The sequence below is a fragment of the Cimex lectularius genome, unplaced genomic scaffold, assembly GCF_000648675.2.
Source record: "Cimex lectularius strain Harlan isolate CLEC.00 unplaced genomic scaffold, Clec_2.1 scaffold22, whole genome shotgun sequence".
Lineage (NCBI taxonomy): Eukaryota > Metazoa > Arthropoda > Insecta > Hemiptera > Cimicidae > Cimex > Cimex lectularius.
In genome coordinates, this window is record NW_019392657.1 from 877256 (window position 1) to 949344 (window position 72089).

At 36.0% G+C, this 72089-nt stretch overlaps 2 protein-coding genes, 1 long non-coding RNA gene and 1 other non-coding gene across 4 annotated transcripts; all 4 read left to right on the forward strand.

The window, feature by feature from the left end:
* Nucleotides 1–2500: 2500 nt before the first annotated feature.
* LOC106670732 lies at nucleotides 2501–2874 on the forward strand. Its single transcript, XR_001341119.2, has 2 exons — nucleotides 2501–2558; nucleotides 2656–2874. It is a non-coding gene; the product is annotated as an uncharacterized LOC106670732 (long non-coding RNA).
* Nucleotides 2875–13481: 10607 nt separating this feature from the next.
* On the forward strand, nucleotides 13482–14916 carry LOC112126191. The gene is made up of 2 exons (XM_024224800.1): nucleotides 13482–13890; nucleotides 14641–14916. Exons 1-2 carry the CDS (start codon nucleotides 13730–13732, stop codon nucleotides 14837–14839), a joined length of 360 nt encoding a protein of 119 aa, XP_024080568.1. The 5' UTR covers nucleotides 13482–13729; the 3' UTR covers nucleotides 14840–14916.
* A 3264-nt stretch (nucleotides 14917–18180) lies between these two features.
* Nucleotides 18181–18253, forward strand: Trnak-uuu. Its single transcript has one exon. It is a non-coding gene; the product is annotated as a tRNA-Lys (tRNA).
* A 3938-nt stretch (nucleotides 18254–22191) lies between these two features.
* LOC106670728 lies at nucleotides 22192–31013 on the forward strand. The gene is made up of 3 exons (XM_014401298.2): nucleotides 22192–22451; nucleotides 26890–26925; nucleotides 27095–31013. The coding sequence occupies exons 1-3, from the start codon at nucleotides 22422–22424 to the stop codon at nucleotides 30947–30949; spliced, it is 3921 nt and encodes a 1306-aa protein (XP_014256784.1). The 5' UTR covers nucleotides 22192–22421; the 3' UTR covers nucleotides 30950–31013.
* The last annotated feature ends 41076 nt before the right edge of the window (nucleotides 31014–72089 follow it).

Here is a 72089-nt window from a genome sequence, read left to right on the forward strand (position 1 = left end):
AAATACAAATTCATGGCAATTTGATCGAAAAAGAAAATGACTTTTAATTAATTGGTAAATTCCGTTTGAAATAATCACAATTAAACGCGTCGTGCTGCTGTGAAATTACCGAGTACAATCCATACGTTTTACTTTTTGCGTAAATAATTACCGATTATTATTATTATTGTAAATAATTTACAAACAATTATTTTCAATAATTATTAATTACGAGGTGATTTCAACTACGAGGTTAAGAGCCCTCGGCCCGGTGGTATTTGTGAAAATATTCTGTTTGTAAGTATGTCAGGTTGGAATTCAGATTCGTTACATTCCAAACCCAGTCCTTACAATGATGTGCATAACGTGTCAACGCCTTAAACATTGCTGCCAACGACGCACAATGGGGCAAAGGCGGTAAAAAATCGATTTCCAAAAAACTGAAACTTTCATAATCCTACTCACTTTTCTTACAGTATTTTAGCCAGAGAATAAGGCTACTAATGTTTATACGGTTAAAAATTGATCCAAATCAATGATAACTGCTGAAACCTGAAAATTATAAATTTTGCATAATATACAGTGTTACTATTTGTTAATATTATTCAAGAATAAATAAGTTGGCTCTGGTCATTAAGATGGCTTTGCATCTCAGTTGGTGAGATCATTGTGTGATAAATATTATATTTTTTTGTTGTATCAAAGTTTTGCAAATTTGTTTGTGGAGTCCTATTCACTAATAACATTTGTTTGTTTGTGCTAATTACACATGATTGTGTTTTTATTTATTTTATTACGGATATATTATAAACCCCATACAATAAGTTTCAATTTTTGATTTTTAGTCAGATTAAATATATCCGTAATAACAGCTATTTTCTAAGCATTACCGGTTCGTTCTAAAAATTCGTTCACCCTAATTCCCTTTTGTGCACACTCCCAAGTATGAGATAAAGACACAAAATCAAGTTGTGATGGAATCGGTTGGGTTAGTTGAGGGAAAACCAGGAATTTTCAAAGAATATTCGATTTTTTTAGATTTCAAAAACAACTTTTATTCTTTGCTTTGGCACCTTTTTTTTGTCTTTATCTTTTTCTTTTTTTTTCTATGCACATCGAAGTACTATCTCTGTTGTTTTCACCTGCCTATCTCATTACAGCATTGTTTTAAATAGACAATGTCACGAGCGGGATTCGAACCTACGACCTTCGGCTAGATAAAGTTCTCCGTGGCCATTTCAATTGTCGCCGAGAATCAAATAGATTGCACGACGTTTGAAAAATGGCCAAAAGGAGAGAAAATTCAAAAGGTGGGGTTGAGATGGGAAGTTGGAGTCTGTGTGGTCGAGGTCACGATAGCTCAAGTGGTAGAGCAGCGGCGTATCTAGCCGAAGGTCGTGGGTTCGAATCCCGCACGTAACACTGACTTTTTTATCTCAACTAAAAACCTTAATTAATTGAAAGATATCAATTGGTCAAGCGGACCACGAAAACTAGCGAATAGTTTTAAATAGAGCTATTTGGCCTAAAATCTCGCCTAAAATAGTAGGTAATAATTATAGTTATTAGTTGTTATTTTATAGTTATTTGTCAATTCACTCATCATAATTATTGGTGATATTTGTTCCATTTTTGGATTTTGTACCTCTATTTTAGTCAATTTGCTGCGGTCCAATCGAATCGAAAAATCTTTCATTGGATTCAGCATACCAAAAGACCGAAACATACTAAATTTGGGGAACTTGCCTCAAAAATCTTGGGAGTTACTGAATTTGTTTCCGCTTTTTTGGTTTAGGCTCCACTGTGCGACGCCCCATAAAATCATAAATATTCTATAAAACCAAGACATTGATTAAATAGGCTCCAGCCATAGAAAAACCCGCTGTACGCTAATGAACTTTATAATTACTTTCTCATTTAGAAAAAAAGTGTAATTAATTAATACGTCATAAAAACAGTGTGTTTAAGTTATTAACGAGACAAAACAATATTTATACAACAAAAAATTGTTTCTAAGCTAACTGAAGTTCCTGTGGATAGAAGGTGACAAAATTCTTAGATTTGTTCCATATTTTATTTATACAATCAGACGTTTTTTAGGTGCATCTCTTAACTTTTTAGTATTTTGGAAATATAAATTGCTTATCAAAGGAAATAATTGATACTCAGTGTTATATATTCAATATATTCATATATTAATTGGATTTATATATTTATATATATTTGAATTAATGTTTTGTCCAAACTGACGTGGTACTTGGTCCACCAAACTTGCTTTTTACATTAAAATTAGGACGATATTATTGAAGCAAACTGTTTTGCTTAAGTGGAATAAAGGTGTTTCTCTTTATAAAATGAAATTTAGTATTTTACTGGGGATGGCTTTCTGTCTTTTCTTTAACATAAACAACCTCCAGAAAAACGTCATCCTACTATGCATCGAATCAGACCAACCAAAACCCCCCACTTCTCATAAACCCAGTATATAAGACGCAGGTCGTCAATTGTGAAGTCAGTTTATACTGATTTGTATATGTAGATAGATTTGGAGTAAAAGGTCTTCTTCCTGGTTTAATAGTGTAGGGCTTTATTCGATTATTATGTCAATATTGATTCAAATTTGTCCATTTATTTTAAAACAATTATTTTATACGGGCATAATTTTTCATGTTTCAGATGGACTTCAAAGTGTTACTAGTTCTATGTTCAGTTGTTTTAAGCCTAGCATTAGGAAAGCCCATAAAATCCGACGAAGTAACAGAAGAGCCATCTACATTTGCTGTGTTGTTGAGCACATTGTTTATTAAATAACAGACAAAACAATACAAAGCGGATTAATTATATTTTCGACCCGTTTTAATGTTAACTCTGAAATAAATAAACACTGAATTTGCAGTACTTTTTTTTTACTCTATCAGGACCTATTTATTCGCCGTTTTTTATACATCTGTGTATGTCCAGATGTATACCGGTTATGACAAGTATATGTCTATTTTGAAATATCATTAAAAAAAAGCACCAAGTTGTTAATACTGACAGCTTGATCGTAATTATACATCCGACGTCTAGGGGCTTTAAAAATATGAAACAATAGAAATCCCAATTAATTTTTGATAATTATCGTCTATGTTTACTTCCTCAAAATTTATGCCAAGTCCTGTGTCTTTTACACGTTGGCTTAAACCTGTATTGTCACATTTGTTTTGAAGTTATTTTTACGTTGGTTTCTTCTTTTATATAAAAATTGTAGTTTTAGCTATACATGGTTTTTGACATGAACATTATAGTTTATACGGGATTTTACTATTTTTAAGTTTATAAGTAGAGGGGAGTGCAAAATATCATATATTTTTTCACTAATGTGCGAATGGAAAATAAATTTGTTTAAATGTTTGTTGTTGTTTACATATTTTTAATATTTTTTCTGTTGATCCTTCGACACATACTAGTCCTACAAAGTAAGGAACTTACTTTTTTTTTTTTTCTTTTTTTTACATTTATCATTATAAAATGTATTCCGGTGTTGTTGTGTAGTTTTTTCAGTGATACTTTTTGAATTTTAATTAGTATTTCCCTTATTGACAAATTACATTTGTGAAAGGTATATCGCTTAATTCATATATTTTTGTGTTCATGGATGCATCGAACAATTGATTAAACATTTGTACGTTCTGAACATGTTGGTTTTTTTATAAGTAATTAGTGTTTTTGGTTTGCATTTCTTAATAGTTCTAAATCTAACAAATGTAGCTTTATTTATATTATTTTCTCAATCTGAGTTGAATTTTATATTTTCACACAATTTATTGAAAGCCTTTAATAGGACATCTGTCATTTGTATTGACAATTATTATATTGTCATCTACATATTTTTTAGGGAATTTTACCCACGTTTTTATGTTGTTTAAAATTTGTTCTGTTTATATAAATTCCTGCTACTACTGAGAATAAGCTAAATCCCGCCGGAAAGCAAATTTTATTTTTTTATTATAGTATTTTTTTATATTGTACCATTGAAAATAAAATATGAATTGGTTATGCAATTTTCAAGGATTTCAAAAAAAATTTATTACTTTGTTGGATTTTGTAATGTTTTAAAAAGTTCAATTTATCTTTTACTGTTTTATGGCATCATTAAGTGGAATTGAACATAGATAATATGTCTAAACTAATTATAATCTTTTTTAATTTGTATCTGTTTTAAAAAATCCTTCAATTCTTGTGAGTTTTTTTACATCATACCCCTGAACATTTGATATTGAATTTATTTGTTTTAAAAATAATAATTATTATTATTATTATTATTAAATATAATAACAATTGTTTTTATTTCCAATCCAAATTGCATAAATATAATTGTTATACATGGACATAACCATCATTATGTTTATATACCCAGAAAGGTTTTTTTATTTATAAATAATTTACTTATTAAATTCACTAGTTTTCGTGGTACGCTTGACCAACTAATATCTTTCAATTAATTAAGGTTTTTAGTTGAGATAAAAAAGTCAGTGTCACGAGCGAGATTCGAACCCACGACCTTCGGCTAGATACGCCGCTGCTTACTTACTGCACTTGAGCTATAGTGACTTCGATCCTCTCGGACTTTCAATCTCAACTCCACCTTTGGATCCACCAGTGGATCAAGTCACGATAGTTCAAGTGGTAGAGCAGCGGCCTATCTAGCCGAAGGTCCTGGGTTCGAATCCCGCTCGTGACACTGACTTTTTTATCTAAACTTAAAACTTTAATTAATTGAAAGATGTTACTTATTAAAGTTATTTTTAAGCCAATAATTGTTATTTGTAAAATATTTAATTAAGGGTTTAAACGTACATTGCATATTGTTGAACTAAATATAACCTCTTTTTTATTGGTTTAATTGTTTGTTTCTTAATCCTGAAGTTGAATGAAGAAAATATAATTTAGAAGAAATTCATCCATCAAAGGTCAAATTCATCATATGTCAACTCTCAGTAAAAAAAACCTCCCTAGAATTGATTCTAGGTTGCTTGTTATTAATACAAATATATTAATTAATTATAAAAATTGTTTTGCAAGTTTATTTTTTTAGGGTTAGATCAGAAGAGAGCCGTCACACCTTCGTTTGCACAGGTAAAATTGATCTTTCCAGTTTACCAGGAAAGCTACAACAGCATAACAGTCAGTCCCGTGTTGGCGCAGCAGTCCTCCCGTCCTAGAAATTGGCACCGGGCCGACGTGAAAACGAAGGGGAATATCGGTTCAAGTTTGGAATTTACCGACTGGTTGGGGGCAATATGAAGGGTTGTAAGTAGCTCGGCAAGTTCACCAACATGGCCGCTAACTACCGTAAATTACCGGAGTGCGGGGTAAAGTGTTAAAACCTTGCTAAATATAGTAGTGGGCGTGATGAGTTATGCCGGGGCAATAAGTGGACCTAGGACTTAGCGTTAAGCCACCAACTGACACTTTTTCAACGGCATCTATATTATTAGAACCTTATAAGAGCCAGTCGCTAAGCCTCTCTTCCTCTTCATTATCTCTGTTTATACACTTCTTTTCCACTAATTCTGTCTTTTCGGAGAAAATTAAAAATATCTTTAATCTCTGTTTCGACAATCAAATTTCAAAAGGTATCATTATACAAAGTTGAAACACACAGAATGTATTCATCTAATCTAGAGGTAAAAATTATAAAGACATAAGCGTACAAGAAAATAAAATTAATAAAACCGAATATACAGGTAAAATCTGCAAAAACGGGAGCGATTACATCTTGACCAAAAGGAATTTTTATATCTGTGTGGGTTGTGTCAATGGACAGATAAAAAAGGGCATCAAGGATTTTTCTGAGGATAAGTATTAAGCAGTTTAAACTGAATGGGTATTGGAAAGTTTGGCTGAACACCACACTTTCAGTCCTTAAGTCCATATCGACTTAACTATAGTGTTTTTATTTTTGAAAGGTAAGTCAGAGAGTTTGTCGATAAGTCATGAAATTGCTCTGTATCGTGTCATAACCACATTTCAGTAGTGTTTGAGAATTCCATATCACAAAAATGATCGATGTGCAGTCCGAGATACCGAACCACGATCGCAGATGGGAGTGGAAATGACTGGATCATCTGCAAGGGGTTTGGGTGGTGGTTTGGAGGTGAGATGGAAAGTCGGCTGTGTAAAACCAGTAAGGATTATGTATTTTGGGAAATGCGCTGACCCTACAATAACTCGGAAGTACTGGTCGGTGAAGGAGGTGGAGGAGCTACGGAAGATTAGGTAGTAAGTAGAAGGAAGGACGTCCTTGAGCAAAATAGCCCGAGTGTCAAACGGGAATTGATAACATAAATTCGGTATTTTTGGAAGGAACGGTCTATCGATGAACCGTGAAGACGCATTATACTTAAAAAATCCACTTAAATGCTTATCTTACTCACTTGGATCACGCATTAACTAACAGATTGGCCATTCATTTATCAACTTTTTTAATCACCTGCAAATTCTGTTGAAAAATATTCGAATCGAATTGCTTTCATTATACATATTTATTCAATTAATCTTCAAAAAAAAATTATTTTACATGACTATTTGGCCGACCATTCCAATAAAACATGGGGCCAAATTGTTACAAAAAGGTTGTGCAGACGCGTATTATGTTTAGGCACGTGCCTTATATTTTTTTACTACCTAATTTAATTTTGATTTGGTCATTACCGACCGGTCTGCCTACTCTCGCCGTTTTAGTTTTTTCGGTTTTTCACGTAATCTGCTTGTGATTTAGTCATTCGTGCACCTTGTCGACAGCGAAATGGGGCACTCCTTTCTGACCAAATTGGTTAGAAACGACAAATTACGGCTTCTCAATTACTTCATTGAGAAAAAAGGAAGGAAAATTGGAAAATATAAAACTTAATATAATTTTTGTATTGTATAATAACGACGGACTTCCGTGATTATTTATTTTGCGGGGGGCGTCAAATATTTATACACCAAAAAATTGGTTCTAAGGAAGCTAAAGTTCCTGTAAACAGAGGGCGACAAAATTACTAGATTTGTTCCATATTTTATTTATACAATCATACGTTTTTTAGGTGTATCTCTTATCTTTTTAGTACATATTTTGGAAAAATATTGCTTATCAAAGAAAATAATTGATACTCAGTGTTATTTATTCAATATATTTATGAATTTATTGGATTTATATATATTTAAATTAATGATTAGCCCAAACTGACGTGGTACTTGGTCCACCAAACTTGCTTTTTACATTAAAATTAGAACGGTATTATTGAAACAAATTGTTTTGCTTAAGTAGAATAAAGGTGTTTCTCTTTATAAAATGAAATTTAGTATTTTACTGGGGATGGCTTTCTTTCTGTTCGTTAACATAAACATTAACCTCCAGAAAAACGTCATCCTACTATGCACTGACTTTTTTATCTCAACTAAAAACCTTAATTAATTGAAAGATATTAATTGGTCAAGCGGACCACGAAAGCTAGTGAATAGTTTTAAATAGAGCTATTTGGCCTAAAATCTCGCCTAAAATAGTAGGTAATAATTATAATTATTATAGTTATTAGTTGTTATTTTATAGTTATTGGCAACTCATCATAATTATTGATGATTTTTGTTCCATTTTTTGATTTTGGACCACAATTTTGGTCAATGTGCTGCGGTCCAATCGAATCGAAAAATCTTTCATTGGATTCAGCGTACCAAAAGACCGAAAATACTAAATTTGGGAACTTGCCTCAAAAATCTTGGGAGTTACTGAATTTGTTTCCGCTTTTTTGGTTTGGGCGACGCCCCATAAAATCATAAATTTTCTATAAAACCAAGACATTGATTAAATAGGCTCAAGCCATAGAAAAACCCGCTAATGACATTTATAATTACTTTCTCATTTAGAAAAAAAAGGGTAATTAATTAATACGTCATAAAAACAGTGTGTTTAAGTTAGAAACGAGACAAAACAATATTTATACAACAAAAAATTGGTTCTAAGCTAGCTGAAGTTCCTGTGAATAGAAGGCGACAAAATTACTAGATTTGTTCCATATTTTATTTATACAATCATACGTTTTTTACGTGTATCTCTTATCTTTTTAGTATTTTGGAAATATAAATTGCTTATCAAAGGAAATAGTTGATACTCAGTGTTATTTATTCAATATATTCATATATTAATTGGATTTATATATTTATATATATTTGAATTAATGTTTTGTCCAAATGGACGTGGTACTTGGTCCACCAAACTTGCGTTTTACATTAAAATTTGGACGATATTATTGAAACAAACTGTTTTGATTAAGTAGATTAAATGTGTTCTCTTTATAAAATGAAATTTTGTATTTTACTAGGGATGGCTTTCTGTCTGTTCGTTAACATAAACATTAACCTCCAGAAAACCGTCACACTACAGTTTCGACAATCAAATTTCAAAAGGTATCGTTATACAAAGTTGAAACACACAGAATGTATTCATCGACAGAGAACATAGTGAAATGAGGGCTCCTTTCTGACCAAAATGGTTGGAAACGACAAACAACGGCTTCTTAATTAGTTCAATGAGAAAAAAGGAGGGAAAATGGGAAAACATAAACCGTTATATAATTTTTCTATTGTATAAGAACGACAGACTTCAGTGATTTTTTATTTATTTATTTTGCGGGGTGCGTCAAATAAGCATTCCTCACATTTTCTCCAGTACTACCTCCATAGGCCTTTTTTTGTTAAGACTAAGCACTTTGTGGTACATAATTAATCTTTTGAAATTTCAATCTAACAAAGCTCCGTAATACTTGGAATTAGTAAGACTTATTAAAGATATTTCGAATATTTCGTGTTCATTAATATATTAAAGAAAGTGGAGAAATATACAGTAATTAAGTAACCTTTTCGAATTGGCAAGGATCAGGAATGAGGTGCGTTCTATTGGCCCCGAAAGGAAGCTCAGCTTTCTAAAAGCTGCCGCTAGATTGCCAGGCTTTTCTGGCCCGGGCCAGATTTGTAAGTCAGGATTCATATTTTGTATAAATAAAATAATTAATTAAATAAATGCAGAAAATTAAATTTTTTTTGTTAAAGATGATGCGATGAGATCACCTTGACATTTCTACCACATGGACATGTGGTCATATCCATCCTTCAATTTTCAGCCAACTAAGGATGGAAGCTCAGCTCTAAACTCTCATCTTTTATAAATTCTGTATAGCTGTATGTAAAATGTGCGCTTGGTTCGTGGCTGGAGATGAAAAATAAGAAAAAGTTCTCTTTCAGTGATTCTTAGTATAGTTTTCACACCCTATTCCAAAAGTAATACTTTTTAGTATCAATTCATAACTTTTTTAAATTAATTATTCTTTTTATCTAATGTTTTTTTCGTTAAGATAAAAAAATTAGTGTCACGAGCGGGATTCGAACCCACGACCTTCGGCAGTATACGCCGCTGCTCTAACCACGTGAGCTAACTTTTTCATTTCAACCGAGACCTTAGGTAAAAAATAAATAATTAATACGATCAATTATGACTGCTAAACATATATGGATTATTTAGTAACCATCGGTTAATTCCTTTGGGACAAAGATATTAGTGAACAATTGAAAAACAAAAAATACAAACTTCAAAATTTCGTTTAACTGCGTTTTCTTACTATTCACAAGTTGAATGATACTTAATTTTTCTTAAGATGTGTTTATAAGGTCTTAAGTTTATAACGGTTTAAAACTTTCATTAATTGTCTTCAGCCCTGTCAACCGGACATTGCTAACTCAATATGTATTGGGTTGTCCGGAAAATAATGCAGGATTTTGGTATTAAACAAAAAAAAAGAAACTAGTTACTTTAAAGCAATGTTCTTTAATCAAAATAATTTCCCANTAATCCTGTAAACGTAAACAGAATATTTTATATAGATTTTTTTTAATGAAAACTTAAAATCCTGCATTATTTTCCGGACAACCCAATACATGAAAACTAGATAGACAACCCAGAAGAAGAGAAAACAGGAGTGCATATTATCGGGTTGTCCGGATAATAATGCAGATTTATGGTGATAAAATAAAAACAATTAAATATTGGTGATTCGAAACATTTGTTATTATTTAAAGTACACTTCATAACTTTCGATAGACTTCTCCCAACGTGATGGCTATTTCTCTATTCCCTTTGAATAGAATATTGTGTCTTGATAATTAACTAATTCTGTAAACATTTTCTAATGACTTTCGATCAATAAATCGTTTGTGTTGCAAAATGTTGTCGAGCTGTCTGAAAGTATGCTAATCAGTAGGCGAGATGTCTGGAGAATAGGGATGGTGAGGAAGAACCTCATATCCAAGATCCAACGTTTTCGTGTTGTCTCATGTGAGACATGGGGCCGAGCATAGTCTTGTAACATAATTGGCCTTTTTCGATTGTCCAAGGAAGGCTTTAATAATGCTAATTTCTAGTTCGTATTTTTCAATTTGAGAACAAAGAAATTTGAGAAATTTCGGCATTGATTCAAGAAGCTGAAGTAAATCAGCCCAAATGAAGCCTACAAACAGGCACCATCACATTTTTTGATAAGTTCGGGGGGTTTTGAAAAATAAGGTGCCGCTTCTCTGCTGCCCTTTGTCAAACCACTTTCCAGAGCGTCTACTGTTAACGTAGAGAATTACTTTCTATTGCAAGTAATTTTTTCTATCCAGAAAAGGTTTCTTTTCGTTTCGGCAAAAAAGTATTGCACAAACTTCATATGATGATTTTAATAAGGAACCTAACTTTCGAGCTTTTTCATCTATCCAATTTCCTTAACGTGACCGGCGACGGTCAATTTGCTAACTGGAAGATTCTCTGCAAGTTCTCGAATAAATGTCCTGGGATTTTCTTCGACCAAAACTCGCAGAACATCATCTAGGTAAGAAATCCTTCCATGGCATTCTTTGTCTTAAGGCTATGGTCTCTTAGGCAAAATCTTTAAACCGTCTCTGAACGGTGCTCTCACTCACGCTGCCATCGCCCCAATCTTCCTTAATGTTGTAGTTAGGGCACCGTTCCGACCGAGTAAACTGAAATTATGCGAAAATCATGCGATGACATAGTAAAGACTGAATCGCTATAAGGAAATGCTACTGAGGTAAACATGTTTTTTTATAGAGGAAAACGTGTTGACATTCATACAAATGAAAATCCATCAAACGTTTATTACACAGGATATTCGGCTGCTTGTGTTACAAACTTTGCCAGTACATGCTACATTTAAAAACGAACCAAAAAGTTCTAATGAACTATAGTCCTAATCTCAAGAGTTTCGGAGTTATTTCACTTTTTCTAATTTTTTTAAATTTCACGACCTTGCTTCAAATAAACAATCATAATTCCAAAACTAAAACGTTTTGGACAAACCCATTGATACCATTGAAAACTACGTTAAATTTCTAATAAGATGTGATTAATACTAAACTGGTAAACGTTCGTGAAATAAACGTTTTAGTTGCCAGAACTTTGAAAAAACTGTTTTTTTCAAATTCACTAATTTCGTGGTCCGCTTGACAATTAATATATTACAATTAATTAAGGTTTTTAGTTGAGATAAAAAAGTCAATGACACGATTCGAACCCACGATCTTCGGCTAAATACGCCGCTGCTCTACCACTTGAGCTATCGCGACATCGATCCATTCGGTGACGATCCCGCTCGTGCCATTGACTTTTCTATCTCAACTAAAAACCTTAATTAATTGTAATATATTAATTGGTCAAGCGGACCACGAAATTAGTGAATTTAATGATTTAAAATGAAGTATACTTCACTAAAGCTCTCCGTGGCCATTTCATTTGTCGTCGAGAATCCAATCCGATTACACGACATTTGAAAAATGGCAAAAAGGAGGGAAAATTCAAAAGGTGGGGTTGAGATGGGAAGTTAGTGTCCGAGTGGATCGAGGTCACCTTAGCTTAAGTGGTAGAGCAGCGGCGTATCAAGCCGAAGATTGTGATTTCGAATCCCGCTCGTGCCATTGACTTTTTTATCTCAACTAAAAACCTCAATTAATTGTTTTTTCAAAATTGAAAAACTTACCACAGTGATTTTAAACTACTATTTCCAAAACCTAGAGACCAGCAAATTTCAGAAAACATACTCCATTTAATATCATTTTTAGTGGTGTAATTTCTTTTTTAATTACATTTTTCAAAGATGAAGGAATTGATGAAAGAAAAAAACCGTAAGGTGGAAAGATTAACAATAATAAAAAAATAAAAACTGAAGAAAATTATGAATGAATTCATTAAATATTTCTAAATTTTTATTTGAAATGCTCGCCACCCTCCGTAATGTATTTCCGACGCGCTGACGACGAATGAAGGCCGCAAAACCCGTACTCCATAGTGTTAACAAGCTATCACATAGGTAACTGAAAACAGTTTGAATATTAAAACTCTTTTATACCTGTGAATAATAATACAATAATTCTTTAATCAAACGTGCAGTCGTGTTGGTAAATAAGTGAACACTTGCACTATTTCGGTTTCAAATAAAAAAAAAAGTTTAATAAATTCATTCAAAATTTACTTGATTTTTTTTTTTTAATTTTTCACCTTACCCATCCGTCAGCCACGGTTTTTTCCTTTCCTCCATCAATTTTTTCATTTTTGAAAAAAGTAATTAAAAAAGAAATTACACCACTAAACAGGATCGTAAATGGAGTACATTTTCTGAAATTTGCTGGTCTCTAGGTTTGGAAATGGTAGTTTAGAATCATCATAGTAAGTTTTTCAACTTTCAAAAAACTTATTTTTTCAAAGTTATCGCTACTAAAACGCTTAATTTAGGAAGGTTTAAAAGTTTAGTATTGATCACATCTTATTGGAAATTTAACGTAGTTTTGTCCAAAATCTTTTAATTTTGGAGTTATCATTGTTTATTTGAAGCAAGGTCGTGAAATCTTAAAAAATCAAAAAATGTGGAATAACTCCGAAACTGCTGAGATTCGCACCATAGTTAATTGGGACTTTTTGGTTCCATTTTGAATGTAGAATCTACGGGCAAAGTTTGTAACCCAAGTAGCCGAACACCCTGTATAGAGTGGTAAAGTGTCCGGACAACCCAATATACGATTATTGTGAAGACCTAACGATTAGAAGGCTTCTACTCACGGGAAAAGGAAAGCTAATTATAATGACGACTGAGGAGCAGCTATCAAGGCTATGGAGGCTTTAAAAAGCTTGTACCGTTCAACCCGTACAAGGAGGACCAATAGTGCTACTTGATGGATCCATTGCAGAAGGCGCTTTAGCCATCACAAACAAAGTGCTATTAAAAAAAATAAGCGCAATTACAAGTAAAAACTTTTTGTTTTGCAAAATCCCGTTCTTGTTGATTTGGTGAACGTTATAAGTTGAATAAAGACTAACCCCGTAGTTTAAAGCTGGGAAGCCCGAGTATAATTTACTACTGTCAGCAATTAGGACTTTTTTCTTTTTTTTTCCATCTTTGTTTGTCGAGAAAACGAAATTTGCCGTCACAGTCAGTTTTTCCCAGAGCCATGACAAACCAAGTCGAATCCAAACGGTTGAAATTACGCCGCCCGAAACCGGTTGGCCATGATGCAACGATCTGGACTCGTTAAACAGATGAAATTTTGTTCATTTTCAACGATTTTTTTTTTTTTTTTTTTTTTTGATACCTTTAATATGCTATTATCTCAAGATCGCCTTCACGCCTTCCGCATGTAGTACGCGGAAGATGCCACCAACCCAGAACGAATTGGCTTGTTCATGTTCAGCACCAAGGCTGATTCTGGCCGGCGCACCGCGACTCCCCTTTCCCCGGAGGTGTGCAAAATGAGCCTTTCTGCATCAGTCGGTGTCGGTGATTCTAGCGGTGTGGAGGTCCTAACAAAGAAATCTTTTCTAATTCTATCACATAATAAACTAAGGTACTCAAGAATAACATTATCAATTAAGACATCCGTACAACATGACAATATAACAATGTCTGTTAACTATTGTAATAACATGTAGGAAATAATTTGATGCGGAAGTGACATTGGCAACATCAATGAAAAAACATAGTACACAACTTTCGAACAATTTCTCTAGTGCTATATTTTTTCTCGGAGTACATATTATTTCAACTGCCTTCATAATTTATTATGCTTTTAGATTTTTCAATCAGTTATACAATATTGCTCTAATCATTATAAATTTTAGCTTTACCACTACTTAATGTTTTTATAGTGCATTCATTTTGTTTTTTTATATTTTGGACAGAACACCAAGAAAGTGACTGCGAGTTTTCGTGCACTTTTTCATATATTGTCTCCAATTTTGAAAAGAATTGAAAATTAAATGTGCAGTTTAAGCATGTTTTACTTTTGTAATATATATTATGCTGATATTTAAAGATTCTCTATTAGTTATCATACTGAAGTTAAACTAAGCATGTGTAGTTTATGACAATTTTGTTTTATCGTTTTACCATTATTAATGCATTTTTTTAGCCCCTTTATCTTCCCTGTATGCTCAGTATTAAAATAAATTAATAACTACTTGCAAGTAAAGCATGTCAAATTTATAAACATGTATAAGTGAATAAAATATATCATAGTTTACTTCGAAAATTAAATAAGTGTCAATTGTCCGCAAGGAATGTTTTGTTCTAAAAATGTCTTATGTACTTTTTTCAGAAAAATGAAGGTTGCGATTCTGCTTTTTGTGGTGCTTTTCGTGAGTCTGGCGGCGGGTCAGGCCTTCTGGAGAGCGGTTCCAGTACAGAAAGAAGTGCAGAATAATAAAATCCCAGTCGACAGTCGATTCGAAGCGTCCGACGGCTGGATCACACGAGATTTCAACTTCAATAATCAACCGCCGAATTCGTTCTTTTAAAACCGTAAATTATATTGTTAAAGCTTTCTCCTGAGATGTGTGTCATAATTAATCCCTCCAATAAATACATATTGTTTTTTAAATAATGTTGTTTATTATTCGATTTATGCAATCTTTTAAAGTTAGAAGGTCGTTAAATCACTTGAAATTTCGATCAAATGTTGTCAGTTTTGCTGAATCAGTCTACCCGTCTGTAACTGGTTAAAAATACCATATAGGCTCTCTACAAAAACGTATCCCAATTAAAATACCTAAAATATTTTCATTTAAAATTTTAATTCTCAAAACATTCTACTAACTCTATAAGGTCAATGGGAGCATTACATAATCTGTCCTTGTTTTGAAAATAATCTATCGTAGAAAACAGACCGATCAGTTTTACAATTTTTTCTTAATTACAAACAAACGACATTAATTAAGCTAATCTAATATTTGGTCATTTATTTTATATCGGAGAATGATATATCATGATTCTTAGGTCGGAGGTAAGGTATCGATTTTCGATATTATAATATTATGTGTAGAGATTAGTGACCGTTAATCGATAGTTATTCAGATATCGTGAGATGCGGTCGGGTGTGATGTAGGTTTCAGAAAAACATTTTCTTTATCGTGCCAACGTTTCGATCTTTATTGAGATCATCTTCAGGGCTCAAGGTGTTTGTCTTCTGTGTAATTGTGCCATCCTTGCAAAGCAAACACTTTGAGCCCTGAAGATGATCTCAATAAAAGATCGAAACGATGGCACGATAAAAAAAAAAATTTCTGAAACCTACATGACACCCGACCGCATCTCATGATATCTGAATAATTATAATTTTATACTAAAAACAAAAAAAATAAAGATCAGGGTCAAAGCCAATTAACAAGAAAACGCTCAATTTCGTTGTCAAGTTTTCAATAAATATATCCCCTTCATCGAGTCTTTAAATAAATATTAAATTTTGTTTTTGAGATATTGTATGTATACTTTACAAAATACAATTGAATATTTTGTTACCGTACCATTTGCGACTTTCTTGCGACGATTCTTCGCGACGTCGAGGATACAAGGTTATGGGTTATTTCAGGCCCGATCAGAGCCCATACTTTATCTTAAATTTACGTCCAGCAGGTACGACATTATGGGATTTATCTGGTGATTTGGGTCGAGTTTTTGATCTGTCTCCGCCCCTGATCCACATCTTTTCAGCACAGCTGTTCAAGTTATGGCGCAAAATGTGAACATACTTTTATTACTTATTCATAATACGATGAAACTAGGTGGCCAACATTCTCCCACGACATGCAGCCCTTGACTAAAACACCCGATCCGGTTCTTTCGATTGTTTTGTATCTTATACACTCATGAGTTCTTCATTTCCTTTGTGGTTTCATGAGACTTTATACGATGTTGTAAAGAATGTTTCCGGGATCATATAGGCAGTCTCCATTTCTCGGAATGGGTGTCTGATTTTATTAATTATTTTTGTGTGTCTGGTTTCGTTTCAATCCAATTTGATTGCTTTGGAGCCGAAATGAGCTTTTCCTAGCTTCTTGTACGAATGTTTCCTCCAAAAGAGGTCGGGATTTATGAAAAATTGTACGAATTGTAAAATATTAACTATAAAATAAACAAATTTATTATATTCCTTCATGTACAGTACAATATTCAAAATGACCCAGATATACTCATCCTTTCAGCGGATAAAACAAAACAAGCGGTTAAAAATGGCTGCATACGAAAATTCAACACAATTGTAAATGGCACAGTAGAACACTGAAATCTGACCCCACTCCGACAAAAATACCAATGAAATCCTACAGCATTTACTACAACGCAAAGAAATAGACATACACATAAAATTCTTTCCAGAATAATTCACCCATACTTCGAAATTGTACATAGCTGTCAAAATCTACAAACCCGGTTATCCTTTGAGACCAGTAACTTCCTTCGTAAATTTCCCGACATACAATCTATCGAAATACCTCACCAACATACTCAATAATATCGCAGACATCATTTGCAACGTAAAAGACTCGTTTCATTTCAATAACACAATAAACCAAACCATAATACCCACAGACTACACACTTATACCTATAGATGTCAAATCGCTTTTCATAAACATCTCAATAGACCTAGCACTTAAAATTATCAGACAATTGACAATCCCTCACAAACAACCTTCAAAACAACGATCCTGCTGCACAAACGGATGTTTAACTGACAACAAACATCTCTACAAGCAACTATTTGCCATAGTCATGGGCAGCAATCTAGGCCCTATACTAGCAGGTTTAGTGATGACACAATTACTCAACACTGTGACATAACATTCTATCAGCAGTAACCTTAGATCAAATACAAACACCGTTAAACAGATCTAACAGCTTTCATCCTCATTTAGAATTCACACATGAAGTTGAAACAGAAAACAAAACACCTAGACACACTCGCAATAAGACAAACAGATGGCACACTAATTACATATTGATACCAAAAACCTATGAACACTGATCGCTACCTCAATTATACATCACACCATCCCCTACACACAATACTAAACACGGCTAAAGGATCGTTACCCAGAATTATATCTCAAGTCATGAATCCTTTCACCTAAAATCTATTCAAGCATACAAACAATTCTTACATATCAACAACAACAACATAATCTTAAACAATCCCAGCACAAAACAACATCCTCGACAGTACATAACACATCATTAACCCAATCGCACAAAGCCAAACCAATATAGATGTCCATTCTATTCGTTCACACATTGTCACAAAATTAAGTTAATTTCTTTCCTCAGAACACGTTAAAATAACTTTTTAAAACTACAAACCAGTACACACATTTTTCCAAAGTCAAAGACCCGACACCAACAGCCTACAAATCATAAACATATACGTACATTGAAATTACATTGCAATGTCTGGAAAAAAATAAAAAACCACACATCTATGCAAGATACCAATGTCGAATCCTATTCGATTTGACCCCACGATCTTCGGCTAAATACGCCGCTGCTCTTCCACTTGAGCTATCGTGACTTCGATCCGCTCGGACACCAACTTCCCATCTCAACCTCCGCTTGTCACACTGACTTTTTTATCTCGACCAATACCTTTCATACATATTAATTAATTGAAAATGTTAATTGGTCAAACGGACCACGAACTGTAATGGATTTAATAATTAAACTGAAGTATATCTTCACAAAGCTCTTCGTGGCCATTTCATTTGTCGCCGAGAATCAAATAGATTACACGACATTTGAAAAATGGCAAAAATGGAGGGAACATTCGAAAGGTAGGTTGAGGTGGGAACTTGGTGTCCGAGTGGATCGAAGTCACGATAGCTCAAGTGGTAGAGCAGCGGCGTTTTTAGCCGAAGATCGTGGGTTCGAATCCCGCTCGTGACACTGACTTTTTATCTCAACCAATACCTTTCATAAATATTTATTTTTATATTTCCCTTTCCTTTGTTATTTTCCTTAATAATTAACTTTCTTTCCAAAATTGAATAACCCCGCATTTCAAATCCAATCCAGAAAATCCTCATTCTTTGGCTTAACTAAAACCGCCTATGATCAAAGAAAATTTCCCAGATTTACCGCGTCTCCCGCCTTATCACAATCATAAAATAATATAGAATAGAATTTCAAGTTTCACAACAATTTCACACAACATCAATATGACACCACAAAAATAGCGCCTTAGTTTTATGAGTACTTGGTTCAAAGTTCGTATTTACATTTGTATTGTATTATTTCCAATCAACATGTTTGTTTTTCACCCAGGCCCTTAAGATGACCCGAATAAAGGTAGAAAAGTCAAGGGGGAAAAAATGTGTTTTTCTAAACTACTTCCTTCTTGACCGCTCCTTACTAGTCCAACAAATTATTATACAATACTTTTTTTAATTGGACAATATCTCCAACAAAAAATTGGGGGAATAGACTGTTTTGAGAAATTTTAAATTAAAAAAATTAAAATTAAACATGGAGATCAATGCATAAATAATATAATAGATTTTGATTACCCCCCCTAATTTTAAACTTGCACATAAATAATATACATACAAGTTAATCCTTAATTTAAAATTATTTTTTATAGTATAAATTAAGATAATATTTAGTAGTGTTATAATCCGAGTTTTTTGCACGTTCAAACCGCGGGCACAAAAACCAGCTGGTCATTGTAACGTCGCGTTGGCGCTGGATTTACAAACCATTCGTCCATTTCCGTCGAGAGACGAGTTTCTATGAGTTTCTATGCCTGATGATGAGTATTTATTACTTGAAATCCGGATAGCTGCATAAAACTTCTCTGAGTAGAACTATCTTTTTCATGATTCATTGTTATTATCGTGAAGCGGAGAGAATATCAAAAGAGTGCTTCTTTATTTATTTACTTTTTATATTATGTATCTACGTTCAATTAAAAAAACCTAATGTGATTTTGTCGCCTTAGAACAATCAATATTTTTCCACACAAGAGATTTTATTTTCTCATAGATATAATATATTTGTATATATTATTTCTACATTTTAATAGTTTAGATCAGGGGTGCTCAAACGGTCGATCGCGATCGACCAGTCGATCGCGAGTGCTTTTTGAGTAGATCTCGAGAAGAAAAAAATTTTTAATAAGTAGGTAGGTAACTAAACTACAAAAATGTATTACGTAATAAAATAACACTGCTTGCGGCAAAAGGTGGCTTTATCAAAGGAACGCGCGGCACTTGTCAAAGAAAAGCCGCGTTGTTTCTAGACTAGTAGACAGTACAGTCTAGTCTAGAAACAACGAGAGACAGTACAGTCTAGTTTCGGGCGGCGCGTTTGACGGGAACATTCGAGACTTTCGTTCACGCCGATATAAATGTTGTGCCTGCAGGAATTGGAGTCATTCTGAATTGTAACTTGATGGCGATACTACGTCGATACAAAGTTTATTATTAAATAGTGGAAAATGAGTGCAGTGAAATCTAAAACGTATCATTTTAATAAGGATTGGGAGGAAGAATTTTTCTTTTGTATGGTGAAGGATAAGTGCATTTGTGTTATTTGTCGTGCGTCAGTTGCAATACCTAAGCGTGGTAACTTAGAGAGGCATCATAAAACGGTTCATAAAAACTATGAAAAGGATTTTCCGCCACAGAGTGAATTAAGAAAACGAAAAGTAAGTGATTTGATATCTTGTTTGAAAAAAGAACAATCCATGTTCACAAGACCAGCCAAACAATCAAAAGCTGCTACGATCGCGTCATTTAAAATATCTCATATATTGGCGAAACACAAGAAACCATTCGAAGATGGATCGGTGGTGAAGGAAGCATTTATTGAAGCGGGTGAGACTTTATTTGGAGATTTTAAAAATAAAACAGAAATCATGTCTGCTATTAGAGAACTTCAGTTATCTCGTCCGACTGTCACAAGGCGTATTGAAGTCATGAGTCAGGACATCGCAGATAAACTAAAACATGATATCATGGAATGTACATACTTTTCTTTACAGTTCGACGAATCCACCGATATGACAGACACTGCCCAGCTGTATATTTTTATTCGGATGGTATTCAATGACATGTTGGCTAAGGAAGAATTTTTGACAATCATTCCTCTGAAGGGGAAGACCCGTGGCGAAGATATATATGACGTTTTCTTCAATTTTGTAAAAACTACGAGCTACCAATATATAAATTAGTGTGCATTACAACCGATGGAGCACCAGCAATGACTGGAAACAAAAACGGTTTTGTGGCATTGTGTCGAGCTAATGAAGAATTCCCTTCATTTTTTTCATTCCATTGCATTATACATCAACAAGTTTTGTGTTCAAAAGTTTTAAACACGGAGGAAATTATGGGCATTGCAACAAAAATTGTGAATTCCATCCGTGCACGTAGCTTGCAACGGCGGCTCTTTCAGTTGCAGTTGGAAGATAGGGAGTCAGCTGAACGAACACACTGATTTAGTTCTTCACACGGACGTCAGGTGGTTGAGTCGCGGAAAATTCCTAGAAAGGTTTCAAGAATTATTGCCCGAAATAACAGCTTTTCTAGACGAAAGAAGTGATGACACTCAGATTTTGAAAAACGAAAAATGGCTGACTGATTTGGCATTTTTGACTGACATCACAATGCACTTAAACACCGTTAACTTGGAGCTTCAAGGTAAAGGAAAAACTATTATTGAGATGATTAGCGCAGTAAACGCATTCAAAAGTAAATTGCAACTTATGATAGATCAACTGAAAAGAAAGGATCTGAAACATTTTCCCTCTTTGAAAGCAAGGATTCCTCAGTTGAATTATGATACGTATGAGGCTGAATTATCAAATATTTTGGGACAATTCGAAATGCGTTTTTATGATTGCAGTAAATTGGAAAATATAGCATCATTTATGAGTTATCCTTTTTCATGTAAAAACATTGAGGAATTAGCTACTGAAATAGCAAGTCAGTTTAATATGAACTCATGTTCTGTTGAAAATGAGTTGGTGCAGATTATATCAGATATACATCTCAAAGCTACAGCATCTGATACAAATTTCTGGTGTTTTATATCTGAAGATAAATATCCGAATGTAAGGCAAATCGCCCTTCAACTGACGGCATTTTTTGGGTCAACTTACTTGTGCGAGTCTGCATTTTCTGAAATGAAGATAATTAAGTCAAAATATCGCAATCGACTAACTGACGATCATATGTCATCATGCTTGCGATTAGCACTCAGTGGTTACGTACCATCTTATGAAAAGTATACTGAGGACATGCAGTGCCACGCTTCAACATCCAAAGCCACTCCTTAGTTAAGTTTAACACCATATGTAACTCTTTTGTTTTGTAACAACCAATAAACTCGCAATTTTGAATAACTATGAGTTTTTTCATTGATATTGTAGAGAAGAACCTAACTAAACCTAACCCAAACCTTGACTAAAATAATGTACCTATATTGTGCAGAAAGCTAATATCTATATATGCTACGGTACACCCTACCTAGGTAGGTAGGGTGTATCGTGTATGTACGACAACCCTGCATCACACACACTTGCAGCCTCTCAGAGTCGATCGTAAGTAGTCTAAAAATATTGAGGTAGATCGCCAGCAGTTCAAGTTTGAGCACCCCTGGTTTAGATAATCTGGGATTTCTTCCATGTTATCACCTATTTTTTGTATTAGTAATAATTTATTTCAAAACTCATTCTCCGTTAAAACTAGAAATGATTTTGTAGTCTTGCTTTAGTATTCAAATAAATTTTTTTTTTTTTTATTGAGAAGATTTGTTATTATTTCTCATTCTTTAGTATAATAAATTCAATATTTTTAATAGATTTGTGGGAAATGTATGAAAACAAAGGGAAACGAAGAGTTCTAGATTCACAGCCAGCTGATTTATTGCATCAAAATGCCAAGTCCCGAGAAAATTTCAAGCCCAGTGTAATGGTGACAACCCTTCAAAAATGATTGCGGCACGGTGTGAAAAATCTTCACGGAGGAAACAGCTGAAAAACGGTTAACGAAAATATCAATCGTGCATATAACATACTGAAAAATATTTATTTTTTAACAAGAAGAAAAGGAATATGTTTTGCAATACAGAATGCCCAGAATATGTAAGTGTACAGAAAGATTAGAACAATTGACTAGAATTTCATCATCATTAAGAAATGTCTAAGTTATTAGTACTTTCCTTTTTTTTTAATATTTTGGAAATAAAATAAAAAATTGAGAAAAAAGAATTGAACATTTAAAACACGCGATCCTCAAATTTGCAGTCCAATTATATTATTTCGTCATAACTCGGCTAAAATTAACATCTCTAGATACCTATGTTACATGGGTACTGTGTTCTGGCCGCTGACTCATTCGTGGACCGCTCTTGCCATCCTTGAGAAAGAACTGTATCGCCCCTTACGAAATATCTCTCTCGTTTCGAAAGGAAATCCGCCTACTTGTGCTGCATATTTATCAGCCTTTCAACTTCAATTAGTACGATGCCATCAGTTAAACGTCACGACTAAGAACAATATATTTTCGTGAATATTACGACTCAAAATGCTTGAAGACCACAAATATTGATTTAAGATTGATTTTGGATTAGTGCCTGATTAGATTTCACGGCCTGTCAGTTAATTCTTTAGGCTTAAATGAAAATGTAATAAACTTCAAAATCATCTTGAAATAAATCATATTTATCATATCATGCTGGCGCATTAAGTGACTGAAATGACTAATTTTTACTGTAATCTGGTCGTTATCGATCAGTTTTGGTCTGCCCAGACTCGCTGGTTTGGTCTGACGGATTCGGCATTTCGCCATCTTCGGTGTTAGGTGAGGAATTAAAGCGATTGAAGATGGCGAAATCTCCAAACACGTTGGGCAGACCAATCAACCGAGAGGATAAGCCGATGATCAAATTGATAGGCAACTAAGGTTCATTACCCCACAGACCACAGAGAAAAATTCTCACAATTTATTTTTTTACCGTTTAAATTATGATTTTTTAACAACATTAGTACCATTGACTTTAGATTAAAATATAGTAATTACGTTTTAAACAAATATTTTTAATAATGTGTGGTGATTAGTGACCGTTAATCGATATTTATTGAGAAATCGTGAGATGCGGTCTGGTATGATGAAGGTTTCAGAAAAACATTTTCTTTATCGTGTCAACGTTTCGATCTTTATTGAGATCATCTTCAGGGCCTGGGATTTACAAACATTGTTTATATATTAGAATTACATTTTGGATGTGGAAAAGTAATTTATACAATGCAAAATATAATTTTTTATATATTCAATCAAAGTATTTCTATTTACCGTAAGCCATGAATCCTTCCACCACAAAAACATAAAGAAATACAAACAGATCCTCCATAACAATCTCTACCGTAAATAATCAACAATTACAACTCAACACTAACACCATCCACTATTATTAATATACTACATTAAATCTATCGAAAACAAACAAACCAGCATACATTACTATACAATTTATCCAAGGCCTATCACATCAATTAAACACATTTCTCTTGTCCGATAACTTCAAAANAAATATTTTTCACATAGTCTAATTTCCCAACAATTTAGCTTTCCTTTTCCTATTTATCCCTTTCTAGATAATCCTGAAAGATAATCTGCCCGAAACATTATCAACACATTTTTTCCCTTCGTCGGCTCTTTTCACCTCAAAGAAGCCGACGCCTTATACAAAAATGTCTTTTCTATACCGACTTCCTTCCCCACCCCTTCAAAATCCAACTTATATAAACACAAAATCTCACTGGCACTCTCGACTCGACACGAAAGAATGGCACAATTACACAGAAGACAAACACTTTGAGTGAGTAGAAATACTTTGATTGAATATATATAAAAATATATTTTGCATTGTATAAATTCACTTTTCGACATCCAAAATGTAATTGTAATATATAAACAATGTTTGTAAATCCCAGGCCCTGAAGCTGATCTCAATAAAGATCGAAACGTTGGCACGATAAAGAACATGTTTTTCTGAAACCTACATCACACCAGACCGCATCTCACGATTTCTAAATAAATATTTTTAATAAGTCGAACTGTTACTCTGATTGTAGAGAGATGGCCCTTAAGATGGCGTTAAGTAAAAGTAAAAAAACGCCTATGAAAAAAACTTAAACTAGTGATAATTGATAATTATTTTCCTCCCCGCAGACTAACAAACACACATCATTAAATTTTATAATATTAATAAAACACTGATTTAAAGAAAATTTATAGAGCAATTAATTTTTTACGAGGGTTCTCAACAGCAGTGGTCATATCAACACCAGGGGATCGGTGTTTTGGAAAAAAAGCTCACTTGGAAGTACTTCGAGTTTGAATTCGAGCCCGAGATCCTAACAATGATTACACAAGTTAGTTCCTCCCTTAAGATGACGAGAAGCCAAAACGCATATGAGTGAAAGTGAAACCATCGCAAATAGACGAACCCAGTAATGTAGTAGAAATGATAAATAATGGAGTGAGTGTGGTGTTCAATCCTTAAAAAAAAAAAAAATAGTTCCTACTCACAGTAAGTTGTTTTGCAACGATCCGGATTTCGAGCCTTTTAGCTCATCATCAGGTTGAAGGACTTCTACAACCACGTCTCTCGACATGAATTGCCAAAGTGAACCCGCTGATACCTCCGCCAACGCGACGTTCCAATTAGCAGCTGATTTTTTTAATGGCGCTCAATTTGAACGTGCGAAACGCGGAAATTATAACACAAATAAATATTATACTAGTAAATACTTAATATTATTAAATTACTATAAAAATAATAACAGTTAAAATAATTAGTTTAATTATTTGGATGTTTGATATTATTTATGTACATATTTAAAATGGGAGGTAGATCAAAATCTGTTATATTATTAATGCATTTATCACCATGTTCAATTTTACATTTTTTAATTTCAAATTTCTCAAACCAATCTAATTCTTTCCCTTTGTTGAAACTATGTAACACTCTTGTATTTAGATTTGAATTGAAATTATGTTTTGTTTCTTTTAGATGGTCCTTAAATTCCGAAAATTTGCTCGATTTAGGCAAGTGTTCTTTTACTCTTGTTTTTATTTCTCTACCGCTTTGTCCTATATATTTAATATCACAATCATTACAATTGAGTTGGTAAACCCCGCTTTTTGCCAAGTTGTCTACTTTGTCTTTAGGTTTTGAGAGGATGTTTTTAAGTGAACCCGTACTTCTAAAAGCTATTCTAAAACCTTCTTGTTTAAAAATTTTACTAACTTTTTCCGATAATTCACCAATGTATGGCAAACAACGGAAACCTAATGATTCATTTGTGGTGGGGTGGCTGAGTGCTATTGTTGATTCGTTTAAAGTTAATTTTTTTATTATTTTAACTAGCAACCTATCAATAAATATTTCTTGATACCCGTTGGTTTTTGCTAAGGTTTTAATCGTTTTTAATTCTTTTTTATAGTTATCAGGTGTAGCGGAAGTTTTAACATCCGGTCTATGAGCCAAATGAAGCCAGCAGCCTTTTGGGACCATGGGTGGGAAGAATCCGCTTGTATCATAGTGTCTATAGTTGTGGTTTTCTATATACGTCTATTTCTATTAGGTTGTTTATTATACAGCCCAGTAATGTTGTCGTATCGATCATTTCTATATCATTATAAATAATGATTTAAATTTATTTATAATTTTTAGATAAAGAGATGAAAAATTAGTGACAAGAGCGGGACGCGAACCCTCGATTTCCCGGCCTATTCCCCGGCGCTCAAGTTTCGGTCCTCCGAAACGCCCGCTCATCAGCACAATAGAACTTTTTCAAATTTCCCTCTTTTTGGCAAAATTTCAAATTTTGTGTAATCGCATTCGATTCTCGGTGAACATGAAGTGGCCGCGGGTAGCTGTTAGTAAAGTGTAGGTCCTTCAGAAATTATTAAACTAATCTATGTTTTTTACTTGATTCTAGTTAGCCAAAATAATTATTCAAATTGATTTATAATTTGTGTTTAAAGTGTGGTTGAGATGAAAATGTAGCTCAAGTGTTTAGAGCGCAGAGGTAGGTATAGGACGGGAGGCCGTTGGTTCGAGTCCCGCGCATGACGCTAATTTTTCATTTCAACCACACTTTACGTCAAAAATTATTTAAAAAATGTAAATGCTTACTTTTGTTATTAGGGCTATCTAATACATATTAGCACATAGTATAGAAAAACGTAAACTAGTTATAACAGATAATTATTTTCAGACACAAACACACTATCTTTAAAGTACCTATATCATATTCAAAAAAGTCTTATTTAAAGAAAATTAGCACTTTTTAAGGGGGTTCTCACCAGCATCACATTTGTAAGTAAATACATCTGGTTGAATTCAGGCCCGATGAGTTTCGACTCGGAGAACCCCTAACAGTTATTAGTCGCCGAACGAATGCCGTTGAAACAACTTATTTTTTAAATAATATTATCATTGTTTATTATAATTAAAAACACTTCGTTTGATATATGATTTGAACTAATTATAGATTTTATTTCTTTTTCCAGCAAACTCCTTGTGTGAAACATATCTGTCAATTGCAAGTAAGAATTGAAAGTAACTTAAGTGATCTAATAAATTATTATTTTCAAGACTTTATAGTTCCAATTATTCCAAAAATATTATTTTAATTTAACTGTCTTGGTTTTTGTTAAGATTTACAGAAATCCAACTTAAAAATATTAATAATTAATAATGGTGATTTTATTTCAGCCACCGCTTCCATACCTATTGTACATAATGAACATAATTGGACTTATAATATATTTTATCCCAAACAAGGGAAAGTCAAAATACTCGAGCGGTCCTGAAGAATCTCACATTAAAACTAGGGTCAACGAGGATATCGTGTACGACAGAGGTAAACATCAAAAAAGGTCGGTCGGCAAGCTGGAAATGGATGAATGCGAAGAGGAAATGGATGAGCCTTCGATGGTCAAAACGAAAAATAAAGATTTCACAAAATACAAACTTGGGATGTCCGAAAAGGTTAATTCGTATTACAAGTACGACGAAGAGAAAAGCGATGGATGCTCGAGTGTTTCTTACGAAAAGAAAAGCGACGAAGGTTCGATTATTTCTTACGAAAAGAAAAGCGACGAATGTTCGAGTTATTCATACGAAAAGAAAAGCTCCGACAGCTCCAGCTTTTCTTACGAGAAGACAGGTATAGAATGCGACGAGTCGTACATAAGGGAGAAATCGTATTATGCGAGCGATGATTTCAGAATCCAGCAAACGGACGAGTGTACCGAATCTCCAAGAAAACAGCAATTTTCCTATTCGTACGGTGAAGAACGGAAGCGGAAACGTTTGGTGAAGGATAAGAATAAAGGCCGGAGTGAACTTAGGAAAGAAAACTGCAATAAAAGGCCAGAAATGAAAATATACATAGAAACCGGTTCAAATGAATATCCTCCTGCTTTCGGCGATGAAAATAAAATAAGTCGGTCCAGCCGACCCGAACCGAAAGTCACTATCATCAAATCGCCTTCGGTCGTCCTACAGGAATCGATCAATATTCCCAACGAAAAGGTCGAAAGCCGAAAAAACTCAGCTCGGTCGAAGGCGTCGATAGTCACACACTTTAGTGCACAGATGAACGAGCTCGACGAGCAGATAAAAGGGAAAATGGAAAAACTGAATTCCTACTCTCCTCAAGGCGAAGAAGAAAGACTTACTTCTATCGGAAGAACAGGTAAACTGAACTCCCATATTTCTCTACATGATGAAGTTGTAAAAATTCCTTCTAAATGTATAATAAGTCAACTTAAGCCTCCCTTTCCTTCTGAAGATCAGGACAGTGATGGTGTTTTAGAAAAAGGCCCATCTTTTGTAACGACAAAAAAGATTACGATACAATCGGAAAACTCACAGACGAGATATTCGCGTACCTTCTCACCGGAAAACTCACAGACGAGATATTCGCGTACCTTCTCACCGGAAAACTCACCGACGAGATATTCGCGTACCATCTCACCGGAAAAAGATATCAGCACTGAGGAACTAGGCAATCAGAGAGAAAAAACGATCAGTTCTGAAGACGGGAATAAACGATCCGTCAAATCCGTGAATATCCAAATCTTGGAAGAGGTACATCAAAGACCGAGTGACAGACCACAGACTAAGTTTCACCCTTCAGTAATTTCACCGACTGAAAGTCCGACAAAATTAAGCTTTGAAAGGCCGTCTGCTACTAAAAAATTAAGTCAGAAAAGTAGCAAGACGTCTGTGAGCGTCAACTCGATGATTTTAGTCGACTCGCTGGAAGCGTTGGCTCTGACGAAGCTGATAACGAACGAACTGAACCACGCCATTAAAAAAGAAGATACGGACAAACTGAGCTACTGCCAAAAACCATCTAAAGACAGCGTGGTCCAAAGGAGTGAAGTGGAATTGTTGGTAATGCCGAGAGAATTGTTGAAGTTGCGGAAAAAGATAGAAACAAAATTGAACGCCATCATTAGAGAAGGAGGGCCCAAATGCGCCTACATCAAAGAGCTCAAAAAGTTCTTTCCTTACAGCTCTGATAACAAAGCGATATTCCCGTGTAATATCAATTACGGACGTTCGAATAAAATTCTCTGCCAAAGATTGTTTCATAGATTATTGCGAAAACTCAGAAAAAAATATGACGAGGTACAGAAGAGTAATTTTTTGTCAAAAATAAATGCGCATGTTGGTGGGTTTGTCTTCGTTAAGAGAAACGACAAAAACGACCAATTCCAAAACATTGCTCGACAATCGAATGCGCTGGAAAATCAATCGAAAGTTGAAAAGAAACGAGAAGATCTGTTTGTAAAGAAATCCAACGAAGGAAGGAGAGGTAATGCTTATTATCAAAACTACTTCGAACGACAACGTTATAAACAACACCTATGCCCGGAAGTCGTAAATAAGGGAGAATCCGGAAGAAGAGAGGATTCGGAGGCCAAAGCCGTTTCAGACGGAAAAAATAAACCAACTACATCGTTTAATATTAAAAAAGAGTTGACGCAAAAGGGTCTGAAGTCGAGTCTTGTAGAAGAACAGACTCTTCAGTGCGACGATGGTTTTTCTGAAAACGAAGATAACGATTATAAAGTTACATCGGTGATAAAAAAATTGTACAACAATGGCCATCCGACATATCACACCTCTCCGACTGACGACATGTCTTGTGCCAAACGGGTTTTGAAGTTGAAGGTGATTGCCGAAGACTTGAAGCGCATTCACAGCGACTTGGATGAAAACCTTCAGAATTTGAGAAAATTCATTGGAGAACGGCCGCACGTCATTGCACAAAACGCGGGCGACTACGTTAAGGAGCTGTGTAAAAATGGTGTCAACAAAGAACTAAGCCGGAACGTTCTAAAAGACAGGTATACCCCGCTGTTCTCTTCAAAAAATCCAAAATTCGAAGATGCATCTACGCCAAAATCAGCGGCCCTCTCGGATTTCCGACAAAATACGCTGATAAGAAAAGATTTCCCACAATATTCGACTAGTCAAAATGGCAGATTGTCAAAAGCTAACCGTTATTTTGCAAAAACCAAACCGAGGAGTTACAAATTCAAAGGAAATCTTCATATGAAACACATAAGGGATTCAAAACGGAAGACGACTTTAAAAATGTTGATATGGAAACACTTATTCCAAGAAGTCATGAGAGAAACTTTCAAAAATTCATCAGTAAAAACGCTACTCTCTGTGTTAAATCAAAACAGAGCGGAAAAACAGAGGTCGGGCAAGAGGAAAAAACGCAAATCCATCGTCAATGAGAAGAGCTCGATTCCGGCCAAAAGCCCAACTACAAAAACCATGAAGTCGTCGGACGACGTAATAAAGCCGGAACCTTTCGCCAAACCGGAAGAAGTCAAGATCAAACCCTCTACTTCGACTAGTGAAACGTTCATGATCGAAGAGATTGAAAAGTGCAGTAATAAATATTCAGAGAGCTCTCAAATCAAAACGAGCGAGAGTGCCCATTCAGTGCTGCCATATGAAGGAAAAAACGTCAAGGAATTGAATTCAAATAAATTAAGCGAACAAGAATTTAAAGAAGTGTACACACCTTTGGAAACGACGAAAGTAAACTCGTCCGTGTCAAAATCTACATCGATTACCAACTCGTCACAGGACAAATTAGGATCCAACAGCCTAGAAGACTGCTCAAACGGAAAAGACACGAAAGACAGCTGGACCAGTGTTGTAAGTCAAGAAGAAAAAATCGACAGCGACAACAGACAGGAGTTGAAAAGATCGCTCACCGAAGTTCTGGATCTATTGATACGCCCTTGTCCGGGCCGTACCGGCTCTCAAAAAGATCTAAGTACTTTCAATTCTGAAAATTCAAACGAGAACACGACGTATCTGGCGAACGACACTTACAAAATGATCGATTCGATTTACAGCCTGACGCCGAAAATGATTTCTACCGGCTCTCAGGACGACACAGGTGCGATAACAAACATGGCTAGTTGGAAGAACGCGTTTGACATCGTTTTACAGTACTCGGCTTCTTCTAAAGAAATAAATCTTGTCGAAGAAGAAAGTATTGACGATCATTTAGAAAGTGATCTTTTGTAAAACTAACGGAAGGGGCAGGAATGATCATTACAATAAACTTGGGTATACTATTACAAAAAAAGGATTCCGAGGTTCTTTTTGTTGAAATGATTAATGTTCTAAACTTAACAAATGTTCAATCAAATCACCTACTAATAGAACCACAAAAATCCTAACAAATTATCCTAAAGATGTACAATAAGAATAACTGAGTAGGGGTCGGTGACCACGACTGTTACTGAAGGTAAAGGTCCCGGGTTCGAAACTAGCGACCCTGCATTCGAACCCGACATACTTACAAATGATCTTTTTTTTTCAAAATCACCGGCAGGGTTCATAAAACCCAGTAGTTCAAATACCCTCATAAAAAAGTATTATTAAGTCCATTCATGGATGTCTAAGCTCCATTGCAGACTAGAAAAACTTCTTACGTGAAATATGTCTCATCTTCAAATTTTCCGAAAATTTGGTGGACCTTTTGGTTGGATTTTGGATGCATTCACTGACTAATTTTTATCTAATTTTTTACATGCTAATGCTTTAATAGCTGTTTGTTTATAAAATTTTATGAGGATTTTTGCCAGTCTAACCTCTTTTAAGATTTTCTAGAGCGCAAGCGATGATGGCATGTATTTCTCCTTGAAAGACCGGGGTGTATTGTATTTCCCCTAATAGGTTTGACTGAACATATTTACGGCGTGTACAAAAAACACTTGATCCAGTTCCTTCGTTTGTTTTGAAGCCATCTGAGTACCATATCATTGTATCTGATGCTGTCCTGAATTCTTCCCCTCCTTTTAGTCCGTTGACTTTACAGAGTGTTTCCGGATCATGCAGTCAGTCCCCATTTCTGTGAATGGGAGTCTGATTTTATTAATTATGGTTGTGTGTCCGAATTGTTTAGTTCCAATTGATTGTTTTGAACCTAAATGAGCTTTTCCTAGCCTCTCCTTTTATACATGTTTCCAGTGTAAGTAGGGTTAGCAGTTTCTAGTGCACTACTAGGAGTTGTTCTCATTGCCACTGTGTTACATAGGTTTGCTAATCTTTGTATGCTGCCACGTAATCGAGTAGCTACTTTTTGTCCACCAGATATCTATAAGTTATTTTGAACAGAGGTCAAAAGGTTATTACGGTTATTAAGGTTGGTATCATAGTTATTTTGCTTCTTATTACTGCCGTGTATAACGGGTCTATTTTCGGTTTTAATGCCCAAGATTTGCCTAAGGTTCTTCTAGTCATTAGCGATATTTTACTTGTCGCTTTGGTATACTGCAGGTGAGGGTTCCAGTTTCTTATCTCTTCTTATCAAAGATTATTCCAAGGTATTTACCCTCGTTTTTTAATTGCAGCATTTCATGATAGAAAAAAAATAGCGGTCCCCATACACTATTGAAACAATGAAGTGATTTGTTTAAATTTCTGGTACCAATGTTTCCAAAGAGTCAACTGCCAATTTAAAAGCACGAACAAATCAAACATAGCATTTATGGGAAGTCGAGGAGTGTTTCAATTCGTTACATTGTTCTCGTTTTGAGACCCGACCAAGTAGAGACGGTTAAGGTTGGCCGTCCACTGGAGCCGTTTTCGGCCGAACTTGCTCGGCCGTTGCATAGTCGAATAGGGCCGGATGATCCAAAAGCGAAGAAACGAATGAGCACGCGTCCATTAGAACCAATTCGTTCGGTCATGTTGGGCCGTGTACGGCCAAAGCACTTTCCGATCCAAATAAAGTTGGATTTTCCAGTCCTATTAGGCCGAATGGTTACTTCGACTTCAACTGTCAACCACGTGACATCAAACGCTCACCATTGTTTAACGCCCTTCTTTGCTTTTTGCTTACTTTTTCGTTTCGTTTTCATTTCGATGGATTGCACAATTCACAACCTATGCAGACGACACGGCCACACAAGCACATCAGAACTTCACTACTGGCTGGTGCACGCTGAGCGAATCAGGTTGAACAAGCATAAAGCCAAAAAGTAAAGTTATTTTCAGACATCAGGCTTGTCTATAAGTGCACAGGAAATCCCTCCTTCAGGTCCAACCAAATCCGCTACCGGAACTCACATAAAAGATTAAAGGACAAGAAATTATCAAAAAATATGAACTACTCAGGCCTACTGGTACCAACATCAACGCTAAGCATACATAACAAACTAACCGCTTACAAAACTCTCATAACATTGATTCGGACTTATGGGGCTCGTCCAAAATTCAAACCAAATAACCTGTTTCCGTGGTCCGCTTGACGAATTAATATCTTTCAATTAATTAAGGTTTTTAGTTGAGATAAAAAGTCAATGTCACGAGCGGGATTCGAACCCACGACCTTCGGCTAGAAACGTCGCTACTCTACCACTTGAGCTATCGTGACTTCGATCCGGGACACTAACTTCCCATCTCAACCTCACCTTTTCCATCCTTTTTGTCATTTTTCAAATGTCGTGTAATCCGTTTGATTCTCGGTGACAATTGAAATGGCCACGGAGAAAAGGAGGGAAAATTCAAAAGGTGGGGTTGAGAGGGAGATTAGTGTCCGGGTGGATCGAAGTCGCGATAGCTCAGGTGGTAGAGTCGCGGCGTATCTAGCCGAAGATCGTGGATTCGTATCCCGCTCGTGACATTGACTTTTTTATCTTAACTAAAAACCTTAATTAATTGATTCAATCCAAAGTTCTCCGCCATATCCTTATACGTTCCCTTAGATCATAAAATCCCATTTCTCGATTTATACTCTACCACTCCACGCTAACCCACTAAAACTCTTTACTCGACGTCCTTCCCCTTTTATAATCCTCCACGCTGTCTAAAACGACGATGGCCTCGTGACCTTTATCCTAGCCGTCCAAAGAGTGAGTTCCAGCACTTGTTGCTTGTTTCTTTCATCTAACCTCGTAGTTTTACAGACCTGTCAGATTTGATTGTAATTATCTGTACTATTTTTTCAATATATATTTACTGTGTACAGATAGTATAAATAAATTCAATTTAAAAAAAAATTTGATATTTCTTTTAATCTCGCTTTTAAATCGTACGAAGGATACTTTTATCTAAAAGATATTTCGAAACAATATTCCGAATTACGATAAATCAAAATGAGTGTGTGTCTGGATTTAGGACCAAACCTCACTAGATTAACCTATCAATTTTCATCTTAATCTACTCAGTTTCACTCAATCTTAATACTTTTTTTTAATTATCAGCATACATATTTACAACATACATACAGTCATCTATAAACAATATTATGGTATTGCTAATTAAGAAGATCGTACAACCTATTGTATTTACATAAATCCTCATGATGAGTTTTTTTTTATCTATGTACTAGTAGGGCAATTAAGAAAACTAGAGTTAGCAGTTTCTTGGAGCATGCGCCAATAAAATATAAGACGCATTCGTCTCTTCATTCAGTCGAAAGGAGGCGCATCTCGAGTGAACTATGTACGCTCATTTAATTTATCTGATCATCGCTTTGGCCGGTAAGAGACCAAATTACATGGATACATTTATTTACTGTAACTGCCATAAGCCTTTAAAAAAATACCCATTTTAAGTATCAACAACAAATACATTAAAATGGAAAAAGTCCATGTTCAAATTTATATAACTGTTTCAATTAATTAAGGTTTTTAGCTGAGATAAATTGAAATTAATTAATTGAAAGATAATAATTGGTCAAGCGGACCACGAAAACTAGTGAATTTATTTAAATGAATTAATTCTGACAGCTTAACTGCCCAAAGTAGCTTAGCAATCAATAAAATAATATACGGAAAAAATTACTTGATTTTATTTTCTCTCAAATCTTCATAATTTTGAGAGTGCCAACATCTGATTAGTACATTTCTAACATAATTAACCTGAAAAATGCCAATAAGCTGTCTGATAGGATATTACATAATTAGAGAGAGAGAGAGAGAGAGAGAGAGAGAGAGAGAGAGAGAGAGATATAGATATAGATAGATATATAGATAGAGAGAGAGAGAGAGAGAGAGAGAGAGAGAGAGAGAGAGAGAGAGAGAGAGAGAGAGAGAGAGAAAGATAGATATATTGATATATCTAATAAAAGTATAGGGAAATGGATAGATAGATAGAAAATTAGAAGTATAGAAAGGGAGAAGAACAGAATATTACACAGATATATAAATAGATTTATTGATATGTAGATACATAAACAGATAGTGAAATGTACAAGAAAAATATGTAGATTGATCGACAATAGAATAAATATGAAGATATATATATATATATAAAAGAGAGAGAGAGAGAGAGCGAGAAGAGGTTTTTTGAAAGATTAGCACTCGTAGACAGAACTGCTGGAAAAAGGACGAAGGAAGAAATTTAGTAGAGGACTCAAAAGGTCAAAGTGCAGGGCCTCTATTTGCTCTGGCCAAAACATACCGCCCACCAAAATTTTACAGAAAATTTTCTGAAAGATTAAAAAAACAGATAAGTTGTAAACAAAAATAATTAACTTTTGATCAAATATATACAAAACGAAATGGAAAGAGCTGTGGAGACTAGGAGGAGGTAGATAGGGGGAGGAGACACTGGACGGGATGAGTGAAAATTCCACCAAAAGTGAGGATTGTCGCAACGCGAGTGACCCCATCGGCATCAGGATGAATTTCGCGTATTCAACCGATAGGCCAGGACAATGGTGAAGTGCGGGAGTTTTTGAAGAAAACTACCTCGCCTTATTTAAAATAATGTTCGCGACGTTGCCACTTTTGTCTTTGCATCAAGATATTCAGATAAGATGTCAGCCAATGACACTAAAAACTTTAGTGGAGCGCGATTAACCGACGCCAACGATGAGAGGGTTATCTGAATCTGAAAAGGGAGTTACAGGACAGGCAGGAGAGAATATCCCTTCAGAAAATGACCACGGGTGAGATAACAAGCTTCAACGCCAACGGTAGAAGAAACGTGAATTAACTTTTAAGTAATGCCTTTATTTGGGTGAATAATGTGGCATACTCTTCGAACGTCAAGTCGGATTCTCCAATCAGGCGATATAAGAGGGTTTTGGTGGACTTTTATATATATNTTTTTTTTTTTTTTTTTTTTTTTTTTTTTTTTCCATTAGAACGGTCTAAGTTCAACTTAACCATTTCATGTACTTCGAGACCTCATAGTCGTTCTCGTCGCGGTCTTTTCGTAATTCTGTAATGTTAATATGAGAAATAGAATGCTGCCCTGATGATGGTCTTATAAAGGCCGAAAGCTTGGCAAGTAATCACAGAGTCTACTTCTTTCTATATATATTTAAATTTTTTATGAGAAATGGTGATTTTACAGTTAAGATATAATTAAGGGTTTTGGCGCAGGCTTAAAATAATGGTTTATTACTTTGTCCGTACAGGTAGTGGATAAAAAAATAGGCTGTAACGTAGGGAATGCGTTTGGTGTACCATTTTGAATAAGTATGCTATAAAAAGTCCCTTTGTCAAACTAAATGAGACGCATTATTTCAAAGCGATTGCACAATTGTACGGGGTTGAAAGTGAGAAAGAGATGTAAACGACCGGAATACTAATTTGGAGTCTAGGAGGCTTTTGGAAGTCAAAATAAAGCTTGATAACTCAACAGAAACTAAGTAGAAATTATAGAGAAAAAAACATTCGATAAATTGCATAAACCAAATTACATTTGATTCCCCATTGAATGCGTTCCTCATAAACCGTATGGCTTAATAAAAACAGATTTTTTTAAGTCTTTAATTTTTAATATCCAATTTTTGCCGCAGAGATGAAAATTATCATAAAATATATACACGGTATTGGACAATGAATAATAGTTTTATAGCATCGTTAATTATAATTAATGATATTTCCCGGTGGTTCATTTACAATTGGTGTAAAAAAAAACTTCAGCAGTGTACACAAAATAGCGTCCTTTTGCTATGGACCTTTTTTCCCTGATCTTACACATGTCTGTAAAATTATGGAGAAAACAGTCATATTTTGATCAGCATCCCAAGAAGTCGGCTTGGACAAAATATGGCGGTGTAGACGACTTGAGATCTTACAGAATAAGTATGTCTGGAAGAACGTAGTCAATAGCTATTGAGTCGCCCAGTTCGAGCACCAAGAAACTGCCCTCAGCTCTCTTGGTTCTCCTTCCGCTCAGGTACCTCAAAAGCAGTCTCCACCACTAGAAAATACACTCGTGTTACCCCAGCTGATAATAAATCATACACTTGTCATGTCGCACATTCAGGTCCCTCTACGGTTCAAACACTTATCAGGAGCAAGTATCGCATTATTTCCATACTTAGTCTCTTAAGAAACCGAACAAATGTCTAACCTACCAAGGTTTCGGTCCAAACTCACTTTACACTACTACTTCACGTTTTTTTAAACACGTGTCCCGTTTTCGCACGTGGAGACGGATTTCGCCGGACCCTTTACTGTAAAAGACTTCAAACGTCGAAAAGCTCGTCTCACCAAAGGATATTTATTTTTATGTGTATGCATGGCTACTAAGGCCCTCACCTGGAATTTGTGCCAGATTTGGCCAGGGAAGCCTTTCTTGCAAGTTTTCATAGGTTCGTTTTAAGGCGCGGACTACCTTCTGACGTTTTCTCGGACTGCTTCCCGTATACTCGGTCGTCCTAAAAAGGACAGTTAGGATCCGCACCTAGCCTATTCGGCCTTATCGGACGTTTTGATTCTAAAGATGAGAGCTCACGCACGTCCACATATGACAAAATGGTGTTACTGCCGCAGCATTGATGTAGAGACAGCTCAGCCCCGAAGACCCAAGACAACCTCGCTCCCCGCTTGCCCATTCCGAGTGGTCGGGTCTGCATTAAGCATCAGACCGTATGCCGCGCGCAGGTTTTATGCTACCTAAAGGTGGCCATTCACGATCGCTCCTAGCAGTCCAAATGGAGCGACGCAGTTCCAAAAACCACGTCAGTGACAAAACTGAACTGGCGTGCCCGGCTGTGCCGAATATTCGACCGGTCCAAACTCCATCGCGCCACTCCAAATATCTACGGCGCGACGATGGTACAGCGCGTTCGTGAATGGGAAAACCCGCGTTTTTTTGGCGCAGTCTCCCTCTTTCTGTCACTGAGCAAACATCTCCGTCGTACATTCTCAAAAAGTCAAAAACGTTTATTCTTTATTCATCAGAAGGGTGTTACTGCCGCAGCGTTGGTGTAGAGGTAGCTCAGCTCCGAGGGGTCAAGACAAACTCGCTCTCCGCTTGACAGTTCCGAGTGGTCGGTCCGCATTAAGCATCCAACCGTATGCCACGCGCATAGGGTCACCTAAGCCGAAATACATCAGCCTGGTCTCCTGCGCACTCCCTAGATAGAGAAGGTCACTCTATCTCCCAGAGTATTGGGGATTCTCTAGCGTAGAAACTACCGGATCCGCACCGGCCGCGGTTTTGTTTAAAGAGGAATTGCTAACCACCCCTTAGTGGAGCCTACGGTAAAAGTCTGCCTACGATTACGTGCATAGCATACTCGAATAGGAGCAACCGATTCACTACCCGGTCCCATCCGCCACTACTGACGCATTCGAGGGATTTTCAGCATAATCATAGCGTCCTCAACGCTTATACGCTACCGTCTGATACACCGTATCCCGTCAGGCCGGGTGTACAACGGTGGTCATACGCAAGTTTCGTGCGAAGGTCACAGATAGAAGACAGCTACCTAAATACCCGCCAGAGAAGAGGCTGTCTTCTATTTCGTTCTATTCGTTTTCTCGGGCTGTGGAAGAAACTACTTTATCAGTATGCAGTGCACCGAAAATAGACCCCTTTCTTTCATTAACGTATTAATCAAAGGAAATAAGCCTCGAGTCAGATTTAAACGCACCCACGTTGATTTTCTAATGGAGCGTCAAAAAATGACTCACCCTGTATATATAAGATGTATGCATATATATGTGTGTATGTATATATATATATATNATATAAGTAAATTTTCTTAAAAATGAGATGTAGCACAGGTCTGTGATTTAAAACGTTCAAAAAATATGAATTTTCCAAGTAACCCATATATATCATTTTTTAGAAAATTTTACGTCGAAAAAGTTGGCTTTTTAAATGTTTTCCTAGCTTCAGTCATTTATCAATAAATTTAAAAATTAAAGAACAACTCTAAATCATATATATTTATTTACGGCGTTACAATTCGAACCAAAATTAGTCTTAAAATAACTATTACAATTTAAAAATTTCGATAAAGATGATTGTTTTTAACGTTTTAATGACAGGAATTTGTAGAATCATTTCAATAAACTCTTTTGCTACTGAAGGTAGCTACATATTTATAGAAGCCGTTAAGAAGAAAGCGTTGCAGATTGGTTTAAATTAGGAGCTATATAATGGTCGGGAGGGGTGTTCGGCAGACCAAGTCTATCACCAACTCTCGGGTCGTGTTATCGGTGGAAGAATTTAATCTACCCGCTCACTTAGTTGAAGGGATGATGATAAGGACTTTGGGGGGGGGGGCGTTTGGAATCGCTTTACTCGCTCCCTAACAGGCTGGCCTTTTGTCGTGAAACCCTCGATTTACTCATCATGCCTTTCAAGTGTGTGTAATTCGGACTACCTACGTGCAGGCTATCGGAAAAGGGAGGGGGAAAAAGATACACGGGAGATTTATTGTCGTAATTTCCTGAACTTTTGGATACCTTTATACGTTTTAAATCTAGGGTAATTTATTTCAAGGGAATTTCTTAGGGCTTTTCTTAGAATAAAAATAAAATACGTACATTTAACTTTAAAAAAAATAATATAGGCTTGATAAATATTGATTTTTGGAATTTAATAAAATATTTATTTTGGTCAGAGGTAAAGCACACGTACATACATCTTTCGGCCTTTATAAGACCATCATCAGAGCAGCATTCTATTTCTCATATTAACATTACAGTATTACGAAAAGACCGCGACGAAAACGACTATGAGGACTCGAAATACGTGAGGTGGTTAAGTTGAATTAAGACTTTTTTTTTTTTTTTTTTTTTTTTTTTTTTTTTTTTTCCATTAGAACGGTCTAAGTTCAACTTAACCATTTCATGTACTTCGAGACCTCATAGTCGTTCTCGTCGCGGTCTTTTCGTAATTCTGTAATGTTAATATGAGAAATAGAATGCTGCCCTGATGATGGTCTTATAAAGGCCGAAAGCTTGGCAAGTAATCACAGAGTCTACTTCTTTCTCTACCTGACCAGAAACCAAATCCCAAACACATTTATCTTCGTCGATTCTTCTTCATCAACAAAAAATAATATATTAAAACAAGAACATAATATTGTATTGTACGAACGTATTTATTAGCGTGAATGGTTTAGCATGCATGGGTGCGGCTGTGACTGAATATCGAGTAACTCACAGGCTCACCGATTTAGGTTAGTGATAATACATTTGTAGTATGATTGTGGGAAGGCTCGACAGCGTCTTGGTTGTAGTAATACTACCGAGATGCTGCGTCCTTTGAAGTGTGATCGTATTTATTAGCGTGAGAGGTTATGTGTGAATGGACGTGTCGAGGAATATCGAGTACTCCACAGGCCCGTCAAAAAAACCTTAGGATTAGTTTTATAGATGAGCGGAATTTGTACATACCGTGTGAATGTATTTATTAGCGAGAATGGAAGGAAGTCGGCAGGATTAGAACCATCTTACCGACCTCCACTTTAGTTGCAATATTAGGAAACTAGGTTTATTAGTATAAATGTGTATTATAAATGTGTGTGTATGTAAATGGTCAAATACCTCAATTTACCACTTTGGAGGGATACAAAGAGAAATGCAACAAAAACGTTAAGGTCCGATGAGCAGCCAATTAGAATGAAGTTATCAGTAGAAAGTGCAGATTTTTCAAAATGTGAGAAGGTGCCGGCAATGACCGAAGCAGTTAGCCGGCCGAAAAAAAAACATAATAATCCATATATTTGGTGAATAGTCATAATTTTATTTAAATTAATTATACATTTTATCTAAGTTCTTGATTGAGATGAAAAAGCTAGTGTCACGAGAGGGAATTCGAACCCTTGACCTTCGGCCGAAAATATGGCAAAAAGAGGACAAATTCGGTTGTAGGTTGAGATAGGGAGTTGGTGTCCGAGGCACGATAGCTCAAGTGGTTAAAGCAGCGGCCTTTTATAGTCGTGGGTTCGAATCCCAATCGTGACGCTAGCTTTTTCATCTCAACCAAGCCCCAAGATAAAAAGTAAATTAATTTAATTAATGTAATATCGACATAAACAGAATATAAATTTATCAAACGATTTCACATAAAGTGTAGGGTAATTTTCGGTTTGTTCAATTTTGATGAAGTTGTTCATTTTACAGCTATTGACTGGCCGGAAGGCGCACTTGGTTCTAATTACTTGTATTTTCCGAGTTTTTACCTGAAGAGGCCGGCAACACCTGAATGAGGGGACCCCCCCTTTGATATACGGCACTTAAGAGAGCGCAGATGTCGCCTAATTACCTAAACTACAAGAAATAAATTTTGCGAACCGAGCGCCAGGTTGCTTCAGAGAAAGCATTTGACCCCTCGAATCCAGTGGAATTTTACCTGTATAACATTTTCCTTATAACGACACTGACTAGGAAAATTCCGACACCTCCTGTATAATCCAAAAAATATGTTTACTTATGAATTGCTTAAATTTAAAAAATTGAAATCGTTCGAATAAACATACGAAACAAAGAAAAAAATCTTTCTTTCAAGACAGTCCTAAATAGAAAAACTAAAAATCGACTAATTCTATGAAGCGATTTTATTTTACATGGAAATCTATAGAATGTATTAAAAAATTATGTTTTTTTCAATTAACTCACTCAAATGGGTGATTTAAATTTTAGCTTTACCTATACTTCACATGATATGTTAGGGTGGTCGACTAAGTCCTAGAGTTCAAATTTTGGGTGATACAATTACAATAATATATATTTTTTGCAATCTACAAGACTACTCAAACGGTTTTTGATTTCAGAATACCAGCTTTTAGTCGTTATTCAGTTTTTCTTTTAAATCTTTTAACTAGAACTAAATAGACGATTTGGACATTTAGAAGACATTTAGGGCCTAAATCTGATATAATAAAGAAGAAACTCTGTATAAATATTTACTTCGACTTAAAAAAAAACTAAGTGCCATCATCGGCTGGTTTATCCTTGTACATATCTTCCAGGGGCAGTACTGGCCATAGCATAATATATGACCCAAGATTTTATACCATAAAGAACAATTTATGATTTGACTAATTCATGTACACGGTAGATGATGTAAATGTTTTAAAAAGTAGGTGTGTTTTGTGTAGATTTTGTCCAATTTTTTTGTTTTGATTGTTTGCTATCTTAATTGTCTCTTTTTTGAAGTTTTTTTTAAATTTTTTTATGTTGCAATTTCCTTCCTTATTGTTCTTTTTTACTAGGTTAAATTTGGATTTTACAAATCCTATGGTGTTCTTTTGTCTGTGTTTTATGTAGATTTGTCCAATTTCTTTGCTTTGGTTGTTTGCTACATTTGTTGATTCTTTTTTTAAGTGTTTTCTTCGATTTTTATGTTGCAATTTCCTTCCTTATTGTTCTTTTTTATTAGGTTAAATTGGGATTGTACAAATTCTGTGTTGTTCTTTTTGTCTGTGTTTTGCGTACATTTAGTCTATTTTTTCTGCTTTGGTTGTTTTCTATGTTTATTGTCTCTTTTTTAAGAGTTTTGTTTTTATTTTTTATGTTGCAATTTCCTTCCGTATTGTTATTTTTTATTAGGTTAAATTTGGATTTTACAAATTCTATGTTGTTCTTTCGTCTGTGTTTTATGTAGATTTGTCCAATTTCTCTGCTTTGGTTGTTTGCTATATTTGTTGATTCTTTTTTTAAGTGTTTTCTTTGATTTTTATAGTTAGGGATGGTTAGGGATGACAATTTCCTTCCTTATTGTTCTTTTTTTATTAGGTTAAATTTGGATTGTACAAATTCTGTGTGTCTTTTTGTGTGTGTTTTGTGTACATTTGGTCTACTTTATCTGCTTTGGTTATTTTTTATGTTTATTGTCTCTTTTTTAAGCGTTTTGTTTGATTTTTTTTGTTCCGGTTTCTTTCCTTAAAGTGCTTTATCTTTTGCATGTACATACCCAGAATTTTCACTCTTATTAGAGATAAAAAAGTCGGTGTCACGAGCGGGATCGAACCCACGACCTTCGGCTAAATACGCCGTTGCTGTACCACTTGAGCTATCGTGACCTCGATCCACTCGGACACTAACTTCACATTTCAACCCCTCCTTTTTGAATTTTCCCTCCTTTTTGCCAATTTTCAAATGTCGTGTAATCTGTTTGATTCTCGGCGACAAACGGTCAAATAGAATCCAGGTTCGAATCCAGGTTCGAATCCCGCTCGGGTCAGTGACTTTTTCATCTCAACTAAAAACCTTAATTAATTGATAGTTCCGATTTTTATTGACATCATCTTCAGGGCCTTGTGTTGTCTGAACGGTAGAAAGATTCTCTGGCAAAATTGTAATTTTTTCGTGACCCTTCTCAATTATCCCGAAAATGTCAGAATTGTTTGATTGATGCGTCTCAAAAGGGGCACCCTGCTTACTAAACCCGCAACACGCGCGAGTGTTGCGTTAGTGTTGGTCTTATTCTCCGTTTTGGAAGAACTCAATCAAGCTTGATCAAATTCATTATATTTTGATAATAATAAAAAATCAATAAAACCAGGAAGATAAATTAGAGCAAAATATTTATACTAAATCAGGCCAAGTAGTCATAAATTGAACTGTATGATTATTATTTTATTAAATATTATTATTCCCGGTTTCCATTTAATCCATGCGTTGATTAAAAACACTTCCTTTATTTTTGTTTATCGCACATTTTCCTTTTATTGTACAAAATTGCAAAGGTGTTTTACATTAAATTTGCTTAAATTTTTTGTCAAGAATCCCTTTGCAGTACAAGTTTATGTATTTAAATTTTTTGTGGCTCTTTACTGTTTAGCTAATGAAATAGTGATGTTATTAAATATGTAACATATATTAAATATTTGATGTATAAAATATTAATGAGTGCCAAAGAAACTAATCAGAGAAGGACAAGTCAACATACTTTCCTCTGATTATTATTTGGAGATCGTGAGATGCGGTCGGGTGTGATGTAGATTTCAGAAAAACATTTTCTTTGTCGTTCCAACGTTTCGATCTTTATTGAGATCATCTTCAGGGCCTGGGATTTACAAACATTGTTTAAATCACTAATCATTTCCTGTGATTGTTAAAGCTTGCGAGGGAAATTTGACTTGGCAGCGTATCCAATGAAAAATTCTGACCTCTGCGACATGGAGTGACTACAATGCCCATGGAATTTAATCGTTAAAAATCATTTTGGTTTTTATTGTTCTCACTGTATTGGTTTGTAAACGGGCTTCGGCATTTTACGACCTTAAGTGTGTCTGAGAAGTTTGTGTAATATCAAGTTGATTATTACATTTATTCAATTCACTAGTTTTGTGGTCCGCTTGACCAATCTTTCAATTAATTAAGGTTTTTAGTTGAGGTAAAAAATAAAAAATTAAAAAATGGCAAAAAAGAGAGAAAATTCAAAAGGTGGGGTTGAGATGGGAAGTTAGTGTCCGAGTGGATCGAAGTCACGATAGCTCAGGTGGTAAAGTAACGGCGTATCTAGCCGAAGCTCGTGGGTTCGAATCCCGCTCGTGACATTGACTTTTTATCTCAACTAAAAACCTTAACTAATTGAAAGATTGCATTTATAACCGATTCACTTATGACATCTCTCGATCTCCCACCTACACCAATAACAACATAAAATTACGATATACTCATAAAAAATCATCTAGTGTGTTCACCTCCCATGACCCAGGGCACTTCTTCAAGAACTTCATAGAAAAGTCCTTTTTAAAAAAGATGGTTCCTACTCACATTAAGTTGTTTCGCAACAATCCGGATTTCGAGCCTTTTAGCTCATCATCAGGTTGAAGGGTTTCCACAAACACGTCTCTCGACATGAATTGCAGAAGTGAACCCGCTGATACCCCCACCAACGCGACGTTCCAATGAGGAGCTGGTTTTTTAATGGCGCTCAATTTTGAACGTGCGAAAAGCGAGAATTATAACACAAATAACAATTGTAATAGTAAATACTGTAAGAAATTAATTGTAAATTATAAGATAATTGTAAATGATTAAAGATAAAAAAATAAATAAATAAATAAAAATAAAAAATGAAATAATTAGAATAATACCTTAATATTATTAAATTATTATAAAACATAATAAAAAGTAGAATAATTAGTTTAATTATTTGGACGTGTAATATTATTTATATACATATTTAAAATGGGAGGTAGATCAAAATCTGATATATTATTAATGCATTTATCACAATGTTCAATTTTACATTTTTTAATTTCAAATTTCTCAAATCAATCTAGTTCTCTCCCTTTCTTAAAACTATGTAACACTCTTGTATTTAAATTTGAATTGAAATTATGTTTTTTTTAGATGGTCCTTGAATTCCGAAAATTTGTTCGATTTAGGCAAGTGTTCTTTTACTCTTGTTTTTATTTCTCTACCGCTTTGTCCTACATATTTAATATCACAATCATTACAATTGAGTTGGTAAACCCCACTTTTTGCCAAGTTGTCTACTTTGTCTTTAGGTTTTGAGAGGATGTTTTTAAGTGAACCCGTACTTCTAAAAGCTATTCTAAAACCTTCTTGTTTAAAAATTTTACTAACTTTTTCCGATAATTCACCAATGTATGGCAAACAACGGAAACCTACTGATTCATTTGTGGTGGGGTGACTGAGTCCTATTGTTGATTCGTTTAAAGTTAATTTTTTTATTCTTTTAACTAGCAACCTATCAATAAATATTTCCTGATACCCGTTGTTTTTTGCTAAGGTTTTAATAGTTTTTAATTCTTTTTTATAGTTAGCAGGGGTTAGCGGAAGTTTTAACATCCGGTCTATGAGCCAAATGAAACCAGCAGCCTTTTGGGACCATGGGTGGGAAGAATCCGCTGGAATCATAGTGTCTGTAGTTGTGGGTTTTCTATATACATCTATTTCTATTAGGTTGTTTATTATGGACAATTTTAGGTCTAAAAAGTTCAAACAAGCATATTTGTTAAGTTCCAATGTAAAATTTATATTACGGTGTAGAGAATTAATTAGTTGGAGGAATTCTTCGAGAACCTCTAATGTTCCCGACCATATGCTTAGAATATCATCTACATAACATTTCCAAAAATGAACATATTTAATTAATTTGTTTTTTTGATTTGAACAGGTTTTTTTCAAAATTATCCATGAATATTTCGGTACAAAGTGGGGATAATGGAGACCCCATTGGTAACCCTTTCATTTGGTAAAATTTATTATTGAATTTACAATAATTATATAGTAGGCATATATTTAAGAGGTCTATTATATCATTTTTTACAAATTCGTTAATAGAATTCTCGGTAAGTTTTTGCTTTATGAGTTTAGTACATTCTTCTACGGGGATATTTGTGAATAAATTAGTAACGTCAAATGACACTGACACACAGTTGTTGGGTATATCGATGTTATTTAATTCTTTTATCAATTCTAAAGAATTGTTGATACCGAATGTAGGTTTGAATTTGGTGTAGGTTTTAATTATTTAGTCAACCCCATTATGTTTTTATTATCTAATCCTATATTTTGTTACTCTTTCAGCACAAATAAAGCGTACCAAAGAGTCACCTTTTTGGAGGATTGGAGCTTTGGAAAAATTGGTGCTGCTTTTCCTTTGTTTGACTCCTGTCCAGAACGTCCGCTGTTATTGTAGAAAATCAACTTTTCATCACAAATTCTATCCAGAAAAGGTTCGTTCCTGTTTCTGCCAAGAAGTGTTGGCAAATTTCATAACGATGATTTTTTGGCGGTTGTTTAATGCATGAAAAACCCAACTTTAGGACATCATCACCTTTCCTATTGCCTTAAGGTAGTCAGCGACGGTCGATTTTCTAACCGAACGATTCTCTGCAAGTTCTCAAACAATTGTCATGGGATTTTCTTCGTCAAAAACTCCAGAACATCATTATCTAGGGAAGAAATCCTTCCACGACCTTCTTTGTCTTGTTAATGTTGAAATTTTTAAACCACCTCTGAACAATGCTCTCCCTTATTTTTTATTTATTTATTTTTTTTTTTTTTTGGCGTTATGAACTATGCATATTAGCCATGTGATAATTCATGTATGTGTGTTCAAATTTGGGGGGTTTATTGTGAAGGGCCAGAAGCGACGGTGGGAATCGAACCCACGACCGCGGCGTGAGAGTCTCTCATGCTAACCACTCGGCTACCGCGGTCCCCAATGCTCTCCCTTACAAATTCAATAATATTTCTGGCCGTTGTGGCACCGTTCCGATCGTGTTTAATTCGTAATACAAAATTACGCGAAAATTACATCTTAGTGAAGATTGAATTATTCCAAAGCAAAGAATGACTACTGAGGTTTGCAAACATTTTTTTTTACAAATAGCTTCGAAAATATAATACAGTGGTAACGTAAGCAATTACAATTGCAACATACATCTCTAAAATATTTATATGAAATTTTCTTTTTAAAAAAATGAACTGAATTAAACAGTTCGAACCACTCTGAGGATGGAAAATTATAAAATCCCGGGCACATATTTGCATCCTGTTAATTAATAAGTTCATCACCGGGTCTTTATCTCATCCTGGGTTAGCAGGAAAACGTGGAAGGGTCCGGAGGGGAGAAAGTGTGAGTTCCAGGTCGGCAACATTAAATATTTAGTTTGTCGACGGAGTTTTCGAGAAGAAGCGAGAGTTAAGTGTGTGGGTTATGTAAGACGGGTGCGGAAGTGTGTGGAAAGTTGGGAGAAAATTAATAAGCCCACAGTCTAAACTTGTAAATGCCTGTTCCGATGAGTGTGGAGAGTTCTCGGAGCGGACCAGATCGTTTAAAACATAACAAAAATATAACTCAAGTTTTGATCTTCAATTTCGCTGATACTTAAATGTTGAGATTGAAATCTAATCTAACAATAAATGATAACAGCTCTGTCGGTTAAATTTTTAACGGTTCCGATACAGCAGTAAGAAAAGACTTTTTCTTAAACTTGAAATATAAAGTATGACTAAAAATTCGTAATGATGAGACAAAAGTCCAGCGGGTTTCCTCAGATAATAAAAATATAAATAAATTTGGCGATTTCATTTAATTTTATTTTAACTAGTTTAAGATGATTCAAGATCGTAGTGTCTCTTCCTTTTAGGTGGTCTTGGAATTGGTAGGCTATGGCCAGTTTGTTGCAACAGTTGGTTGGGGTGCACCAGGATGGGGCGATTGGTGTCCTTGATCTGTTAACGTTAGGTATATCCAAGTCTTAGTAGTTTCGGTGCCGAACATACCTCGAAGCATGTGGGCCTTCTAAAAAGAATGGCAAACAACTTCGTGCTTATACACATCCAAAATGTAATTGTTATATGTAAACAATGTTTGTAAATCCCAGGCCCTGAAGATGATCTCAATAAAGATCGAAACGTTGGCAAAAAAAAATGTTTTTCTGAAACCTAATCACACCAGACCGCATCTCACGATTTCTAAATAAATACTCATCTAGTCTGTTTTCATTCCCAAGTAAAATTTACGAAAGCCTCTATCTTTTGAACATTAACTTACTCACGCAAAAGTATTGGTTTACAAAGAAAAACCTTTCTCGTATAGAAGCATACTTAACTACTACTATGGAGATTCGTGAAGTTTTTAAATTAAATAACTTACCATTTTTTTCCCTTAGATTATAAATTTTACTCACAAGAAAGAAAAGTCAGTTTCCTCAGATTACTCTGGTCATCCTAGCCATTCTGTAAATTCCATATTTAGAGCGGATATTAAGTCGATAGGTCTAACGTACATTTATTTTTTAGAAATGGTTAAGCAATGAAAGATAAATCAGGTTGTGAAATCTTCGTTCCTTCCTTGTATATTCGCAGAAAATTCACACTTTCGGCCTTGATTAGAATTTCCTCCGCGGAACTTTTTGAATCCTGGAGGAAAATCGAACTATGGATATTCCTTGCATTATTACAGATTCAACGAGGGCCTTGAAAAACATAAAGAATTTTTACCCTTATTGTCCCAAAAACTATGCAATAACGAATATCATTGAAAAAGTTAGCATGTTGGAAAATTATAAGCATACAAAAAATATATTTTGTTGGGCTAGACGGGGTATAAGGCAGAATGAAATTGTTGCTAACCTTGCCAAACTAGCACTGCATGATGGATTCATGAAAATATACAAATTCCCCTCTCTAACAGCAAACATATTTCCACAAAAAAATCAAGTCTGAATGGCAATCTTTCTTACAGTGTATTTCAGTAGGAAGGTTTTTTTTATCACCCATTAATAAATAAATTTTCTTGGCTTGAACAGTTTAGTATAACTAACAGATATTGCTCAACGATCAACAAGATTGAAGAACAACCCTGGAATCTGCGGCTTCTTTTTGCACAAATTAAATAAAATAGAAAATCCTAAGTGCGACCAATGAGGAGATCCATTTTAGATTTAAAAAATGAATTTATACAATGCTAGAAAATTTTAGATAAAAAGAAATGAATTTATACAGTGCTAGAAAATTTTAGATAAAAAGAAATGAATTTATACAATACTAGAAAATTTTAGATAAAAAGAAATGAATTTATACAATGCTAGAAAATTTTAGATTAAAAAAATGAATTTATTCAATGCTAGAAAATTTTACAGTAAAAAAATGAATTTATACAATGCTAGAAAATTTTAGATTAAAAAAATGAATTTATACAATGTTAAAAAATTTTAGATAAAAAGAAATGAATTTATACAATGCTAGAAAATTTTAGAGTAAAAAAATCAATTTATAGAATGCTAAAAAATTTTAGATAAAAAGGAATGAATTTATACAATGTTAGAACATTTTAGATTAAAAAAATGAATTTATACAATGCTAGAAAATTTAATTAAAGTAATTGTAAATTTTCTAGCATTGTATAAATTCATTTCTTTTTATCTAAAATTTTCTAGAATTGTATAAATACATTTTTTTAAATCTAAAATCTACATCACACCAGACCACATCTTACGATCTCGGAATAATTATTGGCTAACGGTTACTAAACTCCACACACACAAAAATAATAAAAAAACAAGTATGAATATATGAATAATTCGCGATTGTAAAGAAAAATTGAAAAATCCTTTTCATAAAAACGTTTGATATTGAATATTTTTTAACGTAGTTAGGCCAAAGTGTACCTACAAAATGGGATAAAAATGTCTGTGATATTTTGAGTGGTGTTAATTGACCAAGTTACTTTTTTCAATTAATTATTCATTTTTTGGTTGAGATAAAAAAAGTCACGAGCGGGATTCGAACCCACGACCTTCGGCTCTAACCACTTGAGCTATTGTGACTTCGATCCTCTCGGACACCAACTCATCATTTCAACCTTCAACCGTTCGAATTTTCTCTGTTTTTGCCATTTTGAAATGTCGATTCTCGGCGACTTATGAAGTGGCACGAGGAGCTGTTTAATGAAGTGATATTTCTTTTACTTATTTAATATTAATCCATTTATGTTTTAGTAGTCAATTGACCAAGTTACTTCTTTCATTTAATTATTCATTTTTATGTTTTTGGTTGAGATAAAAGATGAAGAGTGGGTGTCCAAAAGGATCGAAGTCTGGATAGCTCAAGTGGTAGAGAAGCGGCGTATCTGTCCGAAGGTCGTGGGTTCGAATCCCGCTCGTGGCACTGATCTTTTTATCTCACTCAAAAACCTTACATAAAAAAGAATAATTAATTGAAGGAACTTGGTCAATTGATCACTAAAACAAATAGATTTTTCTAAATGTCTTATTTTGACAACCAAGATTATTTTTGGTATGCGAGCCATGAATAAATCTAAATACATTCAAATTTTAAGGTTGGTGCGTTAACTTTGTCCACTTTTGAATAATCCGGGAATGGTGTAGTAGTTTCTTTTTTGTTCTACTTTTGCTATTCAATCCTTTCTTAACCTTTTTCCTTAGCGATTTGTACCCAAAAATAGAATCGAATAGAATAGTATAGAAGAATAGTTTTAAGAAAAGTTTCGGTAAGTAGTGACGTGTAATTTTAGGGCAGGTAGAGAAATAAATAATGATTGAAAAGTCTTTGTTTGAAGAAAGGGTCGGCCGTGAGTTAACTGGGCAACTAACTGTTTTATAGTGTATACTTGTTTATTCTCGGTTATATTATGCGATAAACTGGAGTCGAATTAATGCAAAGATTGTTTGAACGATAAATCGTCGTTATAGAAAACAAATGTTGTAATATACGGGCATTGGGTTTGCTCTCGGGCTCTCGTGCTCGGCCTTCTCTAAACACATTACGTCCCTTCACATTTCCAGTTAATCCTGCGAGATAATTCCAATTGACTGCTATTCCACAGGGGTCCGTCGATGATCCATTGATTAATAACTATGGATTAAGGCCCGGAACGTAGAATATCATCAGACTTATATGAGTCATTCCCAGCTGGATATCATCATTTGTGCATGACTCTTGCTGTTTTATCAAACGGTAACACGTTTAATTTACTTTACTTGTAATAATTAAATTTATAAACTAATATGTTAATTAATTGTTATTATAAAATTTTCTTTTTTCAATTTACTGCATAAATTTTATATTTGTTAATATATTAATTTTGAATGTAAGAAAGAATTTTATTTACAAAATAATGTACATAATACACGTTATGTCATACAATTTTATAAAAAAAGCGTCGTTTCTCTAAAATGTACTGTATTTACTCGAGAAAAAATCTAAATATGGCTGTAAATGTGTTTATGCCAAAGTAAACATTTTTGATTAATTATTAGAAAAGGTAAAGTTTAAATTTTGTTTCTTCCTTTTCTACCGGAAGTCTTCTGTAAATAAATTCTCTATAAACAGAAATTTTGTCAAACCGAGATGATCGGACTGAAGGGAGACGTCAATTTTTTGGTCAGGTGCTTTCATGTCGCCAGGACCTTCTGCTCACGTCCTCCCAGTTGGTTTAAGTCACAGGTACGCACGACTGCATCTTCTGCTCGCGTCCTCCCATTTGCTTTAAAGTCGCAGATAAGCACGAATGGACCTTCTGCTTTCGTCCTCCAAGTTGCCCTCAAGTCGCAAGTAAGCACGACTGGACCTTCTGCTCTCGTCCTCCCAGTTGCTGGAAAGTTGCAAGTAAGCACGAATGGACCTTCTGCTCACGTCCTCCCAGTTGGTTTAAGTCACAGATACGCACGACTGCATCTTCTGCTCACGTCCTCCCATTTGTTTTAAAGTCGCAGGTACGCAACAATGGACCTTCTGCTTTCGTCCTCTCAGTCGATTTAAGTCGCAGGTACGTACGACTGGACCTTCGGCTCAGGTCCTTCAAGTTGCGCTCAAGTCGCAAGTAAGCACGAATGGACCTTCTACTCACTTCCTCCAAGTTGCTCTCAAGTCGCAAGTAAGCACGAATGGACCTTCTACTCACTTCCTCCAAGTTGCTCTCAAGTCGCAAGTAAGCACGACTGGACCTTCTACTCACTTCCTCCAAGTTGCTCTCAAGTCGCAAGTAAGCACGACTGGACCTTCTACTCACTTCCTCCCAGTTGATGGAAAGTCGCAAGTAGCACGAATGGACCTTCTGCTTCCGTCCTCAAAGTTGCTGGAAAGTCTCAAGTAAGCACAAATGGACCTTCTGCTCTTGTCCTCCCAGTTGGTTTAAAGTCGCAGGTACTCACGATGTACCTTCTGCTCACGTCCTCCAAGTTGCCCTCAAGTCGTCGTATTCTTTGAGTGCACGTTTCAATATTTAGTACAATCTGGTCATAATTCAATTTTATTTCTTGTTCATATAATAAATCTTATACCTTAGAGAAATCGATTTTTTTTAAACATGTTTAAGCCTTTTACTCAACAACTGCACTTATTTCCTAGCGCTCGGACTTGGAGCAGAAATATAATACATTTTCTCGCCAGGGTGTGCATAAATAGAACAAATATATTATACTAAATTCTATTAAATATATAAATACTCAATTAATTACACACAATTTTTTTTCGAAATGAAAAATTTGTGTCACAGGCTGGATTCGATCCCACGAGTTTCGGCTCAATACGCCGCTGCTCTACCACTTGAGCTACCGTGACTTCGATCGCTAATAATCGACTAGTATAATCGTTAATAAAAAGTGTTTCTATATGAAGCCGCGATTTGCTTAGAATTAGAATAAAATCGGGTAGTCGAAATGAGAAGTTTGTGGGCGATCGATGTCACGGTAGCTCAAGTGGTAGAGCACGGCGTATTGAGCCGAAAGTCGTGGGTTCGAATCCCGCCTGTGACACAAATTTTTCATTTCGAAAAAAAATTGTGTATAATTAATTGAGTAAATATATTATACATTTCGTATATCACTGAAAATAACAATATTGTTTGTTGGGTTAACAAAATGTTTTAGATCACTCCAACAGCATTGAAGGCACTGCTGGAAGCGACTACGTCCGATTTTTGAACATCCCTAAACTATCGTCAGAAAATTGGTGTTTTTTGCGTTCGCCGGACGTCCTAAGGCCTCGTTTTCAAGTTTTTAAGCTTTGAAGCTTATGTCATAATTTACAAAACTTAATGAAGTCAATATAACTTCTTTACATTCCTCCTTGGCGGGCTAGGACCCGTTCACACCAGTTCGCAGTAAAAATCTAAACCATTTGGAATCAGTTCGCTTCCAGAAACGATATGCAATATTTTTTACGAACAAGGCGAGATTTCTGGTAGAATTAGCACAGTTTTTGATGTGAGGTTTTTAGGATTTTTCCTGAGTAGTCATGGTTACAAAAAAATAGTTAATCCTTTTAATTCATAATTGCTTTTAACACGGCACGCAAAAATGGCACAATTACACAGAAGACAAACACTTCGAGTGAGTAGAAATATTTTGATTGAATATAAAAAAAAATATTTTGCATTGTATAAATTCACTTTTTCACATCCTAAATGTATTTGTTAAATGTAAACAATGTTTGTAAATCCCAGGCCCTGAAGATGATCTCAATGAAGATCGAAACGTTGGCACGATAAAGGAAATGTTTTTCTGAAACCTACATCACACCAGACCACAACTCACGATTTCTGTTTAATTTTTGCTTTTAAAATTCGTAAAGAAACATAAACTTTCTAAAAACCAAAAAGAACAACCACTACTTAGGAAACGGCTCTAACAAATCTGTTCCAGTGTGAGAGAGGAGGAAAGCCATGGAATAGAAAACTGCCCATGCCAAGACCAAAATTGGTTGGTTTACAATAAAAATGTAAAATAAGTAGAAAAAATGAATCGTCGGCCCAGAACATCCCAGATCGGTGGATCTGGTCGATACCCAGAAAAAGATTTGTAGCTGCCAAGACAAGGCCGATTTTCCCACGGTCTGGGGCGAGGATGAAAACTTAGAGAAATCCGCTGGAGGAAAACCAAAGTTCGTCACCATTGAACACTTGCAAGTAACATTGTGTGTTTTAAACGATTATTTTTTACGTTTCTGTTTTTGGTAGTGTTTTAGTGGCCCGTTGCGGAAATTTATATTCGTGTTTTTGATTTTTTTGTTAGTTAACGACAATCATTAGTTCTATCTTAATTATATTGATCTATTTTTTGCTTTATCCGCGATTACTATGAATGTCTAAATCCTCGAGGGAAAGCTGGATAAAATATGTTAAAACGAGTGCTTATTCAAGTTTCTTTAGGTCTGATACACTGCATAATAAATTAAGTCGAAATGGAAACCATTTCCTGAAACAGGAGAAAGAAAATAACGTTACTAAAAAAATTGAATTTGTACCAAAGGCCTAAACTTTAAAATTACAATCCTGAAATATTTCGCTTTTGAACTCCAGTTTTGCCCCGAGGGTGCGGATATTTAAGGATGTTGATTTTTATTTTTTCTGCTCAACCCTAACTCGTCTTCAAAATCTTTTATAAACAAAGAATAAAATATATCAGAAACAGTGGGCTGTCCTTTCTCAAACTTTTTCTTGTTCAAACACAGTCTTACGAGTTGGTATATAAGCTTTACACAATTTTAAAAAATTTTGGACATGCTTAGAAAATTGCAATAAATGTTATTTATTTCTCGATTTTATTTTCGAATCAAAAATTGAAGTATACAAAACAAGGTTTATAATTTATATTTATAAAATAATAATATTGTTTTATCATAGTTATTCTAAGGGAGTGGAAAAAAGTAAAATATTTCTACATCCAGTGTGTGGAAGACATTTCAAAATTAAATTATTCGAAATTTATGAGGATTCAATCAATGCTGGTCAAAATCTAACGGTTGAAATCACAAAGCTGTGCACGGGTCGAGGTTTACCCTTAAATTATGTTTAACGAAAAGGAAATGAAATCGGCTCACATCGTCATTGTGTCTTTGTCAGGTTGATCGATGACAGGGACTCATTTCAGTTTCGACGAAGAGCCCGCACATGTGGTCGTTTGGAAAACCAAAGGGCGGTTAAAAGGGAATTGCGGAAGCTCAACCCACCGATAAGGGTAGTTTTGGCCGAGATGGGGTGAGGTCGGTTAATGAAATTTCACTCATCACTCTCCCACCACTCTCGGCACACGTTCTCTTATCTCGCTCATGGGTGGAATTTATGGACCTGGGACTCCTATGCGAATTAAAATATTTTAAAAGTTACTTCGTGATTTTTTTCCCGTAAATAAACAAATTTAAAACAGTCCAATCGATGTAATTAATCATAAATGTGCGGACTGAAGAAACACTCGAAGTCGTTCGAGGAAACGATGTGTAATATCTCTCGGCCATCGGAGGGTTGTGGTAGCAACTTGATGACGCTACTATCTTAACGTCTCTCCAGAGGGTGGTAAAGCATGCGATAGTCTCTCCTCAGACAATACAGATAGCAGACATAATCACATTATCGTACCTCGAAGACGTTCCCTTTGTCCCCGTCGATGTTCAACCAACCTCCTAATAATATTGTACGTCTAAATGGCATTATACCTATTTGCATAACACCAATAATATTTGACATTTAATACAAATATTATAATTAATGACTAGAGATCGTGAGATGAGGTTTGGTGTGATGTAGGTTTAGAAAAATATTTTGTTTATCGTGCCAGCGTTTCGATCTTCGATCATCTTCGATGGCCCTTTATAAAAAGATAGATCTTACAGTTAATTATTTTCAACGATATGGATTTCAAGGTTATAACTCATCATCAGGTTAAACGAATTTACACCCACGTCTCTCGACATCAAAATTGTAACAAATTTTTATCAAAATTACAAAAGAGACATAAAGATCGAAACGTTGGCACGATAAAGAAAATGGTTTTCTGAAACCTTTATCACACCAGACTGCATCTCACGATTTCTGAATATTCTTTATACAAAGATAGTTCCTACTCACAGTTAGTTATTTTCAATAATCCGGATTTCAAGCTCATCATCAGGTTGAAGGAATTTATAACCAGGTCTCTTTTGTAATTTTGATAAAAATTTCTTATAATATTGATGTCGAGAGACATGGTTATAAACTCCTTCAACCTGATGATGAGCTTGAAATCCGGATTGTTGAAAATAACTAACTGTGAGTAGGAACTATCTTTTTATAAAGATTATTCAGAAATCGTGAGATGCGGTCTGGTGTGATGTAGGTTTCAGAAAAACATTTTCTTTATCGTGCCAACGTTTCGATCTTTATTGAGATCATCTTCAGGGCCTGGGATTTACAAACAGTGTGTAATTGTGCCATTCTTGCGTGTCGTGTTGCGAGTACCAGTGAGATATTGCTGCTTCATGTTTATATACGTTGGATTTTGAAGGGGTGGGAAAGGAAGTCGGTATAGAAAAGACATTTTTGTATAAGGCGTCGGCTTCTTTGAGGTGAAAAGAGCCGACGAATGGGAAAAAACGTTGGTAAAAGTTCGGCCAGATTATTCTTTCAGGATTATATAGGCCCTGAAGATGATCTCAATAAAGATCGAAACGTTGGCACGATAAGGAAAATGTTTTTCTGAAACCTACATCACACCAGACCGCATCTCACGATTTCTGAATAATCTTCCACTAACGGTCACTAATCACCACACACCTTTTTATAAAGATTGAACAACATATTCACTCCACCATTTTTAATTTCTTTAAACCAACTGTTTCAATACGTTGTTCTAGGCCAAAATGCCACAAAACTTGTGAAATGAGAAGAAGGAAAAATTGATTTTCCGTGATGAGGTAGACAATTGACAGCATATGCATTCCGCATCCCAAAGGCTCAAAGTAAAAATTGTCGCCTCCCTGTTCACATTTTTCAAAAAGTCCTAGGAACTAAAATTGCAGAGCGTTAAATTGGCTAAAACATGAAAGTTCAAAATGTATGCATTCTCGAAAATCGGAATAGAAAGAGTGGTCGGTTGTTTCCATGAGCACTAAAAAACACGTTTTTCCCAAAAGTTGAGAAATCGGGCAAAGTGGAAGGTGACCAATTGAAAGCTTATTAACATTTCCTATCGACTCCTAGTTCGCCCCTCTTGAACGATTTCTAAGCTCCAAAGCTCACTTTGAAGTTTTCGTAAAAAGTGCAAAAATTGACATGTTCCCGAATTTTTTTATTAACTGAAGAATGTCTTAAGCTAAGAAAACGTTTAAAACATTCATCTTGTTCAGAGTAAAATTTTCTAAAAAATGAGATCCAGCGCTGGTCTATGACTTAAAAAGGCTGAGAAAATATGCATTTCCAAGGCTGGTGGTTTTTTGATTTTTTCCTTTTTTCTTTTTTTTTCAAATTATACGAGATTTAAAAATGAATTTATACAATGACGCAATATAGAAATTTTAGATTTATTCAATTGTACTCACTCATAGTGTGGTTTCATGTTAATGAGGTATTGACATTTTTTATTTATATATGTTTGATTTTAAGGCGTGGGGAAGGAAGTAGGTATAGAAATTCATTTTTCCAGGACGAGTTGGCTTCTTTGTGGTGAAAGGGACCGACAATGGGAAAAATGGTAATGGTTTGTCGTTCGGGCCTAGTTAGCCTTTCAAGATTACTATATGTGGGATTATTCGGAAAAGGAGAGATAAATTGTTGGGGATTTAGACTATGTAGAATTTTTTTTTTTTTTTTTTTGACTGGGGCTTCCGACATTTAGGTTATTTCAGCCCACTAAGTCTACATTCCATTTACCCTTTCAAACACTACATTCATACAAATACATCAATACACATACATATATACATACAGTACACTCAGTCCGTTTGGTCGGTGGAGTACTTGACCTATACTCAAACTAATCTTGATTGGGGTCGATGGAGTACTTTTATAAATATTCCGCCATCGACTCCGAACACACACTAATACGCTCTCAACGTTCGAGGGGCGATGATGACTTTATATTTCACCTTCACCACTCGCCATTCACGCTAATAAATACATGCTCTCGTACAACACATAAGACATATTATATACAATAAAAAAACCAAATCTGAACGAAATCTGGTGTGTGAATGCAATTTATTAGCGCGATTGGAGAAGTTTATTCCAAATTACCCTGAGAGAAATCACGAACTCCGTGGCAGTGCAAAGAAATTCTGTTGTACATGCAGTTTCTTAGCTTGAATGGTAGAGAATTTCCTCAATTAACTCAAGGAATATGGAGCATTCTGGAATAGTTTGTACGAAATCTGGTATGCGAATGTAATTTATTAGCGTGAATGGCAAAGGCATATAATTAATTACCCCAAGGAATTTAGAGTAACGAGTAGCGAGTAAGGAAATCCTAAACACGAGGTTGTGTGAATGAATGTGTGATGTAATTTATTAGCGTGAATGGAGGTTCTTATTCTCAATTTCTCCGAGGAATAAGGTGTGTACATGTAGTTGTTATCTTGAAAGGTATGGCATTTCGTCAATTACCCCAAGGAATATCGAGCACTCTGGAATAGTGTGAACGAAATCTGGTGTGTGAATGTAATTTATTAGCGCGATTGGAGAAGTTTATTCCAAATTACCCTGAGAGAAATCACGAACTCCGTGGCAGTGCAAAGAAATTCTGTTGTACATGCAGTTTCTTAGCTTGAATGGTAGAGAATTTCCTCAATTAACTCAAGGAATATAGAGCATTCTGGAATAGTATGTAAGAAATCTGATATGCGAATGTAATTTATTAGCGTGAATGGAGAAGCTTATCCCCAATTATCTCGAGGAATATCTAGAACTCTGAGGCAGTATGAATGAATTCTGGTGTGTAAATGTAATTTATTAGCGTGAATGGCAAAGGCATATACTCAATTACCCCAAGGAATTTAGAGTAACGAGTAGAAAGTAAAGAAATTCTAAACAGGAAGTAGTGTGAATGAATGTGTGACTCTAATTTATTAGCGTGAATGGAGGTTGTCATAACGAATTTCTCCAAGGAATAACGAGAACTCCGCGGTAGTGGGAATGGTTTCTGGTCTTCGCATGTAGTTCATTAGCTTGAACGGTAGGGAATTTCCTGAATTACCCTTAGCAATAGCGAGTACTCAGACATCGTGTGAACGACATCCTAAACACGAAGTAGTGTAAATGAATGTGTGAATGTAATTTATTAGCGCGAATGGAGGTTTTTATTCCCAATTTCTCCGAGTAATAACGAGAACTCGGCGGTAGTGGCAGTGAATTTTGGTTTGTGCATGAAGTTGTTAGCTTGAATGGTAGGCAATTTCCTCAATTACCCCAATGATTATCGAGCACTCTGGAATAGTGTGAACGAAATCTGGTGTGTAGATGAAATTTATTAGCGTGAATGGAGAAGCTTAACCCTAATTACGCCGAGGAATATCGAGAATTCGGAGGCTATGAATGAATTTTGGCGCATGTAATTTATTAGCTTGAATGGGCCTATTTCTACAATTATAGCCCTGAAGAGAAACGGGTTCTCATGATCTCTAGACATTAGTTAATCTTAGGTTATTTAGTTTTCTGAGCCTAATGCTTTATGATTGCGAATTGACCAGTGTTTTATCATCATGTTTATGAATAATATATTGTACTGTGTGCAAGTTCCACTTGACAACGCAAAACTTCGAAACAGCGCTTACAGATTTGGAGAGCGGTATAACGCATAATGAGTAAATTGCGTTTCCTAAAGGGACGCTTATGAGTAGAAGAGCATTTAGGCTAACCGCAGAGGGACAACAGTCGGCAGTTCGCCCCTAATGTTTATATAATCCCATCTCTCGCCCCTCTTCTGGCTGTAACAAACCTAAACTGACCCGGGGCTTATCTCGTTCCCAGGTGTAACTCAACCCACCCACGCACCCCAGTGTCCTGCGAAACAAATGGGGGTCGGAGGCGAGTGGAAATTAGTCGTGACCCTTAACTGTGCGTTAGCGCAGTTAGCTTGAATCATTGCTTAAAGACCTTGACCCGCTCGTTACTAATTGCCTACTAAACAATATTTATGTAACGGTTTTAGTATAAAATCGCTTTAGATCTTTTTAACGGCTCTAATCTTTTTATAAATACATTAATGATGAATGTTCCGATCATTCACACAGACTAGAATGCGATTCATAATCGATTTTACCTGCTTTAAATAACAATAACATTTTTTTAACTGCAAGCATAACCGTTTTGTATGATTGTGAAGCCCGGGAACTTAAAACAGGTAAAGATAGATTTCAGTCGATCATGCTTCTACTCTGAACTTTTATTACAGCCCAAATTTTTTTTTCAAATGAGGAAAAACAAAAATAAAATTAATTATTATTCAATATTTGGTCTCCTGACTTTCCTGGGTCTTCGGATCAGTAATGCAAAAGTCGTGGGTTCGATCTCGTCGTGACTGGTGATTTTTCAACTCAATGCAAGAAGGGTGATGCCAGATTGCGCCTACCAAGATCACCCGAATCAGGTTTCCGTTGCCTCGTGCAATTTTATCTCAGAAGATCACATAATAACAGACTGAAAACGACTAAGTCTTCAAAGAAAGAAGTACGGCATCCACAGGTTCTTCTCAGGGCTATAAATATTTAAACTCTATATAGATTTTCGTACCTGAGTGTGGTATGTTTTTATTCGATGGAATGCATATATTTCCGTGAATGGAGCGGCTCATCCCAAATCAATCCGAGGAAGACGGTGTAATTTGAAGTAATAGAAATGAATTGTGGTGAGTGATTGCTTTCAGTGTGAATAGAGGAGCTTATCCACGATTACATCTGTACATTAAATTCTCGCAATAGCGTTCTACTGAGTTTGACGAGCATCCCTATATAAAAAGCAGCGATCCATAGAATTAAAGAGAATACGGATAATCCACCTACACAGCCCACCTCACACAAGGCCACAATGAACCTTCAACAATAATCTATAAAGAAGATAAAAAAAATGACCAGGCAGACATGCTAAGTTTATAGGACAAAACATATACCAACTAGAATAACGATTCTTTTTAATAACCCATGCGTAAGAATAGCACTAAGGAATGCAAATACCAAAGAAAAGCCTCTCTGATTGACAAAACTAGCACAATCGACAAACACGAAGTATTTGTAATACATCACCACTTTAAACTTACAGACACGATTAATAAAGTTTACTCACAGAATAAAAAGGTTGCTAATTTCACGTCTGACAATTTAGTTTGAATAATTGGAACATAACACAAAATGTCTAGTTGGATTTTTAAGTGAAGTTAATAATGAAAGTTTAAACTCAATAAATCAAATCTTGGCCCCTTGAAAATCGGTTTGTTGTAAATTTATTTGGAATTAGAAGTATCATGGTATTAGTATCGACCATTTTTTCACTCACGAACCATCTGGATCAAGGTATGGTCTTGAAGAAAAAAGCAAATTCAGTTGTTTCTGCCAAGCTTTCGACCTATATTATCATGATGACACACAATCCTTGGCAATGTTAAGCGGCCCGTAGACGGTCAATATTATTGTACAATATAGATTGCACAATAATTTGACGGTTGCCCCTTAACGTTCAATAATATTGTACATTTTGTTTGTGCAATGAACATGAATAGTTTGAAGGCGATATTGAAGTTTGTGCAATATTTTCATACTTTACAAACCGACTGATATTGCGCAATAATGCCAACAGATGGTGCAATATTTTCCAGGTTGTACAATATATTTTCAACTTTTCGTCAATCATGCAATGTATTGCACAAACTTTCAATATCGTCTACACACGATCAATTAAATTGCACAACCCAAAATATTGTGCAATAATATTGATCGTCTATGGACCGCTTAAGGACTGAATCGGTCTTGAAAAAAATTTAAAAAATTTGAGATCGCCTATGAAAAAACTTAAATATGTCACCTTTAGACAAATTTAAGATGATTTTGCCCTGATGATGACGATAAAATAATTCGAAGGCTTGGTAGTAAAACTAAATTTGTTTTTTCGTGCTTTGCTATCGTATCTAGCCGAACGTCGTGGGTTCGAATCCCGCTCGTGTCACTGACTTTTTTATCTCAACTAAAAACCTTAATTAACTAACAATAATTTTCAATATTAGAAGTATCCACCACTTGTTTACTCACGAACACTCTGGATCAACGTATGACCTTGAAGAGAAAAACAAATTCAATTGTTACTGCCAAGTTTCGACTTTTTTTAAAGTCTTCATGAGGGCAAAAGCATCTCAAATGCTACAGATTGACAAATTTAAGTTTTATCTCAATTGTTGTACGATAATTTCGCGAGGAAATCTTTTATTTCAGGATGACGACGTTTTGAGATCCGATAAAAGAAAAGTTTGAGAAAAAAAATGCGCTACTGCTAATTTAAGCATCGACCACATTAGTTTCTCTAGCAGACTTTTTTTTTAAATATAATTTTTTCCAGTTTGTTTCAGCTATTGTGTGGCATGAATTATAAATTTAGTAAGTTCCTAGGCAGTCACAGTTTTGTTATTCATTCGTTTTTGACCTAATCCTATATTTCATGATGTCGACTTTTTGAAACACAAAAAGGGAAAAGCGAAAAATGCGCTTCTGCTAATTTAAGCATCAATCACATTAGTTTCTCTAGCAGACTCTTTTTTGTTTAATAGACATTTTTTAGAATTTTTTTCAGCTGTTCTGTACCATTAATAATAAGAATTTATTAAGTCCTTATGTCAGTCAAATTGTTGTACGAACGTTTCGCGAAGAAATCCTTTATTTCAGGATGCCGACGTTTTGAGATCCGATAAACGAAAAGTTTGCGAAAAAAACGCTACTGCTAATTTATGCATCGACCACATTAGTTTCTCTATCAGACTTTTTTCAAATGTAATTTTTTTCAAATTTGTTTCAGCTGTTGTGTGACATGAATTATAAATTTATTAAGTTATTATGTCGATCATATTTTTACACAGTCCTTTCTCGACTTAATCTTCCATGATGCCCACTTTTTGAGATCCGATGCGATTCATTCACTTTCAATTGCTAAACTTATTTTGTCGGAGAAGCAGGACGTGGTTAAATTTATAACGCGAATTTAAAAAAAACCTTATCAAAGGCGCTTTTCCTGTTTTTTCCCGCGACTATTTTCCCTCGTTCCGTCACGTCCATCGTGAGTTTATGCCCCTTATCTACAGACGTGCTTTAATTACCACTTCTTAAGAGAAAAACGGTTTTTTTAAATTAATTTTTATGCGTAAAAGTGTCCACGAATCTCCTGTCGCTCTTCAGCGATCCGGGAGGACATACGAAGTCTACGTGAGCCGAATATGACGTTTTTACGTTCTCCACGTTTTCAGATTAAGGGGATCTGAGCCGCACATGGGGACGTATATTTATGAATATAAATAGCATTCTAATGTAAAAGAACGGGACTCGGAAGGGATTAAATGGCTTTGTCGATACTAATGTTTTTTTTGTTTTGTGTTTTTTAAAGCGTTTTTGTTTCAAGCAGTCCATCCCAGGCTCTGTGGTTTTATTCCGTTTTATTAAGTCTCTCCGGGAAACGTTGCGTCAATATTTTATAGCGGCTCACCTCTCGACGAATAAAATCTCATTCCATACGATTCCGCTGATTAGAATTGCTAAAAGCTCACTTCCCGTTCCGCACCACTCAATATTTATACATTGGGAGCTGGAGAATTGGGGGAGATTTTTCTCTTAAATGGAAACGGATAGTCACTTGTTTTCTTCACGGCTCGTTTATCATCCCCCTTCCGTGTATCCGACTTTCCTTATCAAGGTTTATGTCGCTTTTTTATCTTTAATATGATCCCTTATGGTTCTCTCAAAAATTAACATTGAAAAGCTCTGCAGAATTCTCGACGAAAAATTATAATTTTTGATAGTATCGTTGTATACTATCAGATAAACAGAAAAGTTCGTGCGAGTTTAAATTTGTTTAAGGTTGGGGGTTGATTAATAATTGTGAAATCCTTTCCTCGAATGTGACCTAAATAGATTCATTGTGGAACACATGTTTATTTATAAATTATAGCCGTACCTGGGAAAGAGCACTTTTAAGAGATTAAGCACTTTCCTTGCTGCCCCTTCGCGCACCAATTTTGGTGTGAGAATTGGCTTAACATGGCTAATGCTTTACATTCACAAATGATTTATGCTGGTGTCTCTCGTTCCTCCTGATCCTTCTGCCACTACTTAGCTCATCTTGTTCAGGTGGTTGGTAAGAGCCTATGATTTTTCTCCAATTCTGCCTGCTAAAAGAGATTAATAAATCTCTTAGCTTGCCTCATACCTGGTGCTTTTGGCCAATGTTTGAGTTTTTCTTTTTCAAGCCATTTTTCCAGTTCCAAGCCATATTTGTTATTTATATTAGATAACATTTTATTATGCATGTTATTGCCTATTGACGCTATTTTAAGAATTTTGAATACACAGAAGCTCTAGATACAATCAGGTGTGTGGGGGGCCGCGGTAGCCGAGTGGTTAAGGCGTCAGACTCTCGGCTATTAGATCCCGCGGTCGTGGGTTCGATCCCCACCGTCGCCTCTGGACTTTTTCTGACGCCTAAGGGGACCGGTGGCCGCAATTGAAAGAAACTGACACGGCACTCATCAATGGAAGGGACGGGATCGGATCTCAGCGACCCTGAATTTGGTCCCAACCCCCTTCAAAAATGAGTTTCTTCGATGGAAGAACACCGGTACAACGGGGGCTCAAGTTCACATTTGTGTTGCGAGCCCTCCCCCAAAATATGGAGCCGGGGATAAAGTACAATAAGCTGTACAGCTCAGCTGCAGTACTCAGGAGGGAACTCCTCCAGTCCCTGGTATCCATTGAAAAAAAAAAAAAAAAAAAAAAAATCAGGTGTGTGATTTGAGTGGCCAAGAGTGGCAACATGGGAAAAAGATTACCTCCCACAAAAGGACGAGGTCGCTGAATACCAACAGAGTATGACCTTCGTTGTCACCCCCGGCCTCGCGGGAAACGAAGGATTGGACCACCGAAGCGTATAGCGTCGAGGACACTGAGACTACGCCTACGGAAGTGGATGGGGAACGGAGAAGTGCAACCAATGACCTATCCCGTTCCCACGACCTCTTGCTGACTCGTGGCGCCACTATTAGGGTCTCTACGGAGGCTTATAAAAAGTGGATCGCAACTGTTCATTCAGTGAAGTAGCAAGTACAGAATGGGGCGGCTGTGTCGTGGGGGTGGAGTGGGTGCGACTTGAAAAGGCCCGCCTGCGAAGCCCCTGGCGTAGCCGTTGCCCGACCTGAACTAGCAAATACCATTTGGGACGGGATGATCTCCGGAGTAATAGTGGGCTCCCGAAAGGGCTTGCCTGCGATATCCTGGGGACACCCGCTACCCACTGGGGAGAGACTGACCACCTCTCCCCCTGGATGCTCCAGTGAGGGTGATGGTCGGCCTCTGGGGAGTAGCAGGCACCCGAAAGGGCGAGTCTGTGAACTCCTGGGGATACCGGTCATCCACCTGAGCAAGCCAATGTGGAGAATGGTAACCTGAGAATGAATAGTCCCAATCCGACCTGTCGGCCGAGAGACCACACAGCACAGTCTCAGATACGTCCCCTCGAGATGACTGGTCGGGACGGTGCCGACTCGTTCGGCTCATGAATGTCCATTTCATCTCTTTATCCACCCGGGGAGTCATGAATCAATGTGTAACTACGGCGACGATGGGTGGTACAGTGTGGACAAGGCTCGAGGACCTGAAAAGGTGTTCCGTTCCTTTCAGGTTCCTTCTCTCTTCCTTGCGACCTGTCCCAACCCTTGGTAAAAAGGGGGTTATCCAGGCGCAAAATAATGGTGTAGCCTTGAGGGCGTGCACCCCTCTAAAGCACAAGCTGTACTCCTGACGGCCTCCGGGTCGGTTTTAGCTAACAGATGACAATGTACACGGTCCAATAAACAAAAATATGTAATTAAAAACTTGTATTTTATTATTTTTCAGAATCCGTTAATTAGATTTTCCTTCATTAAAATAACCTAATAATTTCGATTAATTTTTTATGCAATTTGGATCAAAATAAAATAAAATTCCTAAGGAAAGTAAATACTACAAAATTGGCATTATCCTTATTCATTTTTGGGCAGCTTATTAGATTACTAGGTTGATAGAGGTTTCCGGTCAACAAAAAATTCTTTTGGAACAAACTACTACGATAAAAAAAAACGCTGTTAACAATTTATATGCATTTTGATATCAAACATTTTCGATTTTTTTAAAAACAATTAAAACAGCTAGAATTTTGTTCGGATAACGGTAGATAGCGCGACAAGTCATTATTCTTGGAAATCTGGTAACGTGGTGTACTTGTTTCTAAATCAAAGCATATAAATGAGTGTGTGTAGTCCATTAATTAAGAGGACGAGGCTCGTTTTTCGAGTACGCGGTGTTAGTCGACATAAATTGAACGAGTTGCCAATATAAATCACAGCCCCCTCGTCGGTTTCTCTTCAACCAACGATACCCGGATTTTAATAGGTGAGCTAGAGCTTTACCACTTTACATGGAGTGGTTCACAGCAGTATATTAAGTAAAATGGGTGACGTGCGATTTCAGTAGGCGAAATCGTTGAAATTGTATTCATTTAGATAATTTAACGCTTCTAAAGATCGAACCTACCTGCTGCACCCTCAAGTGTGTCTCTCTATTTTGTAATTGAGGTTGACTTATGCATTCACCATCAATACCCTGTTCGAACTTTCCGGGATCCTTTTATGTTCCAAGAAGCTGTTGATGAGCAGCTCAATCCATGTTAAGGAATACCGTTCCTTTCCAAATCGTCCTCGATAGGAAAGTTCATACATTGGTATGCAGATTTTATACGACGTGAACTGACCTTTATATTCCTAAGCGACCAGAAAAACTATCGTAAGAGATGTTCAGGTTGATAATTCAGATGATTAATGACATGAGGTTCCAGCATACTCGGTCATCCTAAAAAGGAATCTGACGATCTTTAACATCTGCACCTAGCCTATTCGGCCTTATCGGACGTTTTGATTCTCAAGATGAGAGCTGAAGAACTTCCGCTTACGACAGAATGGTGTTACTGCCGCAGCATTGGTGTAGAGGCAGCTCAACCCCGAAGAGCCAAGACCAGTCGTTCCCCGCTTATCCATTCCTAGTGGCCGGGTCTGAATTGAGCAACAGACCGTATGCCTCGCACAAAGGGCTACCTAAGCTCGGTCTCCCGCGCACTCCCTAGATAGAGAAGGCGACTCTATCTCCCAGAGTATTGGGGCTCCTCTAGCGTTGAAACTTCCTGATCCGCTCAGGGCGCGGTTTTGTTTAAAGTGGAATTGCTAACTACCACCTAGAGGAGTACCGCCTACGGTAAAATCCTCCCATCGAGCTCAGCCTACACCTACAAAGCATACTCGAGTAGGAGCAACCGATTCACTACCCGTTCCCATCCGCCAATACTTACGCATTCGAGGGACTTTTCAGCATAATCATAGCGTCCTCAACGCTTATACATGCGCAAGTTTCGTGCGAAGGTCACCGATAGAAGACATCTTCTTCTCTAAGTACTCGCCAGGGGTCTCAACATGACCAACTACGAGTCCATTCCCACTGAAACAAGGGCAGAACCTTGGAACATTTCTGTTACCCCGTTATACAGATGGTTATGCACCCTCCCCAGTCTATGAAGACAGGATCTGGTACCCTAACCCTCGTGTGCCTCTGATAAGGCACAAGCCGCCCATTCCAACCCGAGGCCGACACGAGTACAGCTTGTGCTTTAGAGTGGTTGCCACGCCCTCAGGCCTGCAACATTACTTTGTGCCCGTTGTAACCAAGGGTTAGGAGGAGTCACAGGAAAGAGTGAAGGAACCTGGATTGAGAGAGGGACGTGGATGAGGACACGAGGTGCCCCTTTTCCGGACACCGAGCCTTAACCAAATTACACCACCCGTCGTCGCAGTAGTTCCACATTCAGTGGGCTACAATTCCCTGGGTGGATGATGATACACTGAACTTGCTCAATGAGAAATGATAGAACGGTAAGAGATCAATCTCAATCTATCAAATTTGAACCAGCCAAATTTTTCGTGGCAATGCATCTCCAGAAACATCTTAGTACTTTAAGTTTTCAATGTTAGAAGTATTGACCACTTTTGAACTCATAAACATTCTAGATCAAGGTATGATCTTGAATAAAAAGCAAATTTTACTGTCATCTGCCAAGCTTTCGACCTATTTTATGACTATTATCAAGGCAAAACAACCTTCAATATGAATCCAGATTGACATATTAAATTTTTTTAAAGGCGATCTCGCATTTCCATTAAGACTGACTCAGGACTGTAACAGTATTGCAACAAATGTGACCTTAAAATAGGTCGAAAACTTGGCAGTAACAACTGAATTTGGTTTTTTCTTCAAGGTCATACCTTGATCCGGAGAGTTTGTGAGAGTACATTGTCTAATTTTGATCTGTTTATCCAGTGCGTTGAACATGTAACCGAGTCCGAAGGATACTTGGGATACAAAACTCTCCACCGAATCAAACAGAGTTACTACTGGACGGGAATGTCGTCTGATGTTGCTCGCTATGAAGCCCGATGCGAGACATGTCGCTGAAGCCATCACAACGAGCGCCTGCGGGCCTAATGTGAAAGAGGAGAGTCGCTGCCTTGGCAGATAATCACTGTGGGCTTAATAGGTCCCCTGCCATTATCGACGAAGCAGCATCGGTTACTACAAGTGATCAGCGACAACTTTACCAAGTACGTCCTCACGGCTCCAGTCAGGAAGGTCAACTCCAAAAGCGGGTTTTCTTCATGTTTGACACACCTCAAATCGTTATACGCGACAATGGTGTACAGTTTAAAGGAAGGGAAGTCGTAGAAGCGATCAACCACGTCAAGATCTGATTTACGGTACTACCACCCCCAGGCCAACTCTACGGAGCTAGTCAACAGGGTAGTCAAAACCATGTTGTCGTCCTACATTAACGATAATCAAAGTTGTTGCGCAATATGTGTTTTGTCACGGTCATTTTGCAGACTCTATCAGAGTCATACAATACTTGCAAACTTAAGAGGAATCTCATGACTTAGACGTAGATAACAGTGATGTTCAAATTTATAAATGTGTTCAGTTTGGTCAGAAGCATTAACCAACAGACAGCCGTCAGTTAATGGACAATAGAAACAAATTAAGAAAGTTTTGACACAACATTGAACTTGAAGCTTTTCCTGCACAAGGTAACTCAGAGTGACTTGAGATTGTTGAAGTCTGTACTGTTTTTGCTAGTTAATTCTAAATAATAAATTGGGGCGAATGGAAGGGCGGCTACAAAGCTCAATAAGTCAACCGTTATCCACTTTGCGGCGAGAAACTGTTTAAAGCCATTTTCGATAAACTTCGTTCGGGACGAAGGCCGTTTCTGTACTAAGAATAAGCCGGTGGGGAAAATTATAATCCTATTTAATATAATCCGAGTTGAGGCAATACTTGGCTCTTGAAGCCGGCCGGGGAAGTTGGGTGATCCTCCTTTCTTAGTTGCTGATGGAGGATGAAGAGAGAAGTTTCCTCTTGAGCCCTTGGGCTTTGTCCAAGTATAAATGGGATCAGAGAGTGGAGAGTCTTGTCCGGCTGGGTCTTCGGTTAGCCGCAGGAGTTAGCCACACTTCACTAAAGATTTTTACAATTCTTCCCCAATAAAATTGACAGTTACGAATAAATTATATAAACCTTTATTTATATCGGAGACAGTTACGATTATTGTAAAAAAGATAATCATTGTCGATTTTGTTTCTGGGCTTATTAAAAGTTTGCCAATATGAAATTTTCATTAACCATAGATTAACAAGATATTTAATTTTAATAAAAAAATATTTCCTCACTGATGATGGCTTTAAACCACAACGCTTTCGAGTAAAATATAAAAGTACGAGTATAGTCGGACAATAAAATCCCGTTTTGACCAGTAACTAGTGAGATCACTAAAGGTATTTTAACACGGTCACAGAAGAAACACTTTTGCCAGCGCTGCACCTGGATATCATAAGAAACAGTGTGAGGGAAGGGGCAAGGAGGTCTCGAGGCCATCGCCGATTTAGGTGACGTGGCGGGTTGTCGAGATGGGAGTGTGTGGAGAGGGATCGAGCAGAACGGTTAGGATGGATCGAGAAGTTGGTGTGAAAATTTGGATCAGTTGACAAAAGGAATGTTGACGTCGTTTTGACAGTGAGTTTAGTGACGTAATAAAGAGCTTTGAACATTTGTGTGAGGATTTTCGATTGGAAAGAAAGGATGGCTGGATATCGGACCCCATAATTTGACTCCGTGTGCCCGAAGTGGCTGAAGTAAATTATTACATAAGTGGGTTTCTTAGTGACCTGTTGTTCATAATTTGGCATAACACAGCACTTTCACACAAAACCAATATGACACCACAAGAAAAGCACCACCCTTTATGTCCTGAGGATGACCCGAATAAAGGTCGAAACGTGGGTAAAAAAATGAAAAAGGTGTTTTTCTAAACTAACCTCCTCACGACTTTAATTATTGTATAAGGTTAGTTTAGTGTTATTGTCCTAGAAGACTTGATAATTGTTCAGGTTATGGTAAGTCAGTGGATCTCCTCAGAAAAAAGGGTTTATAATAAGAAAAATCAAAATAAATGTTAAATTAAAGTTAATCCTTTTAATTGACAAGAAATAAGAGAAAAACATATATACATTGATAAACAAACAATAAAAATTATACATAAGAGTTTACTTACAAATTGCACTCAGCTGAGATTAAAAAGTTAATTCTTTAAATTTAGGAGAGACTTAAAATCAATAACCCGTGTTCACGTGGTCGACCACCAAGGCGAAGAGAAAGAAAAAATCCATCTTTTATTCCCGAGAGGTTTTTTTGCGCGCGAAAAACTCTATCTTTTGTGGCGCCCTCTTTTAGTCTAGCGCCCTTTTCCAAACTCTCCAATATGTATATTATATATGTTATAAGGTCTTCTGTTAAGCTGCTTGTACCTTGGCTAGGATTCGGGCTGGATGATGGTGGTGATGATGGTATTGGGGAGAGGAGGTAGGTCAGCAAGGATCTTATAAAGAATAACCAAGAATGCTCTCTTGTGGAATGGCAGCTTGTGTCGGTCTATTTCCGAGAACCGATATAAATAAAATCGCAGTACCCGTATGTTCCAAGAATGGTGTTGGAAAGAATCGGCAAAAATTGTACGTAGAATGGGACCAACGATGCTCCCTTGCGGGACACCGGCCAGGATCGGTCTGACATTCAACTTCGTTGCCACATCTCACTCTGAAGCAGTGGCCGGTCAGATAGATAAGATAAGGATAAGATAATAAGGAATGTGTAGGAAGCGTTTAAGTTTATAAATCATGTCCGAGTGCCATAAAGCCATCTTGGTGGATGGGAATTATTTTATGAGTAAGTAGTATTGTCGTTGTCAAGTTCCATTTGTAAGCTCCGTGTATATTCAAATACTCCACCGATTAGATGGTCCGAAACTAACTTCATTTTTATTGATTATTTATAGGTTCCATGATAAATCTGACTGTTCTGGTATCAACAGATTTGTAAATAACTTTCAATTTGCAAGATATTGTTGTTGTGTTGATGATGTTGTTTTGCAAGATTGTTAAAAA

What these genes read in the sequence shown, in the direction of transcription:
- LOC112126191 (XM_024224800.1), top strand. Translation starts at nt 13,730, where the DNA reads ATGTTCAGCACCAAGGCTGATTCTGGCCGGCGCACCGCGACTCCCCTT. An exon ending in CTATCACATAATAAACTAAG is followed by an intron (nt 13,891 to 14,640) that starts GTACTCAAGAAT and finishes TACTTTTTTCAG; the next exon opens with AAAAATGAAGGTTGCGATTC.
- LOC106670728 (XM_014401298.2), top strand. Translation starts at nt 22,422, where the DNA reads ATGTTTTGCAATACAGAATGCCCAGAATAT. An exon ending in ATACAGAATGCCCAGAATAT is followed by an intron (nt 22,452 to 26,889) that starts GTAAGTGTACAG and finishes TTCTTTTTCCAG; the next exon opens with CAAACTCCTTGTGTGAAACA. An exon ending in AACATATCTGTCAATTGCAA is followed by an intron (nt 26,926 to 27,094) that starts GTAAGAATTGAA and finishes ATTTTATTTCAG; the next exon opens with CCACCGCTTCCATACCTATT.